The sequence below is a fragment of the Pinus tabuliformis genome, chromosome 4_2 (assembly GCF_031772625.1).
Source record: "Pinus tabuliformis cultivar Carrire ecotype Pingquan chromosome 4_2, CPIR1, whole genome shotgun sequence".
Classification (NCBI taxonomy): Eukaryota; Viridiplantae; Streptophyta; class Pinopsida; order Pinales; family Pinaceae; genus Pinus; species Pinus tabuliformis.
In genome coordinates this window covers 1032942125-1033014213 of record NC_142304.1, presented here as the reverse complement: position 1 = coordinate 1033014213, position 72089 = coordinate 1032942125, and positions in this window count along the sequence as shown.

Below are 72089 nucleotides of genomic sequence, written 5' to 3'. Positions count from 1 at the left end.
CTGAAATGTGAAATCGATAGAAAGAGGCAAACACCCGAAGGATGGAGGTCGAAAACCAGTCAAACAAGGATCAAACACACTCCAGTAATTGAAAAAGACGTGGCAAGATACAAATCCAAGCTCAGAGGGCTCGAAAACAAGCAAACTAGAAAAGTTGATAGGCTTGGCGCGACTGTCAGGCTGCAACTCGCGCTTTTAAGGGATTGGCACGGGTTGTCTTTGAGAAACATGCGCCAATTGGCGCGACTGTCAGGCAAAAAAGCGCGCTAATCAAGCTTGCTAAGTCAAAAATAAAAACAAGCAATCCAGGGCTTGGTTAACAGTATCCAGGCAGACCAGGAAGCAAGAGACAGCAAGAAATCCAACCCAGAAAGCTATCTAAGCAATCAAACGAGAGAACCAAAGAGACAAGACTCCCCAGCGGAGTCGCCAAATTGTTGTGGAGGTAAATCCTCTCTGCGGACAGAGACGATCCCTACTAGCCCAGACTGGGTCTAGCAACAATCAAACAATGGTATCACGCAAGTTCCTAATTGCAAATTAAAAGTGGATGGTGAGAACCTACTTGGATTCCAACGCTAATATTCATAGAAGAGACGTCGCTCTCGTTCCTTTGCCTCAGCTGGTCACGATCCCCACGATCTCCGTGATTGGATACCTACACATGCAAAGAACAACACAAATACAAGCATAAAATCCAATAGATGCAATTATATATAAGTCAGAACAGATATAACTCAACATCAATCATAGGAAAATGAGAGCGGAACCATAATGATAGTCATCTATTATTGATAAATAACAAAGAAGAATACAACCATAGTTCTGACGTCAAATCCTCCTTTGGCTGGGTAGTCAGCTACACAAGTCTTGCAAAGCATGTTAGGATGGGAAACAAGCCTCTCTCTCTTGGGTGACAAGAATCTCCTCACTTAGATTTGGCCTTATGGGTGCAAAGAAGGCTCTTGCAGCTTCAAACTCTTGAACTCCTGGAATTCTCTATCATTATGCTGGAACTAGCTTGCTCAAGGCATAGAGACAAGCTTTTATAGATAGAGAGGAAAGAGATAGGATCAACCACATTATTCATGGGATTGGCTTTATCACTTAGAAACTTCCATGAAAGGTGGCAAACCACTTCCCTTCTATGGAGATTCGAAGCCAAACCATCCTAGCTCAACAAGGATTCAGTTGGTGAATGGGTTAAGGAGAACCTTCAGAAGCTTGTTTGTTAAAAACTTTACTCAATTCAGTTGGCGCGAGTGCAACTCTGAGACAGAGCACCAATGGCACGCCCTCTTTAGAGGATTTCCCCCATTGGTGCGAGCAGTACACTGTGGAACCGCGCCAATGCAAAAAGAGGTCCTTTTATGGGTATTCTGCAGGGGATGTCTTCAGGGAATATGAAGCTCATACTAAGAGGAATATGATGCAAGTGGTTTCAGGTCATGTCACTTCTCACAGGTCCTGGAATGAGTCCTCCAGTGTGCAGGAGAGGGGTAACAGGGACGGTGACAAACGGTGACAAATTACTATGTAACAGTACCTTTAGACCATTGCTCCTGGTTCATGAACTTCTCCAATTCTGGCCTGGGAGTATGGTTGTAAGGTGTTGCCTTCAACTGCACTATGAGAGATGAAATAATCCCAAAAGGATCATAGGACCAAGTGAAGCTTGGCTGGAGGTTCATGTTCTTTGGCAATCTGTCTGGTTCTGTACCTGCAGATCTAGTGTTACAGATAAAACTCCCTACTTTGGCTTTGAGTTTAAACCGTGATTTCTTCTTGCCTGAGACAAAATGGAATTCATCCATATTTATCATTTACCTCATGTATTCCAGTGAGAATATTCTCATTGACACATACTTAGGTAGTTTGTATGGAGCCAACTCGCTACCATAGATCTTAATCTCAGTGTAATTCTGGTACAGGTATGAGTCACCAGTCTTGGTTTGCTCTGATAAGTGCAGTGTCTTTTTAATTTCTTCTCCAATTCTGGGCTCTGCCTAGCTGTTGAGTAATTGGAGAACTAGATGTATGAAGGAATAAATGAACTAGGAGAATGTAAAATTTAATGATCCTGCTCTTACTAGCTCTATCCAGTGAATCACTGATTGATTCACTCCCTGCTCATCTTGTCTGTTGAGCTGAATAGGAAATAGATCTCCCTATTGAAACAAAATTAGATGAATGATAACTGAACTATACCTGAATACTCCTTGTGTGGTCAAATTCATAAACTGTTCATGTATATTATCAGCCAGAAAGTGGCTATAATTATACATGAAGGCATGTTGATATTCTTTGCTAAAGATAGAAAACAACCCAAGGATGGATTCATCAACTGCTTGGTCATTTTCATAACCTAGGAGGTATGATAACAGAGAGATAATATGTCTAGTAGCTTCTGGGAACATGGATGATGAATATGGAGGATTTCTCTTAGGTAATTCAACATCTTCTGGTAGGAAAAGTTCAAAGATAAGAGCTCTCTGTGGGAAGGTGAGTTTATTGTAGAGGTCCATGAGAGCTGTAGGTGAGAAATGGATAAGGGAATCAGATGGAGGTATCATTAGCATCTGGTTTATGCTCTGAGTAGTGATGGTAATCAAGATTTTTTCATCTTGAGTCATTACTATTCTTTGCTCAGGGTCATACCTGGCTTGACACCAAGAGATTAGATCAGGGAATTGATGGGTCTTAGGAAAAGAAAACAATGGTAGAAGAGTCTCCTAGAAGCAAATGGAATCCTCATGATCGATATATTTCAGTTTTAACCATGAATGTAATTCATAGAAATCAAATTCACATTCATAGTCATTAATCTTGAAAAGGGAGTTTGCAAGTGGAATATGATCCAAATGAAGGGAGATTGTGGAGGGATTCCCTTCTTCGGCAGTCTTCTGTATCTTTGCTTTAGGAGCCATCACTACCACAAAGGAAATTCATAAGTTGTTTTTAACCTAAAATTGATAATAGTGGAGAAAATACATAGAGTGACAAACTGGTGCTTTTGGTTTATGGATGGAAGCAAAAAGTGGCAAATATTGGAGCCATGGAGGATTTATAGGTTCAATTGGGCTCAATTAACTATTTGGATCTAGCCGTAGGCATTCAATTTGCAAGGGAAATGCGAATTAATGCTTAACGACTATTTAAACGGATAATCAAGCACAACAACAACTTTGGAGCATATGGGCAACGATATTATGACGTGGAGGGCGGTGAATGGGTAAGTGAAAATGGATGAAAGACGTGGAGGTTCGTTATTGGACAGAGGATAAGGGATGCACAAGGCATGGAAGAAGTCAACGGACGAATGGAAGAAAACCGGAAATGGATTTCGGCGGGGCGGGGGGGGGGGGGGGGGGGGGGGTCACAATGGTTTGTGGTTTCGGGCCTTGGGGGTCTGAAACATTTTGGAGGCACCATGTTGCAAAAAGTGGCAGCCATGAAAATTTCTTTTCAGACCCCCCCCTTGCGTTAACGGGAAATAGCCAAGGGGGGGCTGAAAGGCTTCCTCCGCCATTGATCTGGGTGGAGTGAAGGATCTTTGTTGAAAAGAGCGCGTTGGTTATCAATGCCCGATGTGTTGTTTTGTCGTTTCCGCTAATACGACAAAAGTGTCATTTGTCACTTATTTTATAATGTCATCAAGATTTATTACAACAATTAAATTGTAATTAAAGAACTTAAGCATGATTAATCAAAAGGACATTTTTCAAAGGTGCATTTGACCTAGCAATGTTAATTTATTTTCTAAAGAAAGTATTTTTATTTTATTGCTTATCTATCATTTTCATTTTTCCATTCCTTTTTTAGAGAAAATAACCTGTCATTTTATTTGATATGGACTTGTAATAATAATCACTCCTAACATTTTTATTTTCCATCTTGTTTTTGGTCCATATCATAACTTATCATTTTTTGTATGGAATTTTGATTTTTTATCTAATAGCTAGCTTATCAAAAACAATAATGTTACAACATTGACTCCAACTGGGGATTGCTTGAATGCAGAGAACCTGCAGATCCATGTGCCTTCTCCTCGGGCTATGGAGTCTTTGCTGTGAAAAACTCACACTGGCATTTTGAAAAGTAAAATAAACCGGAATTTTTACAATGGTAGTAATGAAATATAATTCAACTTCTCAGTACTGAATGTAATGTTTGAGAAACCTTCCATTAACATGATAAGTGGAATATAGTCCTTCAAGATTTTGTAGCACAAAAGTGTTGTTTCCGTTTACTTCAACAATAGCTAGAGGTCCAAACCATAGGTTGTCAAACTTGCCATGTTTTCCTTTGTCTTCTCTTATGGAATCCCATCTTAGAACTAAATCACCCTCCTTGAAGTCTCTTTCCCTGGCTCTTCTATCAAAAAGGCTATTCATCTTATTCTGATACTTTTTTAATTTGTATCAAATTTCATCTCTTTCTCATTAATTTCAATGATTTGATTTATCCTCCTTGAAAAATCATTAGGTTCATCAGTTGAATCTTGCAGAAACTTTAAAACAAGGAAGGCCAAATTGGTAGGGAAAATTGCATCTTTCCCATAAACTAACTGAAAAGGAGATTTTCCAGTAGATCTCTTTGGAGTAATCCTGTTTGCCTAGACTGCATAAATTAGATAAGTGTCCCAACTCTTTTTATGATCTGCTAAAGTTTTTCTGATAACCTTTACCAGACTTTTATTGGATGATTCTGAAAGACCATTACATTGAGGATAATATGGAGTTGAATGATGTAGCAGAATCTGATATTTTTGGCATAACTAAATCATTTTGACAATGGAAAATGCTGTGGCATTGTCAGTAACAATCTGGTTCGGGCAACCAAACCTAGATAAAATGTTTTTTTCAATGAATTTGATTACCACTGAGTCAGTAGCATTTCTTCCTGGAATTTCTTCCACCCATTTAGTAAAGTAATATGTTGAAATGAAGATCCATCTATGCTGATTGCTTGAAGTAGGATGAATCTCTCCAATAAAATATAATCCCCATTGGAGAAAAGGCGCTAAAACTATTGTTGGGATCAATGGAAGAGCTGCTAGTTTGTGCTTACCATCAAACATTTGACAAGGGACACAACTTCTGACCTTTTATCCTACTTGTAAGAACAATGTTGGCCAATAGAATCTTTCCCTTAATATCTTATATGCTATTTCTCTCCAAGCATAATGTCCTCCACAAAATCCTATATGACACTGACCAATGATCCCTTCAGTCGTTGATTCTGTTAAACATAATAACAAGATATTGATTGGGTCCTTCCAATATAGATTTGCATTAATGATACAGTACTTGATTGCTTTCAATTTGAGAGTCTTACAGTGACTTTTGGAAAATGATGCAGGACACTCAAAATGAATTAAGAAATTTACAATATCTCGATACCAATTTGATAAAATAAATTTCTCATCAATGTGTACAGAAGCAGTCTGATTTGAGGATAAAGGTTCTTGTGGATTCTTTTCTTCAAGATTTTGGGAAGGTTCTTGTGGATTCTCCTCATTCAAATTTGGGAAGGTTCTTGTGGATTCTCCCCTTCTGTATAGACAAAAGGTTCTTGTGGATTCTTCCTATCTGAACTTTGGGAAGGGTCTTGTGGATTCTCCCCTGGTATTTCCAGAACAGAGTTGATGCCTAGCACTTTACAGTTGGATTCGGCTAAAAGTTTAGCTAATCCTTGAACTTTTACTAACTTTGTGGTTTTGATAGTTAGATCATACTCCAAAATTTGGGTGATCCATCTACCTCTCCTCCCATCAGTATCTGGTTGAGTGAGAACAGTTTTAACAACACTGTTGGGAACATAAGCTATAATGGTTGAATGTAAAACATACATCCTAAAAGATTTCAAGGATTGGACTAGGGCATAAGCTTGCTTCTCGATTATGTCATATTTGAGCTCAACATCTCTCATGACTTTGCTAAAAAAGGCTATAGGTTGGTCATGGGAATCTTCATTCTTTTGTAATAAAACAATAGCAAGGGTTGCTTTAGAGGCAAAGGAAAATATACTTAATGGTTTAGTATAGTCATGGTTGTCTAGGGTTGGAGCTTCAGAGATAGCTTTCTTGATTTGGTCAAATGCATCTCTGGAAGAGACAATCCATTTAACTTCATGACCGTTCTTAAGCATATCAGTTATATCTTTGACAATTTCAGCATAATTGGGTAAGAACCTTCTTAAAAAGTTAATTTTACCAAGAAAAGCCTGAACTTCTTTTTTATTTCTTGGTAATGTTAATGTCTGAATGACCAATACTCTGTTTGGATCGATAACTACTCCATATTTAGAAATTATATGCCAAGCAATTTCGCTTATGAGATGGCAAATAGAGACTTCTTTGGATTCAATGCTATCCCAAATTTCCTACATCTTTCAAAAACCTTCATCAAGTGCTTTAAATGTTTTTTATCAGAATTAGAGAAAACTGTAAGGTCATCATGATAAATAACAAGAAATTTGTTTACCTGGCCTACAAAATCTATATCCATAACTCTCTGGAATGTAGCTCTTGAATTTGTCAAATCGAAAGGCATCCTTGCATACATAAAAGTACCCCAAGGTGTTGTGAAGGCAGTCTTTTCCCTATCCTCTTTGTCCACCATAATCTGATTATAACCAGAAAAACCATCTAATATAGAAAGTTTGTTGGCTCCAGAAACTTGTTGAAGTAACTGATCCATCTTAGGTAATGTATAGTTGTCCTTCAGTGATGCTTTATTTAAGTCTGTAAAATCAATACAGAATCTGAATTCACCATTTTTTTTGTTTGTTTGTTTTTTTGTTTTGTTTTTGTTGTTGTTGTTGTTTTTTTTTTTTTTTTTTTTGACAGGTACTAGATTGGCAATCTAATTTGAATATCTCAATGGAAGAATAATCTTTGCATCTAACATTTTCTTAAGCTCTTTCTCAATAGTTGGTAGAAGATCTGGATTAATTCTTCTGAGTTTTTACTGATAGGGTTTATCTTCAGTTTTTAGTGGGATCTTATGTTCAATAAGGGATGTATAATAAGTTTTAAGATCAACATAAGACCAAGCAAAAACATCTTTATATTTTTTAAGTAACTTAAGATATTCATCTTTAACTTCTAGGGCTAAAGATGTAGAGATTTTTATATTTTTCACTTGTTCTTGGGATCCAATATTGATTTCTTCTATGTCATCTTCAGGAGAAATGGATGGAGGGTTTCGGGGAACATCATTATAATCGAATAATTTCTCTAAAGGAATTAACCCCTTAGGAATGAAGTTGTTTTATAATTGTATGATGTCATGATCTGTAATCTTGGATTTTAATTCCGGATCATCAGCAGCTTGAGGATGGACCATATCAAGATTGTCTTCATCAATTTGCAGAAGAGAAAATTCACCTACAAGTTGAAGGAAATATTTTAGTTGTTCATCATCCTTAAACACCTGCCAATGCTTTTGGTTGTCAGGTATAGATGGCCTGCATTTAACCTGGATTTGGTATAACAATTGTGTTTGATCAAGAATTTTAAATGAGCTTGCAGAAACAGCCAAAGAATCTGCATGTATGTTTTCTTTTCTAGGGACATGAGTTATGTTGAAGGCATCAAAGAAATTTTCAATGGAATCCCAAACCTCATTTCTATAAGACCTAACCCTAGGATGCTTTGTTTGGCAAAGATTTCTAACTTGTCTTACAATGAGCTCTGAGTCAGTGAAAACACTTAGGTTGTGTACCTTTAAACTTTTGGCTAACTGTAGTCCTAGAAGGAAAGCCTCATATTCTGCTACATTGTTGGTGACTTCAAGATCAAGTTTACATGATTGTGTTATGTTTTCCTTTTCTGGTGAGATTAACACTACCCAGCCCTGCTCCATCCTTTGTACAAGAACCATCAAAGAACAACTTCCATACATCAGTTTGATTTGATATAGGGTTTTCAACTACATCTTCAATTTTTACTTGAGATTCATGTATTTGATTTGAAGAGAGTTGAAAACAGCGAAAATATTGATCAATTGCATAAATGGGGTGGTTCTTTGGTTGATTTGTTTTTCATATCGTGTGGACAAATATAACCTATCTATACAACCTAAGTTGTTCTCCCCCATAAACTGGAATAGTGGCATAAGACATGTCCATATGAAGAGTTCCCCCTAATTTGGCACAACAAGACCTTGAAAGGAGCATTCCAAATTTGGGAGGGATGTCAGTGACAACAATATCTAACACTATGCTCTTTACTAGGATTTGGGCAAGAGTGACTACTAAATCCTTAATCAATCCTAGACAAGGTACTCTTTTGGAATCAAAGGTGTACAAATCATGATAGGATCTAGTTATGTCAATATTTAAATGATCCATGATGGTTTTTGGCATGAGATTGTGTGATGCTCTAGAATCAAGCATACAATTATATAGCATGGAATCATTTGTATTTAGTGTTACATAGAAAGGGGGTACTATTTCATCTATCATATCTGAGCTAGGACCAAAGACCACTGCTAGTTTTTCATCTTGAAGGCTAAAAACATCACTTTCAACATCAACATAGGTGTTTTGTGTCCATTTGGAAACTTGATTCTTATATCTAGGGTTTTTGGAAAGTTTCGAAAGTGGTATAGGGATTTTAACTCTTTCTAACTCTTTTTCAACATTAAATGTAGTCAAGACAGTTTTTTCAATTTGGTGTGTATCAATTGACTGATTTAATGGTTGAATAGTAGTTGTATGAGTTTCAATAGTTTTGGTATGAGGTTCAATTGTTGGAGGTTCCTTAGGAGGTCTTCCAGGGCCAGGTCTAGGTCTAAGATCATATCTTTTGTTGAGCTCTACAATTAGGAATTCAGAGAAGGCATGGTATTTGGAAACCTGTGAGAATTCTTGATCTTCCTGAACTTGCTTATTTTATGGAAGAGGAATAATAGTGGTCTGACCAGAAGAGCTATCCATATTGTTAATGTCTTCGGTGATAGTCATCGTATTGTCATCAGGCTATTGATCATCTATCAGTAAAGGAGTTGGAACCTACTGATCATTACTAGGTCTTTGAAGAATTTGTAATTGTGGATTTCTTTTGTATTGACCTTGATTTTGATTTTGAGGTCGAGCTACTGTTTGTTGAACTGTTCTAGGTTGAGTCTCAATCTTGGAAATTATATTGGACAAATTTCTAATAATTGAAGTAGTCTCATCAATTTTAGAATCTTCAGTTTTAGTCTTAGACGAAGTTGAGGCCTCTTGACTAGATTTAATTTTTCTTTGGGCCTTTTCCTCTTTAGCTTTTAAAGTGGCTGAGGCAGCCCTATTTGCTTCTACCTCTATAGCATTAGTTTGCATGTCTTCAAGAGTCCTTGAAGTTCTTTCTCTTAACATTACAACAAAATCATCTTCAAAGGCTTTTGAAAACCTAGATTTGGTTGCTGCTACAGGGGGTTTGCAATCAGGGGGCATCTTATGATAAAGTTTGTTGAACCTTTTAATAAAGTCAGATATAGGTTCACCAAAGTTTCTTTTGAGTTCTTCAAACTCTGTAAAAAAGTAAAGAGCATCTTTCTTCACACCCCATTGGTTTTTAAATATATTTGTTAACTCTTCCCAAGACCTAATGGAATTTGTAGGTAACTGCCTAAACCAGGTTCTGACATTTCCCTCAAGAGATTTAACAAACAACCTCTTATAGACATTTTCTTGCTCAATGTTCATATTATCTCCAAAATCGAGAAATGCTTGAAGATGGTCCTCAGCTGAGGAACCCGTTTCTCCATTATACCTAGGAAGATGTTTTAAATATCCTAGAGGGAATGCATCGAGGTTTTGAGGTAAAACTAAAGCTGCATATCTAGCCTATACAATAGGTTGGAATGCCATAGTTGAAGATGGTGTGTGAGATGTTTGTGTAGATGTTGAAGAAGAAAAAGGGGAAGATGGTGATAAAGAAGGTGTATACCTATGTGGAGGTGATGAAGGAGGAGATGAAGAAGGAGGAGATCTCCTATATGACTTTAAGGGAGTCTTAATAACTAACTTCTGAACCTGTGACTGAATATCCTCTTTTGTTTCAAAGAGTGGATTTGAATATATAGAAAAGGTCCCTTCAGGTTGTTCAGAAGTGGAAGCCTCAGGTTGTTTAGAAGTGGAAGGGAATGAATAAGTAGTGGGGGATATGAAGTCTGTAGGTTTGTATTCAGGTAAATGAACACCCAAGTCAGACTCAGATTTAGGTGATCCTGGTGGAAGTAAGGGTTCTGGATGAGATTCAAGTGAATGAATAAGGAAAGCTGATTTAAAATCAACTCCCCTATCTAAAAGTTCAACAACCCTAGGTGATAAATGAGTCCAATCTGGATTGGATGGAATATTACTATATGGATAAAATTGTAATATATCTTCAGACTACAAGGCTAAAGTAGAAGAAGATGGTTGATGTCTCCTTCTAGAACTGGCCTTTCTCACAAGTCTTTCGGGATCTGACAGAGGACTAACTGTGTTAGATTTAGAATGAGATCTAGTGTGCTTAAAAGGTGCCAGTTTGATACAGTGGAGATGCCAGGTGAAGGACTTTGACCTATCTAGACCTTTAGTCACCTTAAAGGAATAGGGTTTGTGTCATTGTCCCATGAAAACTAAACAAATTTGAGTCCCCGGCAACGATGCCATATTGATGTTGTTCCTCTGAGATGATAATGGTCAATTGATCATGCCAAAGCATCTAAGATATTTGTTTTAGGGGTTTTGGTTTTGTTTTTTATGGAGGACCAATACATAGAAAAAACTGTAAGAATGATGTATTAACTCTTTTAGATTGTACTAATAGATAATCAAAGGGCTGCTATTTGACTTCACACAGTGATTTGAATTTATAAGGTGTTTAGAAAGAATAGTAAAGAGGTATGATTAATTTAGATTTCAGACAGAAAGATAAATTATCATAAGTAAGAAAACCTTTGTCCAATGTTCAAATTTGAACAAACTATGCTTAAGATTACATAAGATGCTGCCAATTTTATGATTTAGAGGGAGCTTTTTAGACAGACAGTCCAATATCTTAGTCTCTTTTATGATAATAACTTCAGAAAGGAATTTTAAGAATAACTGTAACACATTTATTCTCACTTGATATCTCTATAAAACATAAACATATGAAGAATAAACATAATGAATGAAACACATGAAAAACTTACAGAAGAAAACGAAACTGTATGAGACCAAATTCAGAATCCTTTTCTTTATTATCAGTGATCTAGAAACAAATTGTACATCAATGCTTTTACAAAATTGCTCATGAAAGGCACCACCTTTAATAACTCATAGAAGAGAGTTATTTATACAAGTTCTAAACAAAATATCCTAAACTGATTACAAGATAGCTCGAAAGAAGATAGGAAAAGAAAAACTGTTGCTTGATGTGTCCCTATTAGATAGGAAGTTGTTGATGATTGTTCCTTCAAAATCAGTTGTTGTTGTATTCTTGTTGGAATGAAAAGTTAATTAATTGTTTCACACAATTGATCCCACCTTTTCTCACTAGGTATCTCGAGATTTACCATCCTTCTAAGTATCTCATCAACTTCGGTATATCTCTTAGAATTGGGTTTGGTGAGAAAAAGATGACAAATTTCATATTTAATGGAGATGTCTAAGCTTAAAGCTTCCATAAACTCCTTGCCAGTAATCTGCCTTTTTATCCCTTGCAAATTGACTGTTGTCTGTTGCAATGGTATAAAGCCTTTCACAGTAATCCTCCAATTTTACTAGCTGATCATTTGATGATACTATCTCTGGTAAACCTTTCTTATGTAATATACTGAATTTAGATTGAATCCACCTAAATGTAGTGTTCAAAGCATCACACTTTGTTTTTAGTTGAGTTAAGAGATTCTTCTTGACTAGGACTTTCTTAATTCCAAAATAGTAGCTGTCCTATCTGGAATGTTCATCTCTTGTAACTACTACCTAGTCTTAGAATTCAGTATCCTGATCATTCCTGATGCTTCTTTGGGTTTTGTGCCCAATGTTGCCTTCTGGGTCTCTATCTCTACTCTGCATTTAACAATTAGTTCTTGCTGCTCAAAAATGATTTGTATGGATGGCCATACTTTTGTGATAGAGTGGCTAATATCTAACCAGATATCTTCTTTGGCTTGGGCCAAAGTGTCTGCCATTAGAGTCTTTCTTTCTAACTGTTTAACCTTGAGCTCTAACCTATGTGACTTCTACATTTCTTCTACATACAAGGTATCATTTTTTACCTTTTGTGACTCCAGGGCTTGGAACTTCTGGAGTAATTTCTCATTTTTTTGTTTCTGTGCTTGTAGTTCCTGTGATATCCTTGTTATTTCACATGTTCCTGAAGGCGAGGCAATGTCAGTAGGAGATGAACTTAAATCTGCACTTGTCATTGGAATTGTTGTCACTGACGTCACAACAAGCTATGCTGTCTCTTTTTCCTTGAGAAGTTGTTCTATCCGCTCCTCAATTTTCTTGATCTTTATGTTTTTCTCAATAATGAGCTTTAACATCTCCTCCCTGTGCTATTAATTTTATACCATTTCTTTAGTTTGTGGATCCTCAGTTGAAGGTAGCTTAAGCTATTTATTCAAGGCTGTAATCTCAACATTCTTCTTTTGCAATATTTCTTCAATTGCTTTACAGTCTTGGATATCATATCCAGTCTTGATAATGATATATTCTAAAGATTTTAATTTGTTATCCTTAGACAAGGATGCCAGCTTTCCAATCTTAAGCTGTCACTGTACATTGGAAAAAGTAGTTCTAAGCTTGGAAAGAGTCATGGCAGTTGTGGTCATTGTTGAAAATAACATCTCACCTAATTTCCTATGAAAATCCATTTTATCAATGGGATGTGTCTGGTTTACATCAAATGAGAAGATGGTCTTCTTGTAGTCTGCTGTGGATTTAGGAAATGGAATCTGAGCCTGCAAAAATGCCATTTGCATCCTTCCTCTTTCACTGTCAAAGGTAGAGAGAAGCCTATGTTGAGAAGTGGATGTATGTTTCCAAAACTGACTGTAAACTTGAGATTTAAGACTTTCATTCTTTTTCTTGATTTCCAAAAATGTTGAGAAAATATTAGTATCCCCTGCTGAGCTGGTCTCAGTTGATTGGATAATCTCCATAGGTTCAATTGAAGAAGTAGAGGGAGGCTTGGGATCAGTGGTCCCTGTTGATGAAACATCTTCCAATTCTCCAAGATCAATTATCTCTAGTGGCTTGCTTCCTGATGACATTGACAACCCAGTTTTCAACTTCTTTTGCAAGATATAGTACTCTTTACCTGGTTCTGTGGCTGACTGAGTTTCTTCTCTACCTCTTTTATGCTGAGTGCTCTGTGTAGCTGGAGTTTTTGTCTAAGGAGTTGATATAACATGTTCATCAGCTTCTGTGAGAGTACCTTCAGACCATTGCTCCTGGTTCATGAAATTCTTCAATTCTAGCCTGGGAGTATGGTTGTAAGGTGTTTCCTTCAACTGCACTCTGAGAGCTGAAATAATCCCAAAAGGATCATAAGACCAAGTGAAGCTTGGCTGGAGGTTCACGCTCTTTAGAAATCTGTCTGGTTCTGTATTTGCAGATCTAGTGCTACAGATAAAACTCCCTACTTTGGCTTTGAATTTAAACTATGATTTCTTCTTGCCTGAGACAAAATGGACTTCATCCATATTTATCATTTTCCTAATGTATTCTAGTGAGAATATTCTCATTGGCACATACTTAGGTAGTTTGTATGGAGCTAACTCACTGCCATAGATCCTAATCTCAGTGTAATTTTGGTATCGGTACCAGTCACCAGTCTTGGTTTGCTCTGATAAGTGCAGTGTCTTTTTAATTTCTTCTCCAATTCTAGGCTCTGCCTGGCTGTTGAGTAATTGGAGAACTAGATGTATGAAGGAATCAATGAACTGGGAGAATGTAAAATTTAATGATCCTGCTCTTACTAGCTTTGTCCAGTGAATCACTGATTGATTCACTCCCTGCTCATCTTGTCTGTTGAGATGAATAGGAAATAGATCTCCCTGTTGAAAAAAAATTAGATGAATGATAACTGAACTATACCTGAATACTCCTTGTGTGGTCAAATTCATAAATTGTTCATGTATATTATTAGCCAGAAAGTGGCTATAATTATACATGATGACAGGTTGATATTCTTTGCTAAATATAGAAAAGAACCCAAGGATGGATTCATCAACTGCTTGGTCATTTTTATAACCTAGGAGGTATGATAACAGAGAGATACTATGTCTAGTAGCTTTTGGGAACATGGATGATGAATATGGAGGATTTCTCTTAGGTAATTTAGCATCTTCTGGTAGGAAAAGTTCAAAGATAAGAGCTCTTTGTGGGAAGGTGAGTTTATTGTAGAGGTCAATGAGAGTTGCAGGTGAGAAATGGCTAAGGGAATCAGATGGAGGTATCATTAGCATCTGGTTTATGCTCTGAGCAGTGATGGTAATCATGATTTTTCCATCCTAAGTCATTACTGTTCTTTGCACAGGGTCATACTTGGCTTGACACCAAGAGATTAGATCAAGGAATTGATGGGTCTTAGGAAAAGAAAACAATGACAGAAGAGTCTCCCAGAAGTGAATGGAATCCTCCTGATCGGTATATTTCAGTTTTAACCATGAATGTAATTCACAGTCATTCACAGTCATTGATATTGAAAAGGGAGTCTATAAGTGGCATATGATCCATATTAAGGGATACTGTTGAGGGATTCCCTTCTTTGACAACCTTCTGTATCTTTGCTTTAGGAGCCATCACTATCGCAAAGGAAATTTAGAAGATGTTTTTTAACCTAAAATTGATAATAGTGGAGAAAATACACAGAGTGACGAACTGGTGCTTTTGGTTTATGGATGGAAGCGAAAAGTGGAAAAGATTGGAGCCATGGAGGATTTATAGGTACAATTGAGCTCAATTAACTGTTTGATCTAGCCATAGGCATTCAATTTTTAGGGGAAATGCGAATTAATGATTAATGACTGTTTAAACGGATAATCAGGCACATCAACGACTTTTGAGCATATGGGCAACGATATTATGACATGACAGGTGGTGAATGGGTAAGTGAAAATGGATGAATGACGTGGAGTTTCGTTATTGGATGGAGGATAACTGATGCACATGGCATGGGAGAAGTCAACGGTTGGATGGAAGAAAACCAGAAACAGATTTTGTGGGGGGGGGGGGGGGACGTGGGTCACAATGGTTTGTGGTTTCAGGCCTTGGGGGTCTGAAGCATTTTGGAGGCACCATGTTCTAAAAAGTGGCAGGCATGAAAATTTCTTTTCAGACCTCCCCCCTCACATTAATGGGAAATGGCCAAAGGGGAGCTGAAAGGCTTCCTCCGCCATTGATCCGGGCGGAGTGAAGGATCTTCGTTGAAAAGAGCGTGTTGGTTATCATCGCTTGATGTGTTGTTTTTTGTTTCTGCCAATACGACAAAAGTGTCATTTGTCACTTATTTTATAATGTCATCAAGCTTTATTACAATAATTAAATCATAATTAAAGAACTTAAGCATGATTAATCAAAAGGACATTTTTCAAAGGTGTGTTTGAGCTAGCAACCTTAATTTATTTTCTAAAGAAAATATTTTTCTTTTATTGCTTATCTATCATTTTCATTTTGCCTTCCTTTTTTAGAGAAACTAATCTATCATTTTATTTGATATGGACCTGCAATAATAATCACTCCTAACATTTTTATTTTCCATCTTGTTTTTGGTCCATATCCTAACTTATCATTTTTTGTATGGCATTTTGATTTTTTATCTAATAGCTAACTTATCAAAAACAAGAATGTTACAACACAATTGATGAAACAAATCATCAATCCACGAAAATGGATACTTGTTCTTGATAGTCACTTTGTTCAACTTCCTGTAATCAATGCACAACTTGAGATTACCTTCCTTCTTCTTTACAAACAATACTAGTGCAACCCAAGGCGACACAATTGGCCTTATGTATCTTTTATCAAGCATTTCCTTAAGCTGCAACTTCAATTTCACTAACTCTGAAGTGCTCATCCTATAAGGTGCCTTAGATGTTGGTGTTGCTCTTGACATCAACTCAATAGAAAATTCCACCTCTCTATGAGGAGACAACTATTTAATCTCTGCAAAAAACACATCTTGAAATTATTGGAAGACAGGATACCTCTTCAGGACTCCACCATCCTCATCCTCTTTCGCTTTGAAATATGAACTGCAAACAATACACATATCTTCCTATGACTGTGCCTTACCTTCATAGATGTAACCATTCTCATTGATGTAGGATTTTTATTTCCCTGCAAGATTATCTTTTCCCCATCATCATCCAAGCACTCAATGGCCTTTTCATAACAATCTACCTTATTCCTGTGAATGAACAACCAATCCATGCCCAAAATCATACTATATGAACCCAAAGGAAGAAGGTTTAAATGTGTTTATGTAGTGATCTAGGTGGATATTGGTGGCTACTCACCTATTCCACTTTGACCTCCACCATTGTTTCTTTCAATTTTCCAGTTTCCTTATTTGTAGCACAATTTACTATTTTTGGCAGTTTTTTGGTTCTTGAACTTCTGGAGCTGTTTTGAGGCCCTAAACTACGTTTTTTGGGAAATATGGGAGCAACATGGGGATACTGATTGATGTTGCTCAACCCAAAGTTGTAGTCCTCGGATAGATCTTTCTAACGAGGTTTTGTGCACGTCAAACGAAGATCGTATACCAAAGTTACGACCCCGGGAAGTTGATGTACCAATTTACCGAAAACGGGGCCCATAGTTTGGCGCTTCATCTCCTAGGGTTAGGTTTTTGGATGTTTAGGGTCTTCCATTGTTTCTAAAAAATAAATAGGCCTTCAAGCCTCATTGTAAGGGAGTTCAGAGGCATGTTGCCGCTACATCTCTCCTTAGAGATAAGCTACCATCGCCCGAGCTAGTTTATTTCCATTTATGTTTGTAAGCATATTTCAGTATTTTACATTAATGAAATGAAGTATTATTCCTACTGCATCTCTGTATTTATGGTTATATCTGTAATTTTTTGCGTTCCTATTTAAATCTGGATCATGTAGGCATGCCATTCAGCTCAAAGGCATAAGATCTCACGTAATCATGAACTCTTCTCTTGGTCCCTGCAACCAACTGCACCAACCATGATTCTACATGAACTTCTTTATTCAAGCAACACTTATCCACTGGGCCAGGACTGATATAACTATAATTCGATCCAGGGTCAATCAAAATGGAAAAATCTTGACCACAAAGCTTACCTTCCATCTCAATAATGGGTGCTTGATGATATGCCTACCTATTATCCACTACTACATAAATATGAGGAATACTTTGACCAACATCTCCAACTGTCTGTGATTCCTGACCATTGTAAATATGAGGCCTTCCACCCTGGTCTGATGGGCTCCCACTCCTACGATGCTTTTGACCACAAGTGCAAAACCTCAAAGCCTTCCTACCATCACCCATATTCTACTCCTTAGGCTGAAATCCATGTCCTTTTTCAACTACATTGGATTTCTTATAAGGCGCTACATTCTCCTTGTCACTTGTATCCTAAGGTCTTCCTTGCTTCTTAGCCCACTTTGCTTTAATATTCTCATTACTTTTCCAATCCTGCTTATGCTTAAAATTTTACTTAGAATTCTCATAAAAATGCTTGAGCTTCCCGATGACTTACTCCAATGAAAAAGGCTCATCATACTCAATCTAATCTTTAAATGCTAAAGAAAATCCATTGATGAAGCTTTGGACCTTTTTCTTCTCAACCTTGAGGTAGGGCACATACCTCAACGTCTCCAGAAACTTAGTCATGTACTCTTCATCTAGCATGGAACCCATCTTAAGCTCATAGAATTCCTTGGCCTTTCCATCATAATATCTCTCATAAAAGTACTTCTTCCTAAAGAGTCTTTTGAACTCATGCCAACTCAGATCCTCCACCTTGATTTCTTTTACAAGCTTCACATATTCCCACCAAATATCTACTTTTCCCTTGAGACAGAATATAACTATCTTGGCTTTCATATTCTCTGAATAATCATGCAATCTGAATAACTTCTTCACCCCAAGCGACCATGCGTATACATATTTTGATTTCTTCACATCCCCATCAAAAGTAGGAGGCTTTCCTTTCTCGAACCCCCTAGGAAATAACTTCTCCCCACTCCTATAAGGATTTTGAGGGTAATGATGATGTTATCTGCCAGAACCAGAACTAGAATAAAATCCATGAGTTCTAGCTCGCCTGTCAGGTGTATCCAAATATTTTCCACCTCTAACTGTATCATCCTTGTCCAACTGGTATCTTGATCGAGACCTGCTACCATATGCCCCATTTGTATTTTCCTCCTGTCCATGATTGATCGTTAGCTGTCCCTGCTTCTACAAATATGAGAGACTCTGAAGGATGACTATATTGACCTCTACTTTCTTTTCTTGAACTCTGGCAAGCCTTTCTTGTGCCTTAATCAATTTTCTATTATCTGCCTTACAACTTCTAATTTCTGTCTTCAAACTTCTTATTGTATTTGCTATATCAGGAGAGTACTCTTCTCCTTGCTACTCAATTGACCTATCCCATTCCATTGAATTCACATTAGGCTTGTAAGGGGAGTCATGTGAATTGTAGTCCACCATTCTTCTCTTCATCTCTGATCTTATATCTTCTGCAAGCATGTCATGTTAAATAAACCAAACAGAGACATAACCAAAATCATACCTTACTGTATTTCAGGGGAGGCTATACATCTACAAAGGTCAATCAAAATTAGCACAATATAACTCAACAAGCATATCAAATCATACATAAATAAGGTTATGATATCCATGACAATAACTAGCTAACATACATACATGATAAACTCATAAACAACTAAGATGCATGCATAACAATTAGATCTACCCCGAGGTCCAATGTTGCATCCTCGCTTTGATACCACCTTGTAACTACAGTATCAGAGGAAAGGTTGTAGGGAATGAAACTTCTTTAATACCACCTTGTAACCACCCCTCCCACATTTACCCACTTTGACAATCTCTACAGGGTAAACATGAGTTGAGTGTCACTATGATATGATCCGACCTACAAGTTCCAGTTATGGAAGTGGGGCCTACAAACCAGAAGTAAATTGACATCCCTCACAAACTACAGATCACTCAGGATCCTACCAACCACCCCAGGGGATCAATCCAGGAGTTAGGACTCTTTTTCACTAGGTTTACACCCCAACCGCAGCCTTGACACCTTGTGCATGCGGTTATGAGGCTCCAATTGCACCCATAATCCTGTCTCCATGCTGTTATGACCCAATTTCCTAAGTTTAGTGCATGCGATCATGAGATCTATGCCAATTTTTCAGGATAACCTCTAGACCACTGCCAAGAACTGTCTATAACTTTCCAGAATCATGACAATGATAATAACAATGCTAAATAATCAAACCTTGAGCAAGATCTTGACCTAGACATGGCTAATGCAAGATAAATATTTCGTCGAAAAGATAGTAAGTTTATAAGCTACAGGTCATTAATGCACATATGATCATAAACTTCTAAACTTCATCTGAGAATCACCAAGAAGGCTCAATTCCCTCTCAAGCTAGTTGCAATAAGACTTTTTAACCCATACATTCATCAACCATCTGGTAACCTATCAAATCATGAAGAAGAGTCATAACTAGAGCACATCATAAAACCATGCATATAAACAACATATAAACAAAATAAAAACTATGACAAATGAACCATAAGATGGCAATAAAAACCTGTACAAGTGCTCATAGATCAGAATGGGAAAATAGCTCATCTTAACATATGAAAATTCCAACCAATTCAGGGACTTCCACGTACCACCCGACCATAGATTGGGCTGAACGAAATCTCTCTTTCAACCAATCAACCCCGTGCCATATTCCAAGCATGAATGTGGGATCATAAGGGTTATACCAAAATAAACCAACCAGGGATTCCAAAGGCCAAACCACCTCAACCCTCAACCACAGTGATTTCACCTATACAGTTCAAAAATCACTAACATCAACCAGATTGGTCTTTACCCAAGCTGTCTCGGGATCCAAGAACTAGTAACTCAACCCACAACCTCCAATGAACCTGAGCTATTTTAGGGCTACAAAGTGTTTGTACCAACCTATAGGGACTAGTAACTCAAACCACAGCCTCCATGGAACCCAAGCTGTTTCAGGGCTCTAGAGAATTTGTTCCAACCCGCACCCATAGTGTTATCACAAAAAAATGATCATCTAGCCATAACTTACTAGCTGGATCGAAGTACACCATGTAGGGCCAATTTTACCATAGTAAAATTGCTTTCACTATAAGAAATTACTTAATAAACCACATTTGTTAAGTTATTTCTGGTTAAACCCATGAGGAATAATTAAATAAATCATTATTTATTTAATTATCTTCTAGGAATAATTAATTAAACCACTGTTTAACTAATATTCCTTGTCATATTTGACCCAATCATGAGAAATAATTATATAAGTCATTATTTATCTTATTTTTCTCTAGGAATAATTAATTAATCGCTATCTAGTTATTATTCCTTGTCAAGTTTGACTAAATCCTCTAGGAATACTTAAACAAATCATTATTTTTTTATTATTCCTTAAACACATTCCTCGAGATGATAGATAAATCATTTATTTATTTATTATTTCTAAATAAAAGTATTTAACCAATTTAAATATTTTTCCCTCCAACCAAATATAATAAAATATTCCAAACGATTAATTTCAGATTTTGGTTAATAATATTATATTATTTTCCATTATTCGAGAATAACCCACTATTTTGTTATAAATTGGAGCGTTTTACATCCATTCTTCACTTTGGATCATTTTCATTAATGCACTGACTGCTGTAACTTTGATTATAATCACTATCACTTGCCATTTCTTTTTCCATTTGAGTTCCCATTGTAGCTCAAACATTTTTTTGCTGGGTTTACACATTGTAGAGAGGAGAGACTCTACAGAGCTGAAGACATTGAGGATAGACAAGAACCCATCCCACAGAGGGGGACTAGTAACATCATTTGTTCCCTTCACAAGTGTCACATAATAAAATATATTCTTTATATCTGGTTTTCATTGGGTTATTGGAGTTATTTGTGATCAATTTCTTATTTCATTTTGCCATTTAACTATTTTTGTTGCATAGATCATGACTTTGGTAGGTTTTGTTTCTATCATTTGCTATAGATCCACAATGTTTTACAACCATTTTTATTGTTGAGGTTGTTTGTCATCCACTGTCTAAAGTGGTTTATTTTCGTACAACTTCGAGAAGAAAACAATCCAATACATGGCGACTTCACTGCATTTTTAATTCTGGTTCAGAAACTTGGGTGACCTTCAGTTTTCAGCTTAGGGTCTAACATTCTAACCCTAGATCAGTCAAATTTCTAACTTCTGAAAGTTTTTTGGTTATTGCTGCAGGTGACAGGAACTAACTGCAACGGAGACGACACTTTTTTTCTGAAACTTGCCGCCCGAGAACTGAGGAGAAGAAATCAAGTTTTTAGGCCAAAACCTATGCTCTAGACCTCCAAAACGCACTTCCTATGCCAAAAAGTGTGATCCCAACCTAAAACAGGTTAGTACCTGTGATTTTAGGGTTTTCCAGGATTTTTCTAATTATTTTCTGGGTTTTGCCGAGAGCACTCTACTGGGTTGGTTGACCACTATCTTAGCTCGTGTAGGCCTGGATCTACTCTGTTTTTCTCATCAAAGTGAAATTTAGCCCCTAGGGCTTCTAGTACGCTTCCACCTTTGTAGGAGGAGTTCAGCTGAGTAAGAAGTCTGAGTTTTTGTAGAGCTTTCAGCCATACATTTCAGATTTGTACCTTTCTTTTTCATATCTTTAAAGATAGGTTGTTTCCATCCAAAGTTCCCTCTTGAACCTTGTTTGGTCATTTTCCTTAGGGTGCCACTGTTTGCCCTAGGTTCCACACCCATCGCCCTATCTTTTGCAACAATTTTCCTCACTGGTTTTTTGCTGTTGCTGCACCACTTTCCAACAGCATAGTGTCATTTGATCCCAGTCACACCAACGCTTAGATCTCTTGGCCATTTTTGTGTGTTTTCAGTTGATTTCGCCACCAACCAGCACAGTGTTTGCAAACCCAGTTTGGGTGGGGTTTAGATAGTTGATTTGCTGTTTATTTTCTGTTTTTAATTTCAGTTTATTTACAGTATTTCAACAATCTTTTTCTTTTTCTTTTTTCAAACATGATCTAGGCTTAATTAATAAACACACATATTTTCACACAAAATCACACCTTAAGCGAAGGGCACTTGGTTAACACCGCTAAGCCAAGACTTAACTTAATTAATTTATCTCCCCAATAGAGACAAAGACATTTTGTTTATCTCCCTTCACCATTTCCATGTCACTTGTGTCTTGCAACCATTGCGCCACCAAGGCATTTGTCACGAAGACTTTTAGGTCTTCATCCCCAGTTTCTGCTTGGACATATTACTCCTCCCCGCAGGGTTCGAGTTAGTCCTCCCCCGAGTCCCCATACTGACTCTTCTTCTGGTTCATCTGATTTCGAGCCTCTTTCACTGCATACTGTCATCATGTCAGGACCCACTGTAGGTGCAGGAAACCACTTGGTGGTGGCTCTGGTTCTACCCTGAGAGTCACATCTAGTGGAACCACTACAGGATCCATCTCGATAGCTCATTTGCTACCTTTCATGGCTGGGTTAACTTTCCCGTATTTTAGCCTATTGATTAACGACCCCATACACCACGATGTTGGTTGGACAGCTATGCTGACTAAGCTTCTCTCAGACATTCCCAAGTTTGAGGGTAATTTTGGAGAGGACCTCACTAATCACGTCCGCTCCTTCCATATGTAGTGTTTGTCTAATTCCATCACCGATGACTCCATTCGTCTTCGGTTGTTCCAACACATGCTCACTGGAGATGTTGTGAAGTGGTACATTGACCAGCCCTCCGGTTCTAATTCCACTTTTATGACGCTTTCCAAATCGTTCCTTTCATATTTTCAGTTAACTCCCTGATACGACACCCGTATGGTGCTCTTGGCCACATTTCGTCAGTCCTCTGCCAACCGTCTTTCTGACCATGTTCAGGAATGGCGTAGAAGGAGGAGCATGTGACATGCTCCTTCCTTCGAATACCGTGTCTACCTTGATTTGTTTCTTAGAACTCTTCTAGCGCCCATTGCCAAAAATTTCACATCTCACTTTCCTCAGACAAAGGAAGAGGCTCTCTAGACTACTCTAAGATATGACTTGATTTATGTTCAATCCGATTATGTCTATACTATTATACAAAACCTCCCTCGTCCTTGTGGTGCCAATGCACCGGGGCATCTCATGCCACTGACATTATTGTTGGAGCTATTTCACATCCTTCACCGTATACTCAACAGAGTTATGGCTATCTGTAGGGGGGCACCAATTCCTCCAACACTTATCCCCCTCCTGCTAGCAACGTGTATTCAGGACAAAGCACATCTTATGCATTCACCCAACCACATCAGTAGATGTTAGGGCCAACTAGTGCTCAACCTGTCTACCAGACCATTGCCCCTTCACCATATTACACCTATGCACTGCCGAGCGCTCCAACCCCTCAGGCATTAGCGTCGCAGCCTCCCATGCATCCTCAACCCTAGCAGCCACCGCCCCCTCAGGGTCAAGTGTATGCACAACAGAGTGTGACCAATCCCCAAAATTTGAAGAAAAAGAATAAGGGGAAGGGTAACAAGGGTAACTAGGGTAACTGGGATAATCAACCTAATCAACCCCAGGGGAACCAACCTAACATCAACAACTAGCAACAAGGCAACCAACTTAACACCAACAACCAGCAATAGGGCAACTAGCCCAAGCATAATAAGGTTGTTCGTACAAACAATCCTTATGCATGTTGTGGTGTACATGGCCATTATGCTCATGCATGTCCCTGTTACCTCAGATGTGCCAAATGTGGGAAGCCCAAGTAGCTTCTAGAAGTCAACCGCCCATGCAGCAACTGCCTCAGAATCCTGCGCCATCTCAACTAGCCGTGCTTACGAATTCTTTCCCCAGCAAGGATTTGTTGCTGCTCAACCTCAATAAGGTCAAGCAGCCCACCCTCCCCAACCTTCTGGTTTTGGTGACTACCAAATTCTCATGATGAATTATGACGGGGTCAATACCTTTGATGTCAACCTACAAACTCGGTCGCATCAATACAACAAGCCATCGATTTCATATCCAATCGAGCCCAAAACCAAAGAGTCTACTGAGTCTCTTACGACATCAAATGGTCCTTTACAGATCCCTCAGCCCAAGGTTGAGTCAATTCCCAAGATCCCCAAAGGGCCATTGTGATGTAATGTGGCTTCTAATGGCGCTGCCAACACGTAGAGTATAGTAGATGACTTGGCGCAATCACCTGCCACCATGTTGACGCTGGAGGTCCTCTAGTCATGCCCATCTCAGAAGAAATATCTACTAACTGATTTGGGTGCAGTAGATCCTTCAGATGATTGTTTGATTGTCTTTCCTATTGATGCATCAGAACATCCTCCATTACCATCATCTGTTGCTTTCGAGATACCAGTCTGAGTCTGTAATGACATCATCTCTCGATGCATTATTGACAAAGGTGCATCCACCCATGTGATTTATGCTACCGTTTGGTAGCAACTCAAGTCACCTGAACTGCCCTCATCCTCCATCACTTTGCGTGCTTGGGATGGTCACCCCTCCCAGCCTCTCGGCATGTATCACAATTGTCTAGTGACTCTTGCGGGAAAGACTGTTTCTGTAGACACTGAGGTTATCGATGCCCCTCTAGATTACAAAATTCTATTGGGTCGTAGTTACACTTATGCCATGTCATTTGTCGCGTCTGTGGTTTTCTGCAAGATGTTCTTCCCCCATGAAGGGAATATCGTCACTATCGATCAGTTGACGTACTACAAGCCGTCCTCCTCGACCTCCATTGATTTCATTATCTCATCGTTGTCTGACAAGCAGTCTACCACCCCTCTCAACGATGTTTCATCTGGAGTCTACAAAGATTACACCTTGTTGGGTTCTTTCCGTGGTCCTCCTCCTCCCATCTCTGAGCCCAGCTCATTGAGTGTTTGCATGTTACAAGTGTCACGAGCTGCTCAAAAGCAGTCTGGTACCTCTAGTCAATAGTTAGTTCCACAACACCCTGCTGTTGTGACTTCAACCAAGCCATTAGGATCTACCCCTCCAAGACCTACTCCTTTTCTGGGTGCCTCTCCTTTGTTCCCACCAGGAACTCTTCCTTTATGTCTTAACCATCTAGGAACTGTTCCACCGAGACATTATCCTGCAGGATAGATACCTTTCATGTTTCCTCCTCTTGGAATCTTTTCTGTCCCTGTCAAGGCTTCGTTGAGTCTCCCTAATATGACTTTGATGATCCCAATTTGGTACATTGATCCTGTAGCGAGCACTCCTCCTGGTCAGCTCAGACCATATCATGCTTTGACCCCGGTTCAACTGGTCCCTATGACCCCTACCGCTGCTCCAGTTCCACCATCATCTCAACAGGAACCCACTCCTATTGCGAAAGCATCCGGTCAGGGAGGCAAAGCTAAGAAGAAGGAACCTAAGGACAAGGCTCCCCAGACAACCTAGCTACCCCTAAGCCTATAAAGTTAACACCTTATTTCACTTTGTGTGAAGTTGTTGGAAATGCCACCAATAACTGTCGTGAGATCCCTCACCTCAAGTTCATAGCCAATGATACATTTCCTGATTCTAACATCCTGGTGGTCCATGTTACCTTACCTGACTCTACAAAGAAACTTAAATCGTTGTGCACGAATCACCCTTGTGCTTTGTGTGATAACTACGACCATTATACCCATCATTGTCCTCGTCTCGACGAGTTTCGTGAATACCTTCAGGCAGTTCACGAGTTTGAGGCCACTCGTAGTGGGTCATCTAGCCCTCTGCTTGTGAGTTCTGGTCCCACTCCTGCACTAGAACAGGGGGACTCTAGTCCCACCATCGTGATCCCTCCCCCCGATGTCGAGATGATGGACTCCATGGTCCATATATTTTACCTGTCATCATCCTTGAGATCCTCGTAGGAAAACCTCTCTTTGGTTCCCACACGCGCTTCTATTGGACCTACCTCGTCAGAAACTTGGGTCTCAACCTTAGTAGATCTTCCATCTACTAGCTCGTTGTCTACCATTTCGGATGATGCGTATGTGAAGATTCTTTCTCAAGATGATGCACCTGGTACTACTGTCGCATCGTGTAGTCAATCTTCCTCCCATCCACCCATCTTCCATTCCGATGAGGACATCATGGAAGCCATGACTACCCTTGATTACCCTTGGGATGCTATGCACCATTGTGCTTACTTCCTTCCATATTTGGGAACCCAAAAGTTTTTCCCCCATATCACTTGTGATGATCGATGACAAATTCGATACTAGGCCCCTCACTACTTTCTCATTGGTGATGATCTTTATCATCGCGGTGTTGATACTATCCTTCATCATTGTCTCACCCATATTGAATTAGAGAAAGTGCTCAATGCTTGTCACGTTGGCGCTTGTGGTGGTCACCTCTTCGGTATGGCCACTACCCAGAAAATCATGCGCGCTGGTTAATTTTGGACTTATCTCTTTAGTGATTGCATTGAGGTAGTCAAACACTACCCCAATTGCCAACATTTTTCCCCAAGGCAAGAGCCCGCTCGGCTCCCCTCCATGCTGTTATTGCAGTCGGTCCTTTTTGCAAATGGGCCACTGATTTTATGGAGTGTAGACTGCCATCCTCTAATAAGTTACCACAAGTATATTATCGTGGTAGTCAACTATTTGACCAAATGGGCCGATGCCATGTCCACATTCAACAATATGGTCTCTACCGCAACCCTCTTTTTCTTCAACCATGTTATCGCTCGATTCAAGGTTCCGAAACAATTGGTCTTTGACCATGGCCACCATTTCGAAGATGAGGTTTGGCACAAGATATCCTCTCTGTTGCATTTTGAGCACCAATATTCATCATCTTACTAGCCCCAGGGTAATGGACAAGTTGAAGCGGTAAAAAAAATCCTTAAACTATGCTTCAACAGATGGTGAACAAGAACAAAACCAAATAGCACCTTATTCTCTTCCCAGCTCTATGGGTCTATAAATCTTTTGTTAAAACCTCCATAGAATCTACTCCCTTCCACCTTGTTTTTGGTGAGGAGGCAGCCTTATCGATTGAGTATGAAATCCATTCCCTACACCTAGCTGTCGAACTTCTCCTTGACACCCAACCATTAGAAAAAAGAATTATAATGCTTGGTCATGCCTCTGAGGACCACCGTGTTGCACTGCAAACCATAGAAGCGGCCAAGAAGCACACCAAATCTCAGTATGACCGAAAAGTCCACCCTCGTACATTTCACGAAGGTGATCTTGTTCTGGTGTATGACCAGGCCCATGATGTCTTGGGACATGGGAAGTTCAAATCATTATGGCTAGGACCTTACATCATTCGTAAGGACTTAGGAAAGGGGGCATATCTCTTAGAGGATTTCGAAGGCCAACTTCTTCCTAATCCTCGCAATGCACTCTACCTCAAGAAATTTTACGCATAGCATATCCCATTGATTTGCGTGTATTTATTTCTGTCATGCATTTAGGTAGGTTTCATCATCTCATTTGTTGTCTTTTGCACCTTTCAGATGGATCCATCATCCACACTATATATTGGTTATGCCGACGGTGCGAGTCACTTCTCCAAGAATCTAGCCTCGACAACATGGGCCATTTTCACCCCCTTGCATATGTTAGTCCATTCTAATGGCATGTGCATTGGATCTGCCACCAATAACCATGACGAATATGATGCAGTGATACGTTTATGAGTCAATTCCCTTGCTCATCGCATCCTTCATCTTCATGTTCATTTAGATTCCTTGCTTCTTGTCATGCAATTGAATGGTGTGTATCATGTGCATAACCAAGTCCTATTTAGAAAATATCTACGAGTTAAGTTGTTGGTACATGAATTTGAAACCATTACTTTCAGTCATGTTCCTAGAGCCCAAAATAACTATGTAGATACCATTGCAAATAACATTCTAGATTGGCATTTATCACATGTATACCACAGAAGACAACCATAAACAAAACACATGGCGAACCATCATCATCATATATATACAAAATATGCATAATCACATTATGTATCACATAAAACATATAATAGTTTGGAGCCCATAGCCCTAAATACATTTGACATGCCCATAACATGTTACAAAAATAAAAAAAAGGGACAGTGGGTTCTCTAACAGCTTGAGAACCCTATAGCGAGCTGGCGCTCCTCGAACCACTTGATTTCCCTAAATCTCGGATCGAAGGGCATCCAAATATCGTTCATGGCAGTTAATTTTTAACTCTGCCATACCTGCAAAACCCATATGTATTTTCAGTTCAGAGATGAAAATACTGGTATTTACTATTCAACCTCTCGCCCCCACTAGGCCAGCATATCACCTTCCCTCTCAGGTCCAGCTTGCAGTTTTCAGCCAGAAAAGGTTGAGATCACAGGTTTTTGACTAATTCCTGTGAGCTATATCACACTTTAGGCCCAAAAAAGTGCGATTCGGCTATGAGGAGCAGAAGGGGTCTCCCAGGGAGATGTGGGGCACCAAAATCAATAAGTAAACCACTGAAATTGAAGAGATAATTAAGGCCACCTAATTGAAAGTCGCAGATCCTAATTCTAATGATCGGTTTGTTTGCAACAATCTCTACAATATTTAGGGCCTTTTCCTCCTCTCCAAATTCACCAATGCTCAATGTGCAAATGAATTAAATTGGAGGGAAAACACCCTTTTATAGGAAAACCTCCAGGTTTTTTGTCACCCATTGTGAAAAAACTATAGATCGGTTTGATGAACTATCAGCACTATTGGAAATCTATCATCAAGCACTATAATGGGTCTCTCTTCATTTTTGATGATTTGACACTTCACCTGGAAGCCATTTTTCCAAGAAGGGTCACTTCGTGCCTCTCAAAATCAAATTTCTTCATATGCGACACTTGTAATTTGGGGACTGCCTTCCCTTGGTGCTTCTTGTCTCACAGGTCGATTTTATTCATGAGAAATCATCATTTTCTCATGTTTTCATGGTCCCCACCGAGCCTATTTTGTGTGGCAACATCATTGAGTCACCCTTGTTTAGAGGATCTGCGATGAGTCACCTTTGCATCCATGGAGTCTGTTTTGCATCCCATTGCATCATGTCACAATATTACATCCATATTTTCATATCATTCATCCCGTGTTGCCCATTTTTTCCTTTAGTCATACTATCCACCATCCCCTCTAGAGTCGAGTCAGTCGTTGCTAGGTCAACCATGCACTTTATGCTCTGACAAGGGAAGTCATCTGTTTGTCCCTCAGTCCCATTTTCCCCATTTTCCCTGGTGTCAGTCCATCAGTCACATTACTATTTTCCCTTGTGCCTTAGTTGAGGATCCTCATTGCCTCACCTATGGTGGGCCCTATTCTATCGACATCAACACATCTATTCCAGAAGAACGACCTAGAGGGCGGTGTATCTTGGTTCCAACTTCCACTCTTGTTCAGTGCCTCGGATCAAGCAAAGGGAATCATCATTTCCCTTTGAATTGGTTGTTTCATGCTCGTGATTCATACACTTGATGGTCCAGTGATGCAGCAGATTGTACCAGTGATTCCATGGTGTAGGTGAGATGTTTCAGATCTCATGAGGGGTGGCCCTTCAGGTAGCCCCCTACATGCCCATATGACTTCATATTATGCTACAACCTCAGATGCAGTTTCGAAGATTTGATGGGTTCAGTTCCTGCCACTTGCAATGCTCATAGCATGCATGTCTCCTTCAGATGATCCATTTAGTTTTGCAGAGCCCTTTCCTATTCAACAGGGCTTCTTTGGTTGTTATACCCTCCCTCCCACCCATTTTTTGAGGGAAGGGCCATTATATCTCATGTACTTAGATGTTATTGTATTTAGTCCTGACTCATGTTTTTCCAGGCGCATTATGTATATGGGATACATTGTATTATTTTCTGGCTCATTTATGCCAACATGTCATGTACCATTCAACATGTACTTTAGTGCTCAGTTTCATTTTGTTGGGTGCACCATTATTATTTGTACTCAGTTATCTCGACAGGTATGGGTATGCCTCCCCCGCCTCATTTGATATCAGGTACCACAACATAAAAGGAGACTTACATCAGTTAGTTGGTCTCGCCCCCCAGTCACTATCCTCTTTCGATTCAGCTCCATTGGTCTCTCTCTCTCTCTCTGACTCCCCTTCGGTGTCTAGTGATTGTGTCCTTACAACGTACTTCGGTCATACATTTTTCTCCTAACACTCGTACGATGGGGGTCAATATGTTATCACCAAAAATTGATCATATAGCCATAACTTACTAGATGGATTGAATTACACCATGTAGACCAATTTTATCATATTAAAATTGCTTTCACTATAAGAAATTACTTAATATACCACCTTTGTTAAGTTATTTCTGGTTAAACCCATGAGGAATAATTAAATAAATAATTATTTAGTTAATTATCTTCTAGGAATAATTAATTAAACCACTGTTTAACTATATTCCTTGTCATATTTGACCCAATCATGAGAAATAATTAGATAAATCATTATTTATCTATTTTTCTCTAGGATTAATTAATTAATCATTATCTAATTATTATTCCTTGTGAAGTTTGACTAAATCGTCTAGGAATACTTAAACAAATCATTGTTTATTTATTATTCCTTGAGATGATAAATAAATCATTTATTTATTTATTTATTATTTCTAAATAAAAGTATTTAACCAATTTAAGTACTTTTTTCCTCCAACCAAATATAATAAAATATTCCAAACATTTAATTTTAGATTTTGGTTAATAATATCAGATTATTTTCCATTATTCGAGAATAACCCAATATTTTGTTATAAATTGGAGGGTTTTACATCCATTCTTCACTTTGGATCATTTTCATTGTTACGCTCACTACTATAACTTTGATTATAATCACTGTCTCTTGCCATTTTCTTTTTCCATTTGAGTTCCCATTGAGCTCAAACATTATTTTGCTAGGTTTACACATTATAGAGAGGAGAGACTCTATAGAGCTGAAGACATTGAGGATAACCAAGAACCCATCCCACAGAGGGGGATTGGTAACATCATTTGTTCCCTTCACAAGCATCACATAATAAAATATATTCTTTATATCTAGTTTCCATTGGGTCATTGGAGTTATTTACGCTTAATTACTTATTTCATTTTGCCGTTTAACTATTTCTGTTGCATAGATCACGACTTTGGTAGGTTTTGTTTCTATCATTTGTTGCAGATCCAAACTATTTTACAACCATTTTTACTATTGACGCTGTTTTTCTTCCACAGTCTAAAGTGGTTTCTTTTCATACACCTTCGAGAAGAAAACACTCCAACACATAGGAAACCTAAGATCCAATCAGAAACCAAATGGGGAATCTACTACACCATGGATATCTAGGAAATGGTAAGGCAAGGCTGAAACCACTGTCACTCCAAGAAAATATCCATGCCAATGACAACACATAACCAAGGAACCACATGCATATACCATGCATCCAAAAACTAGCAAAGATATCACACATGCAACCTGTTACCTGCAAAGTAATCTTGTTGTAGTTTTGGATCCAACTATCTCCTTGCACTTCCTTGCTTTCCTTTGCTATCGTTCTCCAAATCCAAGTGAATGTTAGAGTGCTCCAATAATGCTCTAAGGATGCTCTAAATGTGCAAGAGTGTATGAGAGAATGAGAGTGTGAAAGGAGAGAACCAAAGCTGAACTGACAAAAGCTATGAACTATTTCCCTGATGCCTTTTTATCATTGATGTCTCCTTTTTTTCTTCGTTTTCCTTCATTTTCTCTCTAATTTCCCTTGCATGGAAATTTGTATCTCTTCACCTTCATTTTCTCCTATTTTCCTTTATTTTCATAATTAAATGCCATTTATTGCTTCTTTGCTTTTTCCAATGGCTTTTCCAATTTCCATAGCCATTATTAATCCACAAGTGAAGCTAACTGTTGAGTGTGTGTTATATTCTTTCCACGACTAGCCCCAGGTGGGCATACCTACCTATGGTTTTGTGCATAGCTTTTGCACATGGTTTGGGCATGATGGTTTTCTACCCATGGTATCTTGTAGATCCAGTTAAGGGAACTATGGTTATGTTCTAATCCAGGGTTAGTGGATCGGGGTTTATGAATGCTTCAACATGTATATATATGTATTATAAAATTGAAAGGAATAAAAAATGAAAAATCAATCTGGTAGTCCCGGTTTTTGGGATCCAGGGGAAAATATTTGTGTGTATTTGTTTTATGTTTTATGCTCTCGCCATTTTTTTTTAAATTCATTTGCAGGTAATTTCTGTACAGGGTTAAAACCTACACCAACTATAATGTTTTTCCCACCATTCAGCTTGGAATACGTGTCCTATGATCTTGGTCTTATTTTATTTACATGGAAAATAAACCAGGGGCTATTACAAGCTACTCCAAAATGTCTTCACTGGAAGGCCAAAATCTAAGTTAATCAATGTTCAATGAGGGTCTAATTATGGGTCAATAAAAGTGATATTTATCTTGAAACAAGTCTAAGTTATTTTCCATCAGGGCTGAATTTTCTCTAGAAGGGGTTTGAGTCTTCTCTTAACCACATGACCAAAATATGTCATAGGGGTGCCGAGTTATGCACCTTTCCATAGGACGAGGTCTGCTCCTTCCACAGATTGAGGTCTACTCACAAATGTAGGCCAACATCTGTGCTAAAGACATCAAACTATTATGCTAGAAATGAGGATGAAATATGTGCTACAAGGAGGAAAAATATTCTTCAATGATGGGCCAAGTGTTTCTCCAAAATATGATCCTAACACTCTTAGCCAAGAACATAAATAAGAACTAAGAATTTGTTCCTTCAATCTGCTTCTAGGTTCATGAGATATGAACCCTTTCACTCTTCTTCATAGGTCCGATTTGTCTCTACTTCTTGCTTAATTGAATATATGTAAAAATGCAGAAGAGAACATTTGTATTTATACTAGCTGGGTCACCCAAAACAAGGCTGAATTTTCCTCAAGCAGGGATGACTTGAATGGAGGGAAACTAAGTTTTTTTTTGGCCTTAGAAAATTCATTTCTCCTCAATCGATAGGAGTTAGGGGGTATGCTATACCTTGTAGAGAGGGATTAAAGTGATCTTTAAGCTTGTGTTAGTATCCTCTTCGGTTGGACATCCTTTGACTCCAATAGAACTTATTTTCTCAACAGTCCTCCCCTTTGTTATTGATGGAAACATTCCTCAAGCTACAACTTTTATGCTACTTCCCTTGACATTGTGTTTCTCCCCCTGAATTTATTTCTCCCCTTGACTTCCTGTTACCACCCCTTTGAAATCAATAGTAAAGGGAAGCTTTATTGGATGGAAGAGAGATGACACCCATATTTTGACGAAGGTATTCAAATGCTTCTCGAGGCAGAGGTTTATTTAATATGTGCACGATCTGTTCCTTAGTGCTAACATATTCCATTTTGATGTTCTGATCAACAACCTGTTCTCGAAGAAAGTTGTACTTGATTGGAATGTGTTTCATTTTTGAGTGCATGATTGTGTTTTTGGAGAGATTGATTGCACTAGTATTTTCATAGAAGATAATGATGGGATGCTTTAGGTCTATTTTGACATCCTTCATGGCTTCCTTCATCCAAAGTATTTGTGTACAAAAATCTGCTGCTGTAATATATTCAGCTTCAATTGTGGAAAGAGATATGGATGATTGTTTCTTGCTCAACCAAGATAAAAGACAATATCCAAAGAAAAATGCATTTCCATTGGTGCTTTTCTGGTCATCAATGCTTCCTACCTAGTCTGCATTGGTTTATGTTGTCAAGGTAAGATTTGTGCTCTTAGGATACCATAGTCCAAAATTAGGGGTGCCCTTTAGATATCTGAATATCTTTTTTATGACTTGCATGTGAGATTCCTTAGGGGATAACTAGAACCATCTCACCATACCTACTGCCTACATGGTCTTTGTCATGAATATGTTAGATACAAAAGACCTCCAATCATTGATTTTTAGAGAGTTGCATCTACTATAGGAGGTTCATTGTCCTTGCTCAACTTGCAACCTGTAATTATATGTGTGCTTACAACAACACATTCTTCCATCCCAAATCGTTGAAGCATTTCCTTGAGGTTCTTTGTTTGTTTTATTAACATTATAGCATTGGTTTGAGTTATTTGAAGTGCAATAAATAAGGGAAAATCTCCAATAATTGACATTTTAAATTCTTTTGACATTTCTTGAGAAAATTTGTGACACATTTCATCATTGTTGCTGCCAAAAATTAGATCATCCACGTATACGAGTGTGATTAGTATATTTTCTTCATCCATATTCATGTAAAGGTTTATTCCTGTAACTCCTCTCTTGAACCCTTGTTTTTGAGTATAATGATCAATTCTAACATACCAAGCTCTTGGAGCTTGTTTTAATCCATACAAGGCCTTCTTCAATTTGCATACGAAGTCTTTATTTTATGACAAGTCAAACCCTTATGGTTGTTTCATGTATACTTCTTTTAAGTCACAATTTAGAAATGATAAATTTACATCCATCTGATAGAATTTGAAGCCTTTTGAACATACAAATGATAAAAACGTCCTTATGGACTCTAGTTTGGCAATTGGAGCATAGGTCTCTTCAAAGTCAATTCGTTCAATTTGAGTATACCCCTTGCACAACAATCTTGCCTTGTTTCTAAAAACTTGTCCATCTTCATTCATTTTGTTCTTGAACACCCTCTTGGTTCCTTTTACATTCTTATCCTTTGTATGAGGTACAAGTTCTCATGTTCATTCCTTTACAATTTGGTTCATCTCCTCTTCCATGACTTTATCCGGTGTCGATCCTTGCTTGTAGAGTGAAATCCTTTGTTTCTATTTAGGACAATAAGGTGATATCACTCCTTTTTGGTGTGTTTGTCATCCTTCTTCTTTATTGTATTCATGTGTCCATATATCATGTAATCTATTCTTCTCGATGATGCTTATGTACAAAATTGAAGGTTTTCTTTGATGGTGTTTGAGTTTGTTCCTCCTTTTTATCTTCCGACTCCTACTCTTCTTTTGCTACACCTTCTTCCTGATTTGTAAGGATACAATCTTTTTTTTTTGGTTATGCTTCTTTTTTGGGAAGATTATCATTTATATTTATGTCAATTCTTTCTACCATCTTCTAAATATGTTTGTTGTAGAATTCATAGGCCTTGCTTCTTAATGAATATCCAAGAAGAATTCCTTTGTTAATGCGAGAATCAAAATTTCCTAGTGAATTATCATTTATCTCCATACAACATTTTCTTCCAAATATTCTAAATTGTTTTACATAAGCAAGCATTCCTTTCCATATCTCATATGGAGTTTTATCTCTATTTACCTAGATCCGTGTCCGTTTAGGATATATATTTTTTCCCCAACTGCCTCCTTCCAGAATTTAACAAGTAAGTTAGCTTCCAATAACATTGTTATTGCAGTCTCCTGTATAGATATGTTCTTTCTTTCTACCACTCCGTTTTATTGTGGAGTCCTAGCAACACAAATTTTCCTATTGATTCCATGTTTTCCATAGAACTCATTGAATTCTCCCGAGGTAAATTCTCCACCATTATCTAATCTTAAGCATTTGATCTTTAACTCTCTTTCATTTTCAACTGCTGCTTTGAAATTTTTAAAACAATATATTGCTTCTGACTTATATTTAAGGAAATATACCCAAATCATTATAGTATAATCATCTATGAATAACATAAAGTACATTTCTCCTTTCAGTGCTAGAGTTTTGGTTGGATCACGCAAATCTATATGTACAATTTCTAGAGGCATTGACGTTGAATATTCCTTTGACTTGAAATTGGTCCTAGTTTTCTTTCCATGTTGACATGGTACACAAATAACACTTGTTGGTTTTGAGATTTTGGGGATATCTCTTACTACTTGAGTTTTGCTGATCTTCACCAAGTTATCAAAGCTGAAATATCCCATATGTTTGTGCCATAGCCAACTTTCTTTTGGTTGACTCATATAACATCTTTCTTCTTGAATTCACTGAGAATGCATACATTATCTAATGTTCTTACTCCTTTTCCCACTAGTTTTCCTAAAGATGACATTCTTATTTCACAATCTTTGGCATGAAAAGTGATATCATGTCCTTGATCACACATTTGGCTGACACTCAAAAGATTATGCTTGAGGCCTTCAACATATAGAACATTTTGTGGTTTGGCCTTGACATTTTTGAGACTTACTGTGCTTGTTCTAGAAATATTCGAAATATCCAAAGGTCACATTCCAATCCTTTTCTTTGCTTAACGAGATGAAAATTTTCTAGTCATTTGTCATGTTCCTAGAGCATCCACTATCTGCAAACCACTAAATTTCCTTGTTCTTATCATACATAACCAAACCACATTTCTCAGGGTTAGATTCTCTAGTCTTCTTTCTCCATACTCTCTCTCTTGGCTTCAATGTACAATTTTGTGCTTCATGGCCTATATTGTTACATTTGTAGCATTCTAGATTTTACTTCGAAAGAGGAGCAAATGAATTTTAAGTTCCAATTTGGTCTTGGCTCTTAATTTCAATAGAATTATTTTGGTGATTATCCCTTGACGCCTTGTAGTGTTTTTCTTGATGACCAATAGTTTTTATAAATAAACAATGACCAAGAAAAATAGTTTGATACTTGTTAAGATAGACTTTCCTTGATGAGACATTCCTTTAAGGTAGGGATTGCTTCTCATTACTCAGATGAACATTTTTTCCTATAGGATTATTTTGAGGATATAAGGACATCAGCAAAATTTATAGGTTTTTCTTCGTGATGAACATTGGTATCTTCCTTTGAATTTGAATATTCACCTGTATAGCCAAGTCCATATTTGTCATGTGGCGGTCTTTGGGAGCTGAGAATAACAACCAACGTTTGAGAACTCCTCAAACTCTTATTGGGTTTTTCAAAATCCCTTTTTAAAGATACTACTTAAACTTCCAAATTTTCAAAAATTTCTTATTTATTATCAAGGCTTCTTCTATTCTTTTAGCTTCTTCTTTCTTGGTTTTGAGAGAGATGATTTCTTGAGATAAATTTCCACTATTTTTTCCTAATTCTATCATTTTCCTCTAAGAAACTTATCAATGGTTCATCCATACTTCCTTCTTCTTCTTTTGGATTATCTGTTTCATTTGTGAAGGCCATGAACAATATATCTCTACTTCCATCATAGTCTTATTCATCAGAGTCATCATTGTTTTTATTGGAGAAGAAATTATTTTTTCTCGACCCTCTCTTCTTGAATGCTCTTTTCTTGGGTTTGTGTTCATCATTACTGTCATCTTTGAAAGGAAACTTGTCTTCATAATTTCATATTTTACCACATCTAAAAAAAATGAGAGGTAACTTACCTTCGAGTTTGGATCCTTTCTTCATCCTCCTGATGAATTATGCCATTTCAGCATCAGAATCATCCATAGTGTAATCACAGTTCTTCCCATTTCTTGATGCATTTGATACCTTGAATGAAAATTCCTTGTGAGTTGAATTTCCCATGAATTTCCTAGCCTCATATCATGTGTTGTGAGGATTCCATAAATCTCATTGCTGGCTTGTTGGGGTCTGACCCAGGTTCGAAGGTGATTTAGCTAAACAAATCCCGGTACTACTAGCCCTTTCGGTAATAGTTCGCGGAGCAAGGATTGAGGTCTCACCCGAAGTAGTATGGGAGGGTGCTAGAACTAGGTTTCTACACCGTGGAGATGTTTGAGGGTATCAAGTGGTTCGCGGTTCGACCTTGCGTGCACGTTGCTACGCACACTTACCCGTACCTTGCAACCTGAGATGCTGCCTTTGCGCAACCCTATTCGGAGAGCAAACCTTGTTATTACCCAAGTATTTCCTCGCAGCCCGTTATTAGGTGATTAAATGAACTTATTTATACCTTTTTAGTTATACTTAACAATGTTCACAATCCATATAAGTGTGTGCAGTAAACAAACAATATAAATGAAGGTAATATCAAAACATGTAGTAACTTAGAACAGATACACAGGATTCAAATAGAACTTATCTTTATTATTTTCTTCCTTCTATTACAGACTCAACCCTATCCTATGCACTTAGTTGTAGGGGGACACGCACTCAGCTATGGAATCTACTAGGCCTCTGCGCACTCAGCTGTAGAGCCTCTTCCTCCTACCATGACCCAATACACTTAGACTTGTATCCTTTCATTCTTTCTTCTTCATTCCTTTTCTCTCTCTTCTTTACAACTTGGAGCCTCACTCTATTTATACAATCCCATGGTCCACAGACTATGGGTAGGCCGACACTACATTCAAAACTTAGGGTGGACAACCCTATGAATCTAACATACAATTCACGCTTCGCGCCCGAAATTCTCAGAATTTTTACAGCAATATTACTCAAAACTTGGGCTTTGAGCCCCAAAAAATGCTGTGGGGGGATTCCATGCCCAATAGGTCCCCAACACAAACATCGTGACTCGTCCTCGAGTCACTCTGTTGGCACGACGATCTTGGAGCGGAGTCCCTCCAACTGATCCCGGACAGTCTTGATGTCTGCAGCGCACTGAGCTACTGCTTGCTGTACCTACTGCATTTGTTCTTCTGAGACCTCTATTTCTGGCATGTTGCGCTACATCTGTGTATGCATCACCTGAGTCTGTGTGAGCTTTCCTTCAATAGTTGCCATGATTGTAAAGGCTTCATTTATCCATGGCTAGACGCGCACTTTGAGAACGACTTTCTTATGGCGTTCCGCGTCCACCTGCTCTTTTAACTCCTTGGCTTGTTGCATCCTGCAAGCCGCTGAGTGAGGACTACTGTCTGCGCAATCATTATATCTAGGCTGTATTCTGTCACTCGCGAACTTAGGGGCTCGATTATCGCTCGACTCTCAATGGTCTGTGCTTTGCTCAAGCGCTCAAATCTCAAATGACCAAGTATTGTTTGTTGGCCAGCCCTTTTACTTTTATAATGCCTTTTGAATTCGAATTCGACCGTTCCCCCAAATTTAGGGCCATTAATGCTTTCTTGGAGGCAGATTTTCCCAAATCTTGCCCATAAATTGCATCTTAAATGCTCGCCATCCACTCCATTTGGCCTCAAATCACACATTCCATCATGAACAGTGACCTCAATGACCACTTCCCAGCCAACCCATGCAGCAGCACAGTCCTCCGTGCGCGGTTGCGAACCTTGTGATGTTCTGATTTTGCGTGCATCTCCAATATCGCACAGCTCCTAGGCAGAGTCTTTTATAGTCCCACACTCCGTTTCAACTGCCTGGAGTGCTAAGACTGCTCTGCCTATGGCTAGTCAGGTGGGCGTACCACCCGTATGGTGCTCCATCTCGTCCTCTAGCATGGTTCGCGAAGAATCCCTATCTTCTTGTGGGGTGATCGGCATTGTGCACTCTACTATTCGCAAGGCGCTACCCTGGTCACTACGTTTAGTGATATGTGGTTCAAGCCAAGGCAGTAGGCTAACTAGTTCACGATGATAGTTCTCCAGCTTGTCAGTATGAGCGTATGCACCTTGCCTTACCATCCCGAGTTTTTCGACGAGAATTGCTACCATTATTGCGTCTTCCAACTTCTTGTCCATCGAAGTGCTCTTCTCCCTTATTCGTACACGGTCTTTTTCAAGTTCGCAAAGTCTAAGGCTTCCCTGCCAGATTTCTTCCTCGAGTCTTATTCGTTCTGTTTCTCGTGGTTGTCTGATTCCTTCGTTCCTGGCTTCATGGATCGTTGTGTCTATGGGTGCTTTTATGCACGGAATCGGCTTTGCATGCTTCTTAGTGGTTACAGCCCCTGCTTCATGCTTTAGCTTCGGAACCACTCTCACGATCAGGGTTGTGCACATGGTCCTATAGGCCCATCGTACTACTGGTATGCGCAGGTCCCAGTCAGTGCGTTTTACATAATGGACTGTGTTCAGCACGTCGCACACCTTGTTAAATACTTCCCCGTGTATAATCTTCAGCGTGCTTGGTCTTCTCATACTTCGTCGATCATGCCCTTGTCTTTCCCGCTCTTGCTTGTTGTGCTTGTTTCCTACCACGAGGAAACTGTGCGTTTGTGCAGGTTGTGTACCATACACTTGTATCCATATGGAGAGGTGGGCGCACAGGTTGTTTAGTCCATCATACCCATATTTCATTCACGGATGAGACTTCCCAAACTGTATAACCATCATCCTTCTGTAGTCACGCCAGTTTTCAAAACTTCTTTGATGCGTACCCCACGACCTGGAGGGCGTAGCGTGGAGTGCCCATTTTAGAGCATCCAAACGCTATTGTTCTAGCACTTCTATTTCAAATTGGGTCAGGAATTAATCCACTGCTGTCAACCCATCATACATAGGCAGATCCCTTACCTCTGTTTTCACGTAGCATAGTGATTGTACCATCATGTTACAATTGAGCGTGTTTACCTCATGTAACCGGTTCTGCCATCACTATATTTCCTCATCTGAATCTGATGTGCAGGAACTTTTGCGTTCCCACTAAATCTCGCCATCCGCTGTAGGATTCACCCAATCCTATTCTCGTGTTGTTATCTTATAGATATAGTCGAGATCGTCATCACTATCATTGTCGCGCACCGGTTTTGTATAGCGCACTCCTTCCGCAGGGTCTAAAGGCACCACTACGCGCAGTGACTTTTTCTCAAATATCATTTTGCGCTTCTTTAGATTCATAACTCCATTCATATCAGTGACCTAATCTATTCCCAGTAACACGGGATAGGGATTACTATCATCGAGAATCTCTATCACTTCGAAATCTGCAAGTGCGCTCGCACCTTCGATGTCTACCGTTATTCCTTGCAATCTTCCCATCGGTAAGATCTTCTGTTGGTTCGCCATTCGCAATTGAATAGGGGACCATCGTAATGTGGGTCTGCCCATGCATTCCCATGTCTGTTTTGGCAGTACGTTCGCGTTCGATCCTAAATACATAATCACTTGATCCATTTAATATTCTCCGATTTACGCAGTCAATCTCATTTCCCTTCCTGTTCGCAATGCATGCTTTCCAAGTTTCTGAATTACACGTGGTTCTCCTGACCCCTCACACCTAGTGATAAATTCCTACAGTCCTTTTATAGCCTTGCTTTTGCGCAACAGTTTCATGCATTTCTCCAGAAAGGTAGTGAGCATTGAAGGATCCATCCTTGGTTCTAGTTGATCCTTACTACTTGAAGTGGAGGCCTCCGTGAAGCTCTTCTTAGCTTCCATGAATGTCTCCTTCGCGCGTTCCAAAAAATTCAGGTTCCTTTGTAGGATCCTTGCGAACCCACACACTTTCTTCTGGCTGCTTACCTTTGTCATCTCCAGTTGTGATACCACTTCGAAGCACTATGTTTACATTCGGGTCTTCTTTGCGTGGCTCAAACCTCATCATTTGTAGGTTCTAAGTTGGGGGGGGGCCTGGAGTACTCCTTTCTTGCGCAACCTCGCTATCAGTGTAGGGCAGTCCTCCGTCTCATGATCAATTTGGGTACAATATAAACATGATGCTCTCTTCAGATTTGTACAATCACGGGCATAATGCCCTGGCCCTCCATAATTGTAATAAATCAGCTGTCTGCGACCCCTTCCTGGTCCCATTCCACCTCGACCTCATCCGCGCCCCTGAAGTCCAATGCACGCTATCCCTGTATTTTCATCGAGGGCTTGTGTTTTGGTTTGAACTCTGTAGGTAGGAGTCCGATCCATCATCAGTTCATAACTTCTACAGGTGCGTTCATCATGGCCTACTGACCCGCAGAAATTACAGAAAAAATGCTGGGACGTCTGTGTATAATTTTGTAATAGGTGACAGTTATCTGTAGCGTGCTTCCCTCCTATCTGAAAAATCGGGCACCATAATGTAGGCGCCGCGCTTTGCCTTGCCTGTGACACTGGTCATAATGGCATTGGCCCCCCTCTTTCTAGGTAATTTGCGAAGACTGGACAATGGTCCTTGTCGTGTCCCTGGCCTTTGCATTTTATGCACCATACCTCTTCGCGTCCCTCTAGCCGAGTTGTCCTATCTTGTTTCAAGCTCTGCATTTCAAGACACAAGTTCTGCAACTGTGCGTGGATCTGTTGAACCCCCAGGTTAGGATCCTGTATCGGGGTTTCGTGCAATCTCATCGCTATCTCCAAGGATTCAGCCTCAGTGGTTAGCTTCTGTTGTGATAACACGTTTCTTAGATGTGGTTTTAGTGATGCTACAAACCATGCGTGGTGTTGTGCATTCGTCAAGGTCATATTAGCTTCACGAATCTTACCCTTCAGTCTCTGATCCAACTCCCAGGGGGTCTCGTCTAGAAGCATCGTCATTTCCTTAAAACCAATAATCGACTGTGTTTTTGATTTTGGCCTGCTAAATTCCTTGTTCAGCGTAGCTTGAATATCCGTGATCCCTGCGTTTGGGTTGTCATTGGAATGCTTGATGTTCCATGTTAGTGCGCGATCCTGCAAGGTGCTAACCAGCATTTCCTTCTTGATATTATCATTCGTGACTCCTTGCGCTTCCAATACAGCTTTTACCATGAACCAAAATTGGTCTGGATCTTCATTTCCTACTCCTCTGAATACCGACAACTTTATTGCACTCACCATATTAAACTGTGGTGGTGGCAGAGGTGGTGTGGGCAAAGATGGGGGTGAGGATGGTGAGACTAGTGGTGGTGTAGGTGGGGGTGGTATGCGCGGAATTTTCTATCTTATCAGACTGATCGCGCTTCGTGGTGAGACTTTCGCGAGCTCTTCCTCACTCTCCCGCGGTGTGAAATTAAGAGACTAGTCTCTAATTCTTTGCTACCTTTGTTTCTGTAGATCCTCCCACTTCACGTAGCCCCAAACATCAATTTATCCGCATAACCTGCTTTTCACACAGTAGCATTTTAATCCAAGTGTTCAAAGATTTAATGTACTTACCTCACGGTCCTTTGAGGAACCATCGTTTCGCCTCGCTGTAGCTGACTGAAGTATCTACCGCGAATTTGGTGATAAACCCTCCTATGATTCAATCGAGCCAATGGTCCACAGTGCACACGATCTTATCTTCCGATAATTGTAGTTTGCGCACCAATTTTGGAGTCCACACAATTGGTTTTTCAAGCCTACACCTTCCCTGATTGTCTGCTAGCTTCGTAATCCACTCATAAAACTCAGAGGGGAAGGAAAAGAAGAAAAATTTGTGGATTTCCATATATAAGTAGTGCTCTAACTATTGGTACTTCGATAGTCATGGATTCCTATTTTCCTGTGCCGCGAACTCGTGAATTTTTCTGTCCAGCCACCCTTCAATTTCTTTCTTTTTCAGATTCTAATGACACGACATCAGACATCCTTTATGCAGATCCCTGTCCCAGCAATGAAACCATTTGTTGGCTTGTTGGGGCCTGATCCAGGTTCGAAGGTGATTTAGCCAAACAAATCCCGGTACTACTGGCCCTTTCAGCAACAGTCCGCAGAGTGCAGACTAAGGTCTCACCCGAAGTAGTATGGGAGGGTGCTAGAACCAGGTTTCCACACCCTGGAGATGTCTGATGTTATCAAGTGGTCTGCGGTTTGACCCTGCATGCACGTTGCTATGCACACTTACCCATGCCTCGTAGCCTGAGATGCTGCCTTTGCGCAACCCTATTTGGGGACCGAACCTTGTTATTACCCAAGGCTTTCCTCGCAACCCGTTATTAGGTGATTAACTGAACTTATTTATACCCTTTTAGTTATACTTAACAATGTTCACAATTCATATAAGTGCGTAGTAAACAAACAATAGTAATATCAAAACATGTAGTAACTCAGAACAGATACATAGGATTCAGATAAAACTTCTCTTTATTATTTTCTTCCTTCTATTACAGACTCAACCCTACCCTGGGCACTCAGCTGCAGGGGTCCGTGCACTCAACTGCGGACTCTACCAGGCCTCTGCGCACTCAACTGTAGAGCCTCTTCCTCCTAGTACGACCCAAGACCTTAGACTTGTATTCTTATCCTTTCATTCTTTCTTCTTCATTACTTTTCTCTCTCTTCTTTACAACTTAGAGCCTCACTCTATTTATACAATCCCATGGTCCACGGACTATGGGTAGGTCGACACTACATTCAAAACTTAGGGCAGACAACCCTATGACTCTAACATACAATTCGCGCTCCGCACTCGCAATTCGGGAGTTTTTACAACAATATTACTCAAAACTTGGGCTTTGAGCCCCAAAACATGTTGTGGGGGGATTCCATGCCCAACACTCATCTATTGATAAGTTGTCCAAATATTTTAGTTCTTCTATGGCACAAACTTTAGCATCAAAATGGTCTGGAAGAGATCTTAAAACTTTTTGGAAAATTATATTTTCCTTGACATATTCACATAGTCCTTTGAGAGAGTTGAGAGAGTTTACTAGTTCATAGCCCTCATCATTCATATTGAGACTTTCAAACTGCCTTCTAAAAGTTTGAATCTTTGCCTTTTTGACCTTGTCATCTCCTTCATAGATACTGATACTCTTGTCCCACATTTCTTTTGTTGATTCACAATTCATAAACTTGGTGAATTCTAAGTCTGATAGACCACTGGTTATAGAATTCAAAGTCTTAGCATTTTATACAACACCTTCTTTCCATCCTAGTTTTTTGGTAGAGGAGACGAAATTTTATATCCATCTGTAACTGATTGCCACACTTCAACACCAAGAGATATCAAGTAGTTATTCATCGTTATTATCCAAATGTAAAATTTGTTCCATCTAAGTGGGGAGACTTAAGTGCTTCCTTGTTGGCCATTTTATTTCAAAAAATTATTCTTCCAACCATTAGGCTAATCTTGAAGAAGCTGGCTCTGATACCAATTGTTAGAAATATTGAGAGGGTGGGTGAATCAATACTTCTTTCACTTTTTTATTATCTAGTTAATATTTTTATTAATTAGAAGTACAAGTTATGCTAGAACACAAGCGAGAAAATAAAAATAACTTATATAAATACTGTTCAAGTGATGAGGACACCAATCCTCAAATTCTAGCTCCAACATTTACAAACACTTTAATTCTATAAGGCTCCAACCTTGAATGAGGATACCAATCCTATTATGAAAATCTAGGCACCAACTTGGTATATATGAGGACACAAATCCTTTTAGGCTCCAACCTTTACAAATACTTCAAAAATACCGAATAAAAATTTACTAAGATATTGTTGATTTTTCCATAGCACTCAAGAATCTGGTTTGGGTCTTAAAATCTTAGACACAAATACACTCAAATGCCACAACACTTCTACTTTGTACAACATAAATTACACACATCAATGAATCAACTAATGCTCATGACAATTCTTAACTTTTTAAACCCACTAATTTTTGTATTACAAACTATAATACAACATTCTTAGGGCTCTAGTACCAGGGATCATGGCCATTACATACAAGCCTAATACATAGACACATCTAGGGCTTGGTATCAATAATATATGATGACCAAACTATCCTGAACAAGATACACTTGACCTACTTCCTAATGTGGTGCCCGACAACTGTTTCAGTCCACGTACCTTCAACACATTCCATGAGTCCTCTTTCCACCCAATTTTCCGATCACTCCAACCTTCCACTATCAATGATCACAAATCATTTTGTGTCACTGAAATTTGGCCCATTGATCTACCCACTAGCAACCTTCTAGATCCATTACGAAGTCTTATCTTATGTATTTTTGAATTTCCCTATTATTACTGAAGTTTTCCCACTTACAACTCTTGAAGTAGGGCTCTATCACTCTTCTTCCTAACAACTCACTGATCACTGTACATGAGGATTTTATTCCTTCAATGATCACTGTACATGAGGATATTCAAGCTACCCATTAGCTGCTCTTTTTTCCTTCAATGATACCAACACCTAGGGATTGAAAATATACCCTTTGATCACTGCAATAACACATATGGAAGGTCCTCTTGCCACCTAATCTGTTGATCACTCCAACCTACCACTATCAATGATCACAACTCCTTTTGTGTCACTGAAATTTAGCCCACTGATTTTCCCACAAGAAAACTTCTATCTCTGTTAAGAAATATACTCATTAGGTCTTTTGAAACTTAAATATTATCATTGAAGTTTTCCCATATTCTAATCTTGAACTAGGGCTCCATTTCTCTACCTCCTAACAACTCATTAGTCCTTCAATGATCACTACACATGAGGATCTTCAAGTTTCCCACTAGCTTCTCTTTTTTCCATCAAAGATACTAGCACCTAGGGATTAACAATATTCCCTTTTATTGTTACGATGTCATCTACATTTTTTGATCTAGGGAACAAAATTAATCAACCCTATTGACTACTATTTGGCTACTACAAATATCATTCCTTAGGGCTTCCAAATCTTCCCACTTACAAACCTTCCTTGATTGATCTAGGGATCCTCCAAGCAACCCTCTTATCTCTGATTTGTTAACATCAAACTAGTGAACGAGGGAATTATCATAAATTTTGTTTAAACCCACTAGAACATACTTTAGTAACACTTTCATCCGTTGCACAATCGACCCTATATTTTGTCCTTTTCCACTACTTCTATGGCCTTCTACACTAGACAACTTTTAGGGTGATTCTATTCACAAATTACAACCCTAAATATGGAATTTGATCTCTGTCCAAAAACATTGGACAATCCTCCATCTTAGAAAAAATTCTCCCTTTGCTTTGGAAATACAGTGAAATTACTAGACCTTCCACACAGACCTAAAACCATACCACACATAGGTAGGTATGAGGCCTCGAAAAAAAGATTAGTAGAAAAGGTTTTTTGGCCACATAAGCCTCTTCTCTTCATGTTGAGGAGGTATACATCTAGCCATATATTTCCTTAGCTTTAAGGCCTCTTTTCCCCTTCTTAAGACTTGCAACACTTTCTCCACATATCTGTGCTCTATCAGAGAGGTCTCAACCTCTCCTTCTCTTGCAAGAAAAGGTATTACAGGGGTGAAAACTTTCCTCTTTCAACTAGCAAGCAACAAAGGGGTTATAGGCCCTTTCTAGGAAAATTTGAAACTTTATGCAACCCTCTTCCATAGGCAATGAGGTCATATAGGGCTGCAACTCTTTCCTATATAAAAATATAGGCCTTTTGGCCTACCAAACCATGCCTAAACTAGGTCTGTGATCCCTCCTCGGACCAACGATAAACCCTTGCCTTATTGGCTTGAAAAAGCCTTAGGAAACTCCACAAACTCACTAAGGATATAATCCTCCTTCTCTACGACTTCTTGATATTCCTTCCTTGAGATATCTCACACTTGGATTGATTAGATCATGAAATTCTCTAGCATCCCTACTTGGCCTTCTAGCTCGACCTCTTCCTAGGGCTACATCTCTCCATGATCAAATGATATACCTCACACTTGTTTACATAGCCTTGATCTTAGGCCTCTTAGGAATCCTTTAGATCTAGGATTTTAGTCATCTTGACCTTAGGAATAATTTATTCTTAGATTTTAAAGCCCTTCTTCGATCCAAAACCCCACTGCTTGGGTATTTTTCCCACAAAACCTTTGTGGTCCATTTTCTCCCAAACCCAGTTCACTAGGGTTGTGGGAGTACCTCCCAAGCTACACAAATAAAAAAATATTTTATAAAATCTTACTTCAAGATGTCTCTAAGAACTATTCCAAAGTGGCTTCAAGGTTTCTCTAAGATGTCTATAAGAGGCTAGTCCAAAACCTTTCAAGGATTGCTCCAAAATGTCTATAAGGCCTACTCAAAATGTCTTCAAGAGGATGCTCCAAAATATTTCAAGGACTACTCCAAAATTCTCCAGTGGCTTCTCCTAAATGTCTCCAAGTAAAGGCCAATATATTATTTAATCAATTCTTAATAAGGGCCTAATTTTGTGCCAATACAAGTTTGATATTAGTATTGAAACAAGTCTAAGTTTTGTTCCCAAATCGGGGCTAAAGTTTCTCAACAAGGGGTGTTGAGTCTACTCCTAACCATAGGACTGGAATCTGTCATAGGGGGGTTGAGTTTTACACATTTCCACAAGTCGAGATCTGCTCCTTCCATGGGCCAAGGTCTTCTCCTTCCACAAATTGAGTTTAGGTTGAGGTATACTCACAAATGTAGGCCGAAATCTATGTTGGAGAGGTCAACTCTTGTGCTACAAAGGAGGCCAAAATATGTGCTACAAGGAGGATGAAATTTGCTTCAATGATAGGACAAATTCTACTCCAAAATTTGATCCAAAAAACCTCCAAAAACCCTTCGCCAATAACGTAAATAAAAATCAAGAGGTTGTTCCTTCATTTTGCTTCTAGGGTCATGAGATATGAACTTATCACTCTTCTTCATGGGTCCAAATTTCATTTTCTTCTTTATTGACTGAATTTCTAGCTGAATGGAGGAGAGGACACTTGTATTTATATTTTCTTTGTCACCCAAAACAAAGCTGATTTTTCCTCAAGCAGGGCCGACTTGAATAGAGGGAACATAAGGTTTTTTTGTCTTAGAAAATTAATTTCTTCTCAATGGAGAGGAGTTAGGTGGCATGCTATACCTTGTTGGAAAGGGATTAAAGTGATATTTGAGCCTATGCTATTCTCCTCTTTATATGGACATCATTTGACATCAATAACACTTATTTTCTCAACACCTCCCTATATTTCTGTCTCTTTAGCATCACACAACCTAGATGATGCAATACAAGTGTTTTTTGCTTATGATAAGTGGCGCATTCTCTCAATATATCTAAGAGCTCCACTTCATGCCATATTTCATGGCTACTTGAATTCAAAATGAGCACAAAGAAAAATATGAACGCCCCATCATTGCGAGACTTTTCTTGTCTTCCAATGTATATAATAAACTTGCAACCTGTGGATGGTATAAAAACAATGGGAGATCCCTGAGAAAAAATTATAGGCAGGAAGAAACCAACAATATTTCATTCTTCTTGAGACCATACTCAACAAAAATAACCACATCATGCACATTTCAAACCAGGGCTACCAGGTATTTGTCATAGGTAGATTTCATCTTTTAAGAGAATAACTTGTTGGAAAAAGTTAGTAGCCCCAACACAACCTTCGGTGGAAATGGTTCGAAACATTTAAATCATCCACAACCTTCATGCATTGAACATATTTCACATTATTGATTTTTTTTTTGTTCTTTGTGACTTAGTGAAGCAACTAAGAAGAATGGTATGAAAAGGACTTGGAAGAGCAACAATCTTTTCAAGGTTGCAAACTACCTCATCCTTATCTAAGTGACAATAGAAAAACAAGGTAATCTCAAGTGACAGATGAAGTAGAACATTCCTCTAATGTCGTTTCCCTGTTGTTTAAGGGATCTTGACAAGGACATGGATTAAAGAAAATAAAGAGTGAATATCCATCAATCAACACAACTTTAGGGAATTTTAATTCCTTACCATTGCAAATCATGAGTGACATATCATCAAGTTCTTCTTCATGTTCTCGTACCTCAACTAGGATGAAATTCATATTTTCATGGAATCAACAAGCATTCTAGCATGCAGATCACAAAATATGCCTCAATTTCCTTAGAGAATTCAACTTTTCCTATAGTTGAAGAGGCTTTCACCATCCATTTGGACTTGTGTCTTCAGCATACAAATCCATAATTGGTTCTTCTTATTTCTTTCTCCACACCTTGGTGTACTTTTCTCTATGTTTGGTAGAAATATCTTCTTCCTTGATTTGTTTAGGAGACCATCAAATGTTGCTTCTATAGTCACGTTCTATATGCCCATAAATGTGTCATTTCTAGCATTCTATAATGTAATTGAATAGGGGAGTGAATGAATTATGATTTTTGCTAATGTAGCCTTTAATATCTCTGTTTTGTTTGCTTGCAATTTTGCTTCTAGGGGTCTGCAAAGGGCCTCTTTCACTTACATAATTATTCCTATTATAGGTTCTATAATCTCTTGTTTTATGTCCAAAGTTTTAACATGAAAAAAACTTATCAAGAAATATGATTTGATACCTAGCTTAGTAGGATTGCCTTGATGAAGTAGTTATTTTGAAGTTGTTATACTTTGGAGAAGATTCATTTCTTTGATGATAATTGTCTCTTATTACATTTCTTCTTGTGTTGTGTATGGATCCCTCGAGGGAATCAACATAACTTATAAGTGTAGTATCTCTTCCAAACTCATCTTGATTTCTTCCCTTACTTCCACTATGGTTGGCAACTTTGAATAATATTAGCATGGTTTTCAAGTTTGTAATTGATTTTATTTTTTGGTGACTTAATGATTGCATATTCGTTGTATGAAGTCTCGACCACATAAACAAGACTTTTTTTGTCATATGGTAACCTTTTACTACTAAAAATATCATTCAACATCTAAGAAATTTTCAAGTTCTTGTTGAGCTTGTCTACTTCATTCCTTAATGACACAATTTTTATTTCAAGTTTCTCTTTGCTTCATCTAGAAATTTTTTCAAGGAGATGACTTATTCAAATTTTTTCTCTTGCTCTTTCTATTTTTGATCAACTTCTGCTTCAAGCTTCTCATCATCCTTGGCATTTTTCTTTATTTGAATTGACAACATTTCTTCTCTCTTTGGATATTCTTCATTTTATAAATATCTCAAGAGGGAAACTCATGTTTCATCAATGTTATGACTCTTCTCTTCAGGGATTTTCTACTGCTCTTTAAGTCTTATATTTTATTTTTTGAGTCTGACTATTTTTTCTTGAGCAACCACAAATTATGCTTCGAATTCAATGTTGTAACCTTCTTATAGATCTATCTATCTTGTCTGTTTGTCTTCATATTATTTAAAAGGTTTTGTATACATGACTATGGAGTAGATTTATTTCAGGGGTTTGAATTCATGCTTTGTTGACTTCTCCATCTATGTTTTTTACGTCCCCCTTCTATTTGTTAGGTTGTATCTAAAAGAACTTGTTCTAATACCAATTGTTGGAAATAGTGAGAGGAGTAATGTGAATCGATATTTAATTACTAATAACATTTTTTAGCTTTTAAACCATTTGATGCAAATAAATCATGCAACATATACTTTATAAGAAACACTTACACAATTTTTCATTGTAAATATTTTGTGAACTTCCTTGCACAAAGTACCAACTTACAACTTTTGTGGGAACCAACCTACAAGAGATTTCAGTCCCCTAGATGAGCACCAACTTAGAAACTTCATAGGCACCAACCTACATGAGACTCTAATCCCCTCAACTGGGCACCAACTCAACAATTTGTAGGAACCAACCTACTTATTCAAGGTGCTACACAATTTCTCCCACTTTGTCAATTTGTTCCTTGGACATGTCAACAACAATAAGATTTACATTGCTTCATAATTGCTTCAAAACACTAATCTTCCACTTTTCTGATTACTCATTCTGATTGTCCACATCCTTACCCTAGTTGCACACTAGTCAATTACTTACACAATTTCATTGTTGTGAGGTCACAATATAATTCTCCCCTATTCATTACAATAAAATTTACTTGGTAACCTACATTTTCCTTGAAAATCAAATGATAATGCATCTTACTTCTAATAGCATACCATCAAACATTTCAACAAGTTTCAAAACATCACCCTTAATATTGTATCCATGAATATAATTCACAAATATTGACTTCCAAAAACTTCCAACCCAAATTGATAAGAGTGTAGGGTGACTCTTGGGTCTATACTTCCTTTAATGCAACTCCTTCCCTTCTACTTTTATTTGTCCTTGCATAGGGATTAGGTTTGGTCACCCTTCATCACACTTTTTCCTTTCACACAACAAATACATTCACCTATTAAATAACCATTTCTTAACAAACCTTGAGTCTTCTTGTTGTTGCTTTAGCACACATAACTTGCTTAGCCTCTCTTAGAACCAACATACAAAACTAGTTTATAACTCGACCTCTAACTAGGTATAGAACTCAACCTCAACATGGCTTGACCTTCAACTAGAACAAGTTTTCAAATCACCTTCTAACAAAGAATGAAACTCAAGCTCAACAGGGCTTGACCTTCAAACAAAATAGGTTTTCAAATATCCTTCTAACCAAGACTGAAATTCAGCCGCAAGAAGGCTCGACCTTGAACCAAAATAGGTATGCAACTTGCCCTAAAAAAAATAGTTAACCCTTCCCAAAAGTATGCCAAAAACCCTCACACAGAAAATTCCCCAAGTCATCTTCCTTCCTCTAAGTCATTCTACTCACTGCTCCTTAAAATCAAACCTTTCTCAACTCAGTCCTTTCCTTTCTTAGCTCGAATCATGTGTCAAACTTAACATTCACTCTTCATTTTAGATATGTGGTATGTTTCAAACCTCATTCCTCACACAAACGAGTTGATTCCTAAACGAGCCACAAAAGTGGCCTTATTTATACTAAAAAAATGGGATTTACCTATCCAATGGTTGGGATGACTTATGGAAATCTAGAGTAATTAAATGAATACCTTCAAAATTAATTTCTCCTCAACTCTGAAGAGTTTGAAGGTGTGCCACATATCATCAGAAAAGTATCAAAAAAGGAGTTTGACTATGTAATTTCCTCTTTCATTTGGAAATCCTTTGACATAAATAACAACCATTTTCAACAAAACTCTTGTTAACTTTCCTCTTTGAGGGGTCAACCTCCCAATGAGATTGGATTTCACACAATATGTTCCAATAAATGATTCATAAGGAGAACACCATCCTTACATATATCTATCCAAAAAAATCTAACCATAATTAAATGTTAATTATCTAGTGATCCTTCTTTAATAAGGCTACATTATATTTATTCAATGCTAAAAAGATAACAAGGTATATTTAATAATAACTAACATTGTGGACCTAGTTCACATTCCATTAGAACACCATAATTATCATACTTTTAACTCTAATGGGCCATAGACCCATATTAGACCCATAGCTAGGGTTTGATAAGTTGACCAAAGTTACTTAAATTATAAAGGGATCTGTGGAATCCAATTCTCATAGGAACAATTCCTTACTACATTTGAACAAATTGTCAAATGATGGTAGTTAGCTTATAATCGAGATATGAATTCGAAGAAGTGGGGATGGCTATCTCTCTCATCACTGAATCTATTTATGTCATTATAGAATGAAATATATATCGTTAAGTAGATTGTTTGTTAGAGAAATTTGATCAAGCATCATGAGATTGAACATGTCCGATGACAACCTATAGATTTTATGGATAATGATCCCTTCATTCATAAATAGAGAAAAAGTGTTCCCAGCCTATAGAGCCATCTCTATATTTAGTGCAAATGCATAAACCTTCTATTTAGATACTGTCATTGTTGTCATTGATGGACTAAGAAAAAGGAAACAAATCTCTACCTTTGTACTACATAATATTAAAAGAGTATGGATGATTACATACGAATATTGGCATATGTAGCTTTATATTAATATATAAAATGTTGTGGCCAATCTGGTCAGTGAATTGTTACAAAAATATATGTAAGAGTAAAAAAAGAAGAAGGCAAAGGTTCTAATTCTGTTAACACTACTTTTGAAGGCTGGATTTTAAATTTACTAAAAGCACACTGCCTTTAAGCTTGGAAAATGTGAATTCTAATGAATCGAACACACAAAAAGATAACCTTACAAAACATAGAAAATATGACTTAGATAAAAAATGTCCTTTCTCACTGTGAGCTTCTTGTTTTTCTTCATCTTCCTATTTGTGTCTTCCATGAATAGGATGTATTATGACTTCCTTTTCAAATTCCCCAAGATGGTTATGGACACTGAAATCTCCCATGGTGGCTTCTTTCATTAAATCTATAAAAACTAAAGTTGATACTCTGTTTTCCACTCTATACTCCAGTCCCATTGAGTGTTTAAATGATTATTCATGCTCTTTATTAAGAGTGAGAATATCTCCTGAGAGATATTTACTAATACAAATAGGATCTTCAAGGTGTTCACAACTCATAGCCTCCCCACTGATCATGTTCACCAAAAGGCTTACTTTATTCCATACTAACAGGCATGCCAAAAGGGTTAAGACACCATCACATGATAACAATTCTGGCGTTCCCATTGCACAATTTGTCTAGCACTCTTGATCAAACACAAAAATAAATATAAAAAAGACACACACACACACACACAACAAGTCGACTCTAAACAAAATGCGCAGGTCAACTCCTCTCAAGAGATGTTTCCATTCAAAAAAAGTTTGAACAAGTATAAATAGAAACTATGCATCCTCCATTTAGGTCAACCAATTCAGTTAAGTAACAAAGGTAGAATTTGGGTTTGAAAAGTGAACATAGGTTCATAACTCATGGACTCTAGATTGAATTGAAGGTGGCCTTTTAGTTGTTGACTATAGCTTGGTTTATGGTTTCTTTTTGGTAATTTTGTGATTAGTTTTGGAGAATCATTGGAGAAGATTTGAATTATCTTGTTATACCATCCCTTACATATATTTCAACCTATGAAAGGAACATGAGTTCATCCTATAAGTAGACCTCAACCTAGAGACTTCAACTCTGTGTTTTTACATGAGTAGTGTCCATCAAACCTATGATATCTATGACCATTTGGACTTGTAATATTTGAAGTTCAGACGTGTAATATTTGTTACAATTTGGATCTGTAACCTATGAAGTTCAAACCTGTGAATTCTATTAAAATTTGGACTGTGGTCTGCAAAATATTGATCCCCTCTATGATATCTCATAGCCCTGAAACTCAACCCTCTTATCCACTAATTTTCAGCCTTGTAAAAGGAGTATACTTTGGACTTTTAAGATCAGACTTCAACCCTATGGAAAAGAGAAGCTTGAAGACCTTATTTTAGCAGTCCTTGAAGGCTTCTTGAATCAATATTGAAGACCCTTTTTGGAGTAGTCTTGAAGCAGTCCTGGAGGAGTTATAGAGGGAACTTTGAAGGAAGATTTGGAAGGTATCTTGGAACAACATTGAAGGCACCTTTAATATACTTGAAGCAGTTTCTTGGAAGGTGTTATTTGGGACACTTTTTAAGACTGTTATAAGGCATTTTGGACTAGCCTTAAAGGTAGTCCTATAGTAGAAATTGAAGACTCTTTCTGAGCAGTCCCAAAGATACTCTTTTGTAACACATTGAAGATATTTTTGAAGGTGGATATGTAGCAAGTTTGAATACAATTGTAGAGAATAGTTGGAGGATTCTTTGAAGGAATACTTGAAGACATCTTGCAACAATATTGAATATTTTAGAAGCTATCTTATGGATTTATTCTGAAGGCATATTGAAGTACCTTTTGGAGGGGTCTTGAACACACTTTGGGTATACCTTGGAGTATCATCCTAAAGAAGATTGTGAAGCTAGTTCTGTAGCAGTAATAGAAGACGTTTGTAGCATTTTCTAAAGATTCATTGTTGTAGATATGAAGTTGATCTAGAAGACTTGTTGAAGCTAATCTTGAAGACCTCTTGGAGACATCCTTGAAGCATTATTATAGCCTTATTGGAGACATATTTTGAGACTTGTTGAAGAAGCTTTTGGAATTCTTGAAGTAGTATTGAAGCCACATTAAAGGATTGAAGCAAGTTGAGAGGGTTGGATCCCTAGAGGATTTTAGTCCTCATACAATGTTGGAGCCTTATGAGAAACTTGGATTGAAATTTAAAGATTGGAGTCTTCATACTAGGTTAGATCCTATATTTGTCGTTGAGGATTAAAGTCCTCATTCAGTTTTGGAACCTTGAAGGAATTATAATTTTATTTTATACGTTGGAGCCTGATTATTTATAAGAGGATTGAAGTCCTCATCATTTTCATTAATAAAATTGTTTTCTTGTTGTACATATTGTGTTCTGGCTTAACTAGTGACCTTAATTGGAATAATACAACAATTGTAAAGAAATATTGATTCACCCCCTGATCCAGGTCTGGGTGTGACGAAGGACCCTTCCAAGACCTTTTACTTTCGTGATGTGTTAAATTGCATTTTTAAAAGAAAATAAGTGAATACATCTACATCATGTAAAGAAGAGGAACATGTCAATCATCAACACATGAAAACATAAGTCGTTGATAATGGAGTTCATCCAGGAGGGACTATGTCTCTGGGCCCTGGTGTTAAGATGGTGTAGGCCGTTGCATTAAGTGTTGTCAGTAGTGATGATGTACATAGAGGTGATGTCGTTGTCATACAAGGAAAATGCCCTCACCCAGGAGTGGCTATAAGAGATGTTCCACTACAGGAACTCTTAGTCAAAAGACTCCTATCAGTATGACATAAACTCATGCATGATGAGCATCCTGCCAACATGGCATAATAGGGATCTCAATGCAAATGTGCATGACGACAACATGAGTATCCCATCAACATACAACAAAGGTATCTCAAAACACAACATGACGAATCATGACAACAAGTACATCATATAGATGATTCCACATCACATCAAGCAGGAATCATGAAAACAAGTAATAAACAAGATCCCTCATCAACATCAAACAAGGATATGTGCAACACAATGCATAGCAAAAGAAGTATATGAACACACTGCATATACCTCACAACCAAGGGCCATCTGAAGAAGCAGACGTCAAACTGCTGAAGCTGTTCGGACCATCGATGTCATGGTATCAATCGCATGAAAATCACTGTTCGCACATGAATGTTGACACCTGCACTCCACTTAGAAAAGTGGCTGGAAAATGAAATGAGAAAATGAGAAATCTAAACACACCATTAGATTTTTGGTGTCGAATAGTGCAAAATCGACTGTCCAATTTCTGAATTCTGAGAAATTGAGAATCTGGGGCTCAAGGAATCTTTTAGATTCCCCCTAGATTCCTCAAAAATTCTGCTCCATGGGTGGATTGGAAATCTGCAACTCAAAAGGCGAATCTGACCTCACCATTGCCATCCCTACGGAAAACCATGAAAAACGACTGTAAACTTGACTATATTCCGACATGGAGAAAAATTACCTCCTCGGGAAAATTTCAAGGATCATGGTTCCACTACCTGTTTTTGCAGCGATCATGGTTCCAACTCCATACTGAAGAATGGTAGAAAAATGTAGAACTCTAATGGAGAAATGAACAGCTCCATTGCGTTCGTGGTGTCGAGAAGTGCTGAAACCATATAAAATTTGTTAAATTCTGAAAAAGTGAAAATTCGGCCCTCCTGCAAAATGCTGCCTCGAACTACATGCACTGCCTTCTCTTGTCTCGAAATCCATGCCCACTCCTGGTTCCTCCATCTCTGGTTGCACTGAAAAAAATGAGGTTTATATAAAGTTTCTCCAACGAATTTAATAAAGAGGCAGTTTAGGCGGATTGGTATACATCCCGAATAGTAAGGAGGAGGTAGGGTGGTCAAACCCCACCCCCTCCATTTTAATGCATTGTTTGTTATATTTAAACAAAATTTATTTTTCTTAAAGGGGTCGGGTCCGCATTGGGCAGCCTGCCCCATGTCCCCCGCACTAACCGAAACCCATAGTGGTCTGCGTGCATTAACTTGGTGGTTGGTTAATATTTATGGCGCGTTTCATTTTATGGTATGGTTGTAACATTAATGGGGGTGTACTATTTATGGGTTCAATGTGGGGCCACTGCGTGGACGGGGCCAACCCTCCCACTGGCCATGGGTTCAACTCCCACCGACCCCTTTAATGTGTCGTACGTCATGTGAGGTGTGGGTGGTGGCCCAAAACCTCTCTCTCTCTCTCTCTCTCTCTCTCTCTGTATATATATATCTATATATATATATATATATATATATATATATATATATTATTAAAAATATCAAACCACACTTTTTGAAAATTCATATTTTTGACCACAGGAGTCATTATAACAAGGTCACAATTTCACCCGGAATCTGGCCAGAGTTGGCCGGATTCTGTCTGCTGGAAAATTATAACTTGTGTCTCCATTAACCTGCCTAGTCATCAAAAAGTCAACCCAACTTTGACTGCTTCTAACTTTCGCATACGGACTTGGTTTGATGAACCGTTCACACTGCCACGATCAGGACGACGAGATATATGCTTTGGTCCTAGTTCGAGCATAATCCAAATACTTTTATTTTTGAGCTTTCCTGAGTCCTCTTTGTCCTGTGTGTGTCTCTAGAGCCACCTAGATCAATCCTCCCCACTGAGGAGCTTTTGGTCCTCCAAAAGCATAAAAAATAATCTACAACTTCTTTGTACCTTGTCTACATCACAAGCGTCCTGAAAGGCCTCTCTTCCATCTCCTTCACCTTTGTTCTTCGGAGCCTTAAGCGATGAGCCAACACCTGCAACCTCTGTAACCTGTAATACATTGTCTTGCAAATTACATGCTTGACTTTCATGACCAAATAATGACCCAAGCATCCCACACTTGCCACGAGTTTATAACACATAGTTGGTGGTCATGTTTACAACAAGATGGACACAATACCCCAACTATGACAACAAGGCGAACATATCATTGTTGCTCCAACAAGTGATGGAGAACACATCATCACCGCAACACATGATTTACAGACATAAGGCCAAACACTATTGTTTTGCTTTGACAAGTGATGGAAACATGACATCACTTTCAGAGTTTAATGTAACTCAAAATTAGACTAGACATCATTGTTGCTGAACAAGTGATGGAAAACACATCATCACTTTTACATTTTAAAATGCAAAAAATGATTTATAAAAGCATGACCATGAAATGCTAACATATCTAGAAACAAATTTTCACTTATCAATGTGAATGGGTCGCTTCCTTGTGGCGATTTTGCTTGTTGAAAAATTGTTTCACCTGGTTCATGCACTGACGCTTTGTATTTAAGGCACTACTCTGAATGGAGCCTCCAACAAGTGGCTCTTTGATGTCCACTTCTGTCGCAATGACTGCAATACATATTCTTTCTCTAGATTTGTTTAACTTGCTATTGAGAGGGTCTTTCACGCCTCATCCTTTTGTGTGCTACCATTCTTTTCCAACACTTCGAAAATGTATGGTTATGTAATCCACAAAAGTTACATGTATTTCGATGCCATGTTTTACATTCATCATTGACAACATGATCATAATCAAAATGAACATTCGAATGTCGAGAGTGGCTATACCTTTCCTTGTTGTTTTTGGTGTAAGTATGGCTATGAGAGCTTGCCTCAGCTCTTTCCCTGCAATGGGTGATGCCATGGGATGATGGGGATGTGTTCTCATCGTTCTTTTTCCTTGATGAGTTCGACGATGTCTCGGAAGAATCTGACACCTTCGAGCATTCTCCTTTGGTGTATCTCGAGCCTGCAAATTGAGGTTTTTGCATAAACTCCAATGGTTGAGTTATGCCTTGGTTATTAACACCAAGTTCTTTTTCCTCCTCGTGCCTCATCCTAGTAAGGAGCCTCATGTTTGTCCCTGTAATTGGGATCTCCACATCTCCAACATAAATCATACTATGTGATGATGAAACTGAAAGGAAATCAACATCTTTTACCTCCTCTGCTGATTTATAAAGAACTGATGACAGCTACTCATCGTTTGTTGTTGGTGGTTCACTAACTGTCGTGGCACATTTCACAACTTCCTTTCTGACATACCCAAGTCCTGTTCGACACGGTAATTCCTCTACTTTGATGGGGTTGATAATGCCTTGGCCATTAACGCCCAAGCCTTTTCCTTCATAACCCATTTTCTTCAATAGTTTGGAGCCAATTCCTCTGGTATGATTTTCAAAGACAACGAAACCATCATCAAGAAACATACATGAATTCAGAGAATTACTTTTTACCTCACATGGTTCACGCTGCAGCTTTTCCAAGGCCTTGTCCTTAGCTTGCAACTGTCGTAGCAAACTTTGTTTCTCCTCTTTCTCTTCATGTAGAAGCATCTTCAATTCAACGTTATTTGTTTAAAGACTTTGGTTGTTGTGCTTCAGTTCTTCCAGGGCCTTTTTTGTGGCTTGCAACTGAAGATGCAATCACTCCTTTTCCTCTATCACTTTCTGTAGAGTTTCATACATGATTTCCACCCTTTTGGAAATGTTGAGCATGGTCTCGTACATCGCTTTTTCATCCTTTGTTGCTGCATGTTCTATTGTTCAAACTTGCAATTCACATCAACACAAAGACTGATCTGATTGTAGAGCCTCTACTTTGCACTTGATTATCCATCATTACCTACAGTTTTCCCTCACTCATCTCTCTCTTTTGCCTCATTTTCCTTGCAAACCAACCCAGATCATTACATTTAATGTCTTTAAGCATGATTAAGTGAACTTTGCTAATGTGTGACTGTTTTGTTTAGATTTTGACATATTTACAGAGTTTCCGTAGCTGTCTGGCAATTCCGCAGCCATTCAGCGATTCCACAGCCATCTGATGATTCCGCAGCCTTTTTGTTAATCTCAAGGTTCCACGTGTCATTTTGCAAAACAAGCCACATGGGCGTGTAGGGATAAAGGTTCTCGAGGTTCCTGTGCTGTTAGTTCGGTCAGCCACATCATCTACACCTCCGGTCAACGAGGGTCAAGCCACGGTCAACAAAGGCAGCTTAAACGGTGATACGTAAGCTGTTGGGTCACGTCAATACAACTGGTGATTTGTCCGTGTTACGCAGGTTGTGGAAGACATAATCCAACTCTGGATTCAATTCCCATAACGACCAGAACCTCCAGCTCATCCACGAAACTCATGACGTGTTGCTGCACCTTTATTACGCATGACAGATTAGTTAATTTTCAGTTTCTAGCTTTACGCATTAGGCCATCGTTTAGATGCCTATAAAAACTAGCGTTTGCATACGCTTAATGTTACTTTTTAGTTGCTGTGTTTTATGAACTTGTTATAATTTTAGTGCATTCCAAGACTCTGTTTTGATAGTGCTGTTCTAGCACTCTTGACTGTAATTTTCTGCATATGGAGTAATAGAAGACAACGTTGTTCTGAAGTTTTCAAATCCTTGAGTCTTCTTTGGGTTATATGAATGGAGGGCCCCTGTTCATGTTAGCCCTTGTATAGTATTTTATGTTCAGCATTTCCTTATTTTCCATTCAGCATTTCTTTTCTTTGAAACATGTACAGCTTGATTCACTTTCATGTTATTTCATTTCCAGCCTTTATTTTAAGCTGTTCAGTATTGTTCTTTTGCAGGTTTTTAACCCGGGATTGTTTTTGTGTTTATGTATTTGCTTTATAACTGATGGTATTTTCAGTTGACAGATTCAAAGTTGCTGCCTTTACTTTATTTTCATAGCTGATTTTTAGTTTAATTTCTCGAAGTTGTCTGCTAACATATGAATGGTCTCTTTATCACAAATTGTTTATCTTTTAGAGATCAGAATACTGATAAATTACAGCTGGCTTTGAGTACTTTTTAGGCTAATCTTTAACTACTTTTTAATCGTGCTTTACACAGTACTATGTGTTAGAAGCAGAGAGTTAGAAAGAGCTGAACATTATAACTAGTCTTTAAAGTAGATTTTTCTCATTTTTTTTTACTTTTCTAACTCATCTTTAGCTACTTCCTAATCGTGTTTTACACAGTACTATGTGTTAGAAGCAGGGAGTTAGGAAGAGATAAACATTATCATTGGTTTTTAAAGTGATTTTCTTACCTTTTATTTGCAGCAGCATGAATGGTGTCTAGTGCCATTAGAAAGTGGTTCTTTGCTTTCAAGTCATTTCAAGTTATTTATTTCTTTCAAGCTTTTCCTTTTCAGCAAGTAGTTAGAAACCACTAATCACACACTCTCACTCATCTAGAACTCACCTTACACACACTATCACTCATCTGTTTATAAAACTCCATTCCATTTTAGGAAAATAAATTGTCCATAAACAACACCCCCAAAACGACAAAAAGCTCTAAGAGGTTGCTTAAGTACATATAGTACACCTTCACTTCATCAGCTTACGAGCCCTGGGTTGACAATTAATGACATCAATTTAGGAACACTAAATTGACTAAACATTTTGGCGCCGTTGCCGGGGAAGTGAAATTAAGTAGCCATATTCTTAGAAAAAAAAAACATAAAAATTTCAAGGAAAGAAGTTGATAACCTATCAAAGTATGCTCTCCTCTTGCACTGCAAGGTGATCTGGAGGATCAGAAAAGAGAAAGTTATTGATTTGGTAGTTTCTTGAGTATGCTCTCTTCTTGCACCTAGAGTGAACTGGAAGATCAGAAAAATAACTATTAACTTGACTTGAAGAAAATAATAAAAAAATGACATGCATAGAGCTAGAGATTCTAGAGGAAGGTTTTTAGCTAGAGCTTGAAGTTCAATTTTTACAAGTCCATCTGCTTCAAGGGATAGACAAGAGACACCCCCCTTATCTCCAACCGAAACTCCTAGTCCTAGAATTCCTAGAATTCAAGAGCCAAGAGTTGACTCTCCTACACCTTCTATTGAGTTTGAACCATGAAGAGACTCTTCTCTTTCTCCTACAGAAAGACCAATTGTAATTGAGGAAGTGGAATCATCTGAAGAAGAAGGAGAAATCTCTTCTCATTCACCTTTTGTAGAGGAACCAGAAGATTTTGAAATCCCTAGGAGAATCATCATGGCAGAAGAAGAAGGAGGTGGTAGAGGTAGAGGTAGAGGAGGAGGAGGAAACAACAATAACAATAATGGAGGTAGAGGTCCCCTTGGAGGAGGAAATAGAGATGGGGATAATTCATTTGGGTTTCCCATTGTTAATGAGGATTCCCAAGCCACCATGAAAAACATATCACCATCTGTCCTCCCTAACTTCCATGGGTTAAGGACTGAGGACCCTGAAACATTCTTATTTGAGTTTGAAGTGGTGTGTCGAACTTATGACTACCTGGATGACTCCCAGAAACTCAAATTGTTCCCTTCAACACTGAAGGATCAAGCCTTGAAATGGTTCATGGGGTTACTCACTCAATCCATTAGGACTTGGGATGAAATGAAACAGACATTTTTGGATAGGTATTTGGATTATTGTATGCCTACTAATCACAAGGACGAGGTTTTTAAAATGATACAAAGAGAAGATGAGAGCTTAGAAGATTTACTTGAGAGATTTCAATATAACTTGAAAAGAGCAAAAATGAGTACCTTGGATGAAGAGACCTTAAAAGCCCTCTTATTAAAAGCCATTAGGGATGAATGGATAGATATCCTAAACATGATGGGGAAAGGGGATATTTCTCAACTTTCACTCAATGATATAGCAGAACTTTGTATCCATCTCTCAAGAGGCAAATCAAAAACTCAAAAAGGGCCTAGAGATCCTTCTCTCCTTAGGGCAAATAAATCTGCAACAGGATCAGTGAGTAGGGCTGAAATCGGCAGTATGCTTGATGAATTTAAAACTGACATCTTAGGGAGTCTTAGTGAACAACTTGATACCCTTAAGATTCACAATAAACAAAAAGCAGAAGCTGAGGCTTTGGCTATCTTTTGCCCGAAGTGTAGAAAGAAACATGCTTTAAGGGAATGTCCCTTAGATGCACACGTTGTAGAAACATGTGTAATTTGCTCAGAAACTCATGAGACCAAGGATTGTCCTTCAATTCCTGGCCTCAAAGCAGTCTTTCAAGAGGATCCAGATACACTTGAATCTCTCTATTTTATTGCAAGGAGACCTTGGCAAGGACAACAGAATCAAGGGTTTAACAACTCTATGAATTCTCAATCCCAACCAAATTGGAATCCTTGGCAACAACCTTGGCCTCAACCTCAAAATGCTTTTCAAGCATGGATGCAAAGCATGCAAAATCCTTATGGGAGATTTGCTCAATTCTATCAATATCCTCCATCATTTCAGAATCAGCAAGCCCCACAACTTCCAATTCAAGGTCAACAACTATCATTGCCATACCCTCAACAACAACAACCTCCTCCACAAAATCAAAATTCTCAACTATCACTTCAATCCCAGCAGAAATCAAATCAACTTCCCTCTCAGCCATTACCAAATCCAAATAATAGGAACCCTCAAAATGCTTACATGATGGAAGGTCAACCATTCCCTACCTATATGGTTGTTCCTCTCAATGAAGTACAACTCAGATCAGGTAGAATCTTAGATCAACCTTCTACAAGTGTTCAACAACCAAGCATTTCTGAGGAAGAATCTCTCAAAGTCAATAAGGGTTCTGAAGTATCACTTCAAGACCAAAATATCCAAAAAGAAAAAGAAAAAGAATCAACCTCTACAACTCCCATAGTTGAGCAACCTACATCTTTAGCTACACCTCCTTTTCCTGAAAGATTACAAATTGACAAAGGAGTGGAAAAGCAAATTTGGGTGCCTGACTATAGTTTTCTAGATGAATTGAAGAATGTCTGTATCAAGATCCCCTTGTTACAATCCATTAAGGAAATTCCCATTCTAGCGAAGACAATAAAGGAGTTGAGTTTGAAGAAAACAGTAAAAAGAACTAGAGATACCAAAAGGATACATCTAGTTGGAAAAATTGCAGACATTATGATGGGTAAGATTACCATGCAAAAGTATGTGGATCCCGGTAGCCCTATTGTCAAAACTCATATTAATGGGGTTGAAATCCCAAATACTTTGATTGAATTAGGAGCCGCTATCAACATCATGAGTAGACAGACCATGGATCAGTTAAAGCTTCCTAACCTTCTCTTTACACCTACTTTACTGCAACTTGCAGATCGATCAATCATTAAACCTGATGGTGTATTGGAAGACATTTCAGTCTCTCTAGATTCTTGGGAATATCCAGTTGATTTTATGATTTTAACTCCCAAGAACAATCTAGGAGGACATCCTCTTATCTTAGGAAGACCTTGGCTAGCAACAGCTGATGCCTTCATCAGTTGTAGGTCTGGGGACATGTATATATCAGATGGTAATTCTACCAAGAAATTCAACTTGTATCCTCCAGCAAAGGCAATAACAGAAATAGGAGAAGATGAGTGGGTCGATGATGAGGATACTATTCAACCTGTTCTAACCATCTCTGAGATTAGTGAAGACAGTCAAATTCTAAATACATTAGAAAATTTTGAAATACCTTTAGAATATGACTCTACACAATTTCAGTTAGATGCAGACATTGAATATCTCTCCTCTAGACAGATGTCTCTCTTCTCAGTGGAAGAATTTGGTAGTTCTATAGTTGAAATCCTTCCAGGAAAAACATTGAACATTAACAAAAACTTGGGAAGACCACAACAAGAAGAATTAACCAAACTGTTGCAAAAACATTCCACTGCCTTTGCATGGGAATACACTGACATGAAAGGAATCGATCCTAAGACTTGTATTCATCACATCTATATTGAAGAAAATAGCAGACCTATTAGGCAACCACAAAGAAGGATGAATCCAAACCTTAGGGAAATCGTGAAAGAAGAACTCCAGAAATTGCTCAAGGTAAACTTCATTTACCCCATTTCAGATAGCCAATGGGTTTCTCCCTTGGTTATAGTGCTCAAAAAGAATGGTAAATGGAGAGTTTGCATTGATTATCGAGAATTGAACAAAGTAACCTTAAAGGATCATTTCCCTCTACCTTTTATTGATCAGGTACTAGACACTTTAGCAGGTAAAAAGTATTTCTCATTCTTGGATGGTTTTAGTGGGTATAATCAAATTCAGGTAGCACCTGAAGATCAAGACAAAACCACATTCACTTGTCCTTGGGGAACTTTTGCCTACCGAGTACTTCCTTTTGGATTGTGCAATGCACCCACTACATTTCAAAGGGCTGTACTAGGAATCTTTTCAGATCTGATTCATGATTGTGTAGAGGTATACATGGACGATTTCACAGTTTACGGTAATACATTTGAAGAAGCTTTGCAAAATTTGGAAAAAGTACTGGTAAGATGTAAGGAAACAAATCTTTCTTTAAGTCATGAAAAGTGTTTTATGATGTTTACTTAAGGGATTGTTTTAGGACATCATATTTCAGGAGATGGGATTAAGGTTGATAGATCCAAAGTTGAAGTCATCTCTAAGTTACCTGTTCCAAATTGCCAGAAGGATGTTAGAAGTTTTCTTGGGTTTACTGGGTATTACAGAAGATTTATTGAAAACTTCACTAAGATAGCATCCCCTCTTTTCAAATTGCTTACCAAGGACTGTGAGTTCAAATGGGATCCTGAGTGTCAATCTGCCTTTGAAGCTTTAAAGACTAGAATATCTGAAGCACCCATCTTAAGGGGGCCAAACTGGAAACTCCCTTTCCACATTTCTACTGATGCTTCAGATACAGCTCTAGGAGCTGTTTTGGGACAAAAGGATTTGATCCCTTGTGCCATTTATTACACAAGTAAGAATTTGACTCCCACTGAGTTAAATTATACTGTTACAGAAAAAGAGTTCTTAGCTGTGGTACATGCGATCAATAAGTTTAGACACTACATAACTGGCTATGAAACCTTTGTCCATACTGATCACTCTGCCATAAGATATTTAATGAACAAACCTGTCACTAATGGTAGAGTTACAAGATGGCTTTTACTTTTACAAGAATTCAACATTACTGTGTTAGATAGACCTGGAAAACAAAACACAGTAGCTGATTTCTTGTCTAGAATCCAAAACACTAATGAAGATTCTCCAGTAGAAGATAAGTTTCTAGATGAATACTTGTTTGCAGTGACTACCAAGACTCCTTGGTATGCAGATATGGCTAATTATCTTGTTACAGGGAAGCTTCCTCTACACTTATTTCCTAATGAGAAAAGGAAAATCATTCAGGAGAGTGCACATTATTCTTGGATTTCTAATGAATTGTTCAAAACAGGGCCAGATTGTATAATCAGAAGGTGTGTTCGGGAAGATGGAATGCCTGACATCCTTAAGGCATGTCATGATGAACCATGCGGCGGGCACTTTGCTGACAAGAGGACAGCCTATAAAATCCTTTCTCTAGGATATTATTGGCCTTCTCTCTTTAAAGATGCAAAGCAGTATGTTAGAAGGTGTGACAGCTGCCAAAGAGTTGGGAAACCAACTCCTTCAAATGAAATGCCTCTACAGCCTCAGGTATGCATCGAACCCTTTGAGAAATGGGCTCTAGATTTCGTTGGACCAATTAATCCACCATCAAAGCAAAAGAAGTATATACTGGTTTGTACTGATTATGTTACTAAGTGGGTAGAAGCAAAAGCATTGCCTTCTGCCACTGAAAATTCAGTTGTTCAATTTCTTTTTGAGGATATTTTCACTCGTTTTGGTGTCCCAAGGGAAATTGTGACAGATCAGGGCAGCCAGTTTACATCTAAATTGATGGAGAAGCTGATGGAGGAATACAAGATCAAGCACAGAACATCTACTCCATACCATCCGCAATCAAATGGCCAAGTGGAATCTACCAATAAAGTTCTTGAAGGCATTATCACCAAGACTGTTCATCTTCATAGAAGAGATTGGGCGGAAAGGCTCCCTGAAGCCTTATGGGCCTATAGAACTACATGGAAGAACACAACAGGACATTCTCCCTATGAACTTGTTTATGGGAAGGAAGTCCTGCTCCCCATTGAGTTCCAAATCAAGACCTTCAAGATGGCAGTCCAATTGGGAATGAGCCTCTCAGAAGCCCAAAGACACAGAATGGACCAGCTAAATGAGCTAGATGAAATAAGACAAGATGCAATTCTAAGGACCGATCTAGTTCAGCACCAAAGATCTAAATGGCATGATCGTCATATCAAAGAAAGAAAGTTTCAGAAAGGAGATTGGGCTCTATTGTTTGATTCAAAGTTCAAAGACTTCAAAGGAAAGTTTCAAACTCATTGGCTTGGGCCATATGAGATTGATAAAGTCTTTAGCAATGGAGCAGTTCGAGTGAAAACTATTGATGAATTTCATACTCCTCTTATTGTGAATGGCCATCGTTTGAAAATCTACCAAAAGCCATTCTCAAAAGAAGAGTTTGTCAAGTTGTTTAAAGAAGATTCTTCAATCAGGTTGGTGGAGAAGGATTCTTCTCCTCCATCAGCCTAATCTTTGGTTTTTGAAAAAAAAAAAAAAAAAAAAAAAAAAAAAAAAGAAAAAAAAAGAAAAAAAAGAATAAATGTATGAGCCTGAAAACCAATCTCTGATTGGCAGTCTCATGCAGAAAACCTGAGATGAAAATTAGGGTCACCTGACACCTCATGTTTTCCAAAAAAAAAAAATCTCTCTCTCTTCCATCTCATTTCGCCATTTCATCCATTTCATTCACCATCTCATTCACTTAATCATTCTCACTTCACCTCATTTCTTTCCATCCATCCATTCATTCATTACATTTCATTCCATCAATAAAGTTATTTTTTTTTAGATAACTGAAGTTGTTTTGTGCAGCCGGAGGGTACCACTGCAGTTTCCGCAGCTGTCTGGCAATTCTGCAGCCATTCAGCCATTCCGCAGCTCTCTGCACCTGCATAAAAAAAAAACACAGTCTGTTTGAAAAGAAATTTACAGTTCAGAAGTCATCAACAATAAGTGGAAAAGAGTCATGCAATAGCAATAAAACAATGAAGGGTTAGTGGAAAATGATCAAAGGCAATCCAAGCGCGGATCTTAGGTATGATCTAAATCCTAAACTTACGGTTATCTCATTTTGCAAAGTTTCCGGGGTTATGTTTTCTGCCATTTAATGTAATAATTACCAGTCTTTCCCATCATGCGACCAAAAATCCACGTATCCCCCACACTTATCGGTCTTGTTCATCACGATTTTGAAATTCAATTGCGGCTGCTCTTCCATTAAGATTTTCGTACCTAAGTGACGTAGACTACTGTACTACGTCTCTCTAAGTCATAATCCCGCAGCCAAGTGTAAACCTATGACCGAAACCTAAGGACCTAACCGTTTCTACCCATCGTTTCATAACCCTCCTACGCTCGTATCATTCCATTCACGCTGTTTCATTTCCACAGTTCCCTTATTCCGCTGTGCTCACTACGCTGCTACCTTAGCCATACTCTGTTTTACTTCTTCCTCTCTGCTAATTCTGATTATCAGTGAACGTATGTTACGGCTGTTACATTAGAGCCGTAAATTTACTGTGTTAAGGCCACTGTTGAAGCCGTGTAACCTTTTTTCCAAAAGTCTTAGAACAGAGCCGTAGAGTCAATGGGTAAACTCTTAAGAGTAGAACCCGAGGGTTCAAAATTTCTGGAGGGATATCCTCAAGTTAAGGAGGCTTTACAGAAAGCAAACTGGCTCCAATGCATCCAGAAATTCAGAGGTTACCACAAAGAGGTTACGAAGGCCTTTGCACGTTCCTTTAGAGACAAAGACAATCAAGTGGAGATAGGGGACCTAAAGTTTACAGTCACTGAGAGCAGTATAGCACAGGCCACTTCACTCCCACAAACTGGAGAAAGATGGTTTAAAAACAGATCAGTACAAGACCAACAGTGGAAGAAAATCTTAAAGAATCCAGGTATGGATACCAGCATTTTTACAAAAGGGATTCCTGTTACTTATGTCAAGGAAGAATGGACAACTTTACTTTTATTAGTGCAAAAATTCTTTACTTGTGAGGGAAGGTTTGGAGTTTTATATGTTTACCATGCCAAAGTCATGATGCATTTCTTAGGAGAAGATATTAACCTTCCATATTTTCTACTCTCAAGTCTTAGAAAAATGTGTTCAATTGTCCAAAGGAACCCAAGAAACATTGAATCACATCTGTATCATCATGGTCTTGTTAAGATGCTAGTTGAAGAACAGTTGAAAGCAAAAAGAGATACCTGGGAGAGATTTCTTGTGAGAAACCATTTTGAAGAAGCAGGAGAAACCTTTGTGCCTAGAAAGAGTAGAAGAAAAAGAAAAGAGGCTACCCCTGAAACTGTTGTCCAAGAGGAAACTGTCCAAGAACAGATTGAAGAAGAAACTGATGTACATCATTCTGAACATGAAATTGATCCTGAGCCTGCTGTGGACATTGATCAAACAGCCCAAAGAATCATCACAGAAACCCTTTCAGAACTTGCCCAAGAAGTTGCTCAAAAGAGAAAAGAGGGTAGGAAGAAACAAAAGAAAGATAAAGGAAAATCCATAGCTCAAGAAACCTACCTTACTCCTGAGAATTCTAGTGAAGAAGACACTCAGCCCTTAGCACAAAGGTTGGCCCAACTCCATGAAACTGCCCTTTCAAAGAAGGTGGAAAAACAAAAGCAAAAAGCACAAAAAGAAAAGCAGAGCACCACCACCGTGAGAAGGAGCAGAAGGATACAAGACAAAGTGGGGGCCACAAAGGGTAAAAAGTCACTCATCATTGACTTGAGCACACCTGAAAAGGTTGCTACAAGTCCTGACTTTGAGAAAAGCCCTCCACACGCTGAGTATGTTGAGACCAGTCCTCCACGTGAGGAAAGCCCTTTTGAGCATGAACCTGAATATGAACATGGATCCGAATTTCAGTATGAACCCAGTCCAAAGAAGTCACCTGAGGTTGACCCAGATCAGCAGAAAGTTTATAATTACCTGGAGACGTTAGAACAAGCAGCTACTGGTCCGAGCACTGTTCAACCTTTGGAACAGCAAGTGCAATCACTGAAGCAAGAAGTATTTGAGCTGGAGGTACTAAATCGCCACATCAAACAAGAAAATGAAAGACTGAAGGAACAGAGCAATGTGGACAAGATGGTCCAAGATAACACCATGCTTCATATGGGCCTTTGGCAAAAGGAAAACAAAAAGCTCAAGAAGAGATGCAGAAAGTTAAACAGAGCTTTGATCAATCTAAAATTCAGATGTTTGATGAAAAGACCAAGAGTCAATGTGGCCACACAGAGAAAGAAGAGAAGGCTGGATGTCTTAGCAGAGGCATCTCAGCGGGTGGACTGAACAATGTTTTTGATTGCATGAGGACATGCAATGCCCTCGTAGTGGGGGTATGTAGAGCCTCTACTTTGCACTTGATTATCCATCATTACCTACAGTTTTCCCTCACTCATCTCTCTCTTTTGCCTCATTTTCCTTGCAAACCAACCCAGATCATTACATTTAATGTCTTTAAGCATGATTAAGTGAACTTTGCTAATGTGTGACTGTTTTGTTTAGATTTTGACATATTTACAGAGTTTCCGCAGCTGTCTGGCAATTCCGCAGCCATCTGATGATTCCGCAGCCTTTTTGTTAATCTCAAGGTTCCACGTGTCATTTTGCAAAACGAGCCACATGGGCATGTAGGGATAAAGGTGCTCGAGGTTCCTGTGCTGTTAGTTCGGTCAGCCACATCATCTACACCTCCGGTCAACGAGGGTCAAGCCACGGTCAACAAAGGCAGCTTAAACGGTGATACGTAAGCCGTTGGGTCACGTCAATACAACTGGTGATTTTTCCGTGTTATGCAGGTTGTGGAAGACATAATCCAACTCTGGATTCAATTCCCATAACGACCAGAACCTCCAGCTCATCCACGAAACTCATGACGTGTTGCTGCACCTTTATTACGCATGACAATTTAGTTAATTTTCAGTTTCTAGCTTTACGCATTAGGCCATCGTTTAGATGCCTATAAAAACTAGCGTTTACATACGCTTAATGTTACTTTTTAGTTGCTGTGTTTTATGAACTTGTTATAATTTTAGTGCATTCCAAGACTCTGTTTTGATAGTGCTGTTCTAGCACTCTTGACTGTAATTTTCTGCATATGGAGTAATAGAAGACAGCGCTGTTCTGAAGTTTTCAAATCCTTGAGTCTTCTTTGGGTTATATGAATGGAGGGCCCCTGTTCATGTTAGCCCTTGTATAGTATTTTATGTTCAGCATTTCCTTATTTTCCATTCAGCATTTCTTTTCTTTGAAACATGTACAGCTTGATTCACTTTCATGTTATTTCATTTCCAGCCTTTATTTTAAGCTGATCAGTATTGTTCTTTTGCAGGTTTTTAACCCGGGATTGTTTTTGTGTTTATGTATTTTCTTTATAACTGATGGTATTTTCAG